Here is a 72,089-nt window from a genome sequence, read left to right on the forward strand (position 1 = left end):
GCTATTCAACTGTCTCACTTATCCAGACAGCCTATGTGTTTCCACTAATTTGGCTGTTTGTCCCTGTGCTTTTTCCAATCATGGTCCTGATATCTCTTGCTCATAGAATCCCTCTTCTCTCTTGCCGATTGGACTCCTGGAGCTCCACCTGGGGCTTGGCCATCAATCTGCTTCTGTCAGTTGTGGGGGTATTATGTTCCCCAAAATATTGTGTGTGCTAATAAACATATCTGTGGTCAGAGTACAGAACATCCACAATATTAAACATAGAGGATAGGCAGTGGTAGTACATGCCTTTAATACTAGCCTTCCAGAAGGCAGACATCTACCTCAATTCTGTGTGTTCAAGGATACAGCCAAACATGGTGACTCATGCCTTTAATCCCAGAAATTGAGCCTTTAATCCCAGGGAGTGATGGCAGAAAGCAGAAAGGTATATAAGGCATGAAGACCAGAAACTAGAAGCATTTGGCTGGTTCAGCTTTTAGACTATTGAGAAGCAGTTCAGCTGAGATCCATTTGGATGAGGACACAGAAGCTTCCAGTCTGAGGAAACAGGATCAGCTGAGGAACTGGCAAGGTGAGGAAGCTGTGGCCTGCTCTGTTTCTCTGATCTTCCATCATTCACCCCAACAACTGGCCTCAGGTTTGACTTTTGTTGATAAGACATTTTAACAATTCTTGCTAATATCAGTCACTGGATGAGAGTTCTATCATGACAGTTAGGGTGTTTGGCCATCTGATCACTGGAGTAGGTCAGCTCAGGCACTCTACCGGCCATTGCCAGTAGTCTATAGTGGAGTCAACTTTGTGGATTTCTGGGCCCTTCTCTAGCACTTTGCTTCTTCCTTTTCCCATGAGGTCTTCATTTATCGTGGAATCTCTTCCCTTGTTCTCCCACTCTGTTCCTGATCCAGCTGGGCTCTCCTGCTGCCCTAAGCTCTCTTGTCCACAATCCTTGCCCTCCATTACCCACCTCACCCCCAGTATTCTCATGTAGATCTCATGCATTTCTCTGTTTCTGGGCAATTCCTGTGTCTTTCATAGGGTCCTCTTGACTAGGTAGACTACCTCAAGTTCTCAGTTGCAGTCTGATTATCCTTTGCTTTACATCTAGTATCCACTTATGAGTGAGTACATACCATGTTTGTCTTTCTGAATCTGGGTTACCTCACTCAGGATGATATTTTCTAGTTCCATCCATTCGCCTGCAAATCTCATGATGTCACTCTTTTTCCTCTGCTGTGTAGTGCTCCATTGTGTATATGGACCACATTTTATTTATCCATTCCTCACTTGAAGAGTATCTAGGTTGTTTCCATGTTCTGGCTATTACAAATAATGCTGCTATGAACATAGTTGACCATGTGTCCTGGTGGTATGTTTGAATATTCCTTGGGTATATGCCCAAGAGTGGTATAGCTGAGTCTTGAGGGAGATTGATTCCCAATTTTTTAAGAAAGCACCATATTTACTTCCAAAGTGGCTGTACAAGTTTACATTCCCACCAACATTGTAGGAGTGTTCCCCTGGTTCCACAACCACTCCAACATCAGCTGTCTTCAGTGTTTTTGTTCTTAGCCATTCTAAAGGGTAGAAGATGGTATCTCAGAGTCATTTTGATTTGCATTTCCATGATGTTTAAGGATGTTGAGCAATTCCTTAAATGTGTTTCAGCCATTTTAGCTTCTTCTGTTGAGAATTCTCTATTTAGCTATATATCCCATTTTTTTTTAAATTGGACTGTTGCATATTTTGATGTCTAATTTCTTGGTTCTTTATATATTCTGTATATCAGCCCTCTGTTAGATGTGGGGTTAGTGAAGGTCTTTTCCTATTCTGTGGGCTTTCCTTTTGTCTTATTGACTGTATCCTTTGCCCTACAAAAGCTTCTCAGTTTCAAGATGTCCCATTTATTAATTGTTTCTCTCACTGTCTGTGCTACTGGGGTTATATTTAGGAAGTGCTCCCCAGTAGCAGTGCATTCAAGACGACTTCACACTTTGTTTCTATCAGGTTCAGAGTAACTGGATTTATGTTGTAGTCTTTGATCCACTTGGACCTAAGTTTTTTGCATGGTGACAAATACGGATGTATTTGCAGTCTTCTACATGTTGACGTCCAGTTATTACAGCACAATTTGTTGAAGATGCTTTCTTTGTTCCATTGTACAGTTTTGGCTTCTTTCTCAAAAATCATTTTTTAAAAGACCTTGTCCAAATGGAATCAGCACAGTATTCTACCAGATCTTCAAATAACAATACAGGCCAATATTTCTCAAATTATTCTACAAAATAAAAGTGAAATAATATTTCCTAATTATTTTTATGGATCCACTATTATTTTGATGCCAAAACCACATAAAGCTCAATAACAAAAGTAAATTATAAAACATTATGCCTTATGAACATATATATAAAAATTCCCAATAAAAATGTAACAAACTGAATCCAAGAACAAGTCAAATAGTTTTCCACCATGATCAAATAAGTGTCATTCCAGAGATGCAGAAATGCTTCAAAATATGTAAATCAATAAACTTAATGTACCATATAAATAGACTGAAAGAAAACAACAAAAAACACATGAAGAAAGGTATTTGTCAATCAAATATCGATTTATGATAAATATCCTGGAAAGACTAGGGATACAATGGACATACTTCAAGATAATAAAGATGATTTACAGCAAATAAACAGCCAATATAAAACTAAATGAAGAAATCACAAAGCATCTCCACTAAAATCAGGAACAAGACTACCTTGTTTTAAGGACATCTGCTTTCTTCCTACATATTCAGTATAGTACTTGAAGTCTTAGCTTGATCAAAAAAAGGTCTATAAATTCCATGAAATGAACATCAAAATTCCAACACAAATCTTCACAAAAATAGAAAAAAAAGGAACAATGGTAAGCTTCATATAGAAAGACACATTCATACACACACACACACACACGACAAAACAAAAAAATAGCTAAAATAATCTTGAATAATAAAATACCTGGAGATATCACTATCTCATATTTCAAATTATGTTACAGAGCTAATAATTAAAACAGCAAGAGCATTGGCTTAAAAACATATGTGTTGATTGAATATATTTGAAGTTGCAGCCATTATTTCATAAACCAAGAGGTACATTATTTTTTTAAATTGAGGCCAAAATATACACTGTGGATAAGACATCTTTAAAAATGATGCTGATCAAACTGAATATCTATATGTAGAACTATACCTATATCTATTATCTAGCATAAAACTACAACAAATAGATCAAGAATTTCAATGCCAAACCAGGTATCCTGAACCTAATAAAGTATGGGATAGGAATGAAATCATGGGTACAGGACAATCAGCATATCATACCTTTTCCCATTCATAATGACCATGTAGTACAGGAGGTTGACAATGACACCATAGTAGACCAAGATAATGGACAGTAGGATAAAGATTCCCTACCAGCAATTGGGCAGTGCATTAATTACAGTAAATGTTTATCTTTGCTGTAGCCAAGTGTCTGATGAGCATGAGAACCACAGTAGAGATGCAGATCTGGGTACATTTTCAGGTTTGTATAATCTGAGGACAAGATCATCCATGGGGGGAATGCAAAGCTCTCTCAACTGGTAGTTCTCACATAATGGTGGCAGTTATAATTTATGTGCCTGAAATGTATACCTACATACTGCCTTACGAAGTCAGAACAAGGAGAAGGAAGTTTCCATGTTTTACATATGATTGCCCCTATACCTAATCTCCTCATCTATAGTCTGAAAAACAGTAAAAACAATAATTGCAATGTACGGGTATGAGACACAGCCATTTCTTTATCCTGTTATTGAGATAGAAATTAACTTTTAATTAGCTCAACATGTTTCAGAGCTTTGTAGATGGATTGGACTCTAACCACCAGCTAGCTTGTCCTATACTTCATTGACAGAATACATGGTTACAAGGTGGGAGGCCCTGAGCTCAGTTATCCAACCCCACAAATACAAAAAACAAATAAGTATAATCACACATTTGAACATACCATTTATGTCTCCAAAAAATTACAAGAAATATATTGTTTTTCTCAGAATACACTACTGTTTTCTCGCTCAGGTTTTTTTTTTGAATTTTTTTTATACATTTCTTTTGTCTCAATGTTTTGTTCCATCATCTCTTCTCATTGATATTTTGCCTGTATATTATGGTTTCCAAGCTCTGTGTGGTTTTTTTTTTTTGTTGTTGTTTTGTTTGTTTGTGTGTGTGTGTGTGTGTGTGTGTGTGTGTGTGTGTATGTGTACATGTGTGTGTATATATGTTGTTGTTGTTGTTTCTTGTGCTTCTTAATTATTTCTTATTGTCATTTGCCTGTTCTTTTTCTTTTTAAAGAGCAAAAAAGGGCATGCAGTTGGGTTAGTGGGGAAGTGGAAAGGATCAGGGAGGGTGTGGGTGTATGAATAGAATATATTTTATGAAAATTTTTCACTCAGATATATTTATACTTACTGCCTGGTGAATTCAAACCTCTCCAAAATGTGGTCAAACTAAAGAAGACAATAATGAACGGTCATCTTAATTGTGATGGTTCAACCATAATCCCAGGAAAAATTAGAGCACACTAGTCCAGCACAAGCCCCCGTTTCCTACTTGCTATGAAGAGGCTTGACATCAAAGCTTGGGCCAAGTATAGTGTGGAATGGGCTTCAAAGGACCCATGTGGCTTCATTACAACAGTTATCTTTGCCCTCATGGCACTGTTCCTAGCTTGAGCTGTATTGTCTTGGAATTTGCCCAACATAATTGAAGCCATAGAGAAAGAGCAAATGAGAAACCAACATCAAGAGAACATTGCAAAAGCTAAATGCCTAAAAATGGGATTGAAGGAGTGGACAGATTCTGTAACTAGAGAAAAATCTTCTGGAAAATTATGTATCTTTGCAAGGATTCACTAAGGTTTCATTCAAGTTCATGATCATATTATTTAGTAAATTAAATCTGACCTCAACAATGTAGTAACTGTTAGGTTTAGAAATAGAAGTCTGACAAATGTTTAAGTTAGCATTAATCATACAGGTAGAACACACCTAATATAAAAATTGAAAACACAAAGCACTGTAAAAACTAACACTGTGTTCAGACATGATGCCAAGAATAGAAAATTCCACACCTCATCTTGTGGTAGTTTGCAGTCAAAATACAAGTGTGCTAAAAGTACATAAAATTATCTTTAAGCCATAAATTTGGATCACATTCTCAATGTATTATGAAATACTCAAAATAAGGAAAAAAATAAAACATTACTGGTCCCAAATATTTTCTCTCCTCAACATTTATTAAAAATCCTTTAAACAGGCAGTCATTTGCCATTTTGGAATTTAAGGTATCTAAGTGAAAAACAGCATTTGGAGAAAAAAAAGGTTTCAGATTATGAATCCTGTTTACATGGAGTTTAAAAAGTGGTTCACTTTTGGACAGAGGATATTATGAATCCAAAAGAATTACTTTCTGAGGTGAAAAGTTTACTCTGACTTAACAGAGATACAGTATATTAATCACAATTTAAAGTCATTATTCCTTATTTTTTTCAATGGAACCATTACTCGTTCTCAAAAGAAAATCTTATTAATGAGTATGTCTATTTACATTCTTCTGACTTTAGGCTTTACTTAGCTGCTAACGATCAAGATATTTCTGGATTTTAAAACTTAATTTATATAGGATTCTCATTATCTTGATCCTATAGAATACCACCTACTGGATCAAATAATTTTTGTACTCAGAACACTACCATTTTCTTAAATGAGTTACTAAATATCATGATTTAAAATCAGTAGTGAAAATGCCTGGTAGTAAATGGTCACATGGGTTCAATATGTTTTCTCTAGACTCACTAGAATTGTGAAATAGGCGTGTCACCAGATAACTTGCTGGTTGCATGGATACTACCACTTTTGTAAGTAATGCAGTAGTGATATTCTGTTACTTTATACTCAGATTCAAAGTGAAAATTAAAATTTCATATTTATTAAGTATATTTTATAATTTAATTTATAACAATAAAGTTTTAAATTTGGAAGAAAATCCATGAATATAATAGCTACAACAGGGATTAAAAAAAAAAGACAAGAATACAAAGCTAGGTATCTTTCCTTGGAAAAAGTCTCTAGACTATTAAATGTGGCTTTTGTATTTATTCACTGAAGTGGGGCAAACTTCAGCCTCTATCAATTCAGCATTAACAATGTAGACTTCCTAGACCAAGAGCCTTCATTCAGTGTTGCAGTTCAGATAGTGATGAGATCATTGTCCATATAATTGGTTGTGACATGGCTAAAAAGGAGAGACCACAATGCTTAAATTAGAAATGTTGAAAATTGTCTTATCTAAATATGGTGAAGGAGAGATACAAATATCAATGAAATAGGAATATTAGTGCCATTTATCATGTTAATCCTACTACTCAACCTAGCTGTGCTCAGAAGACAATTCTGATAAATCCCTGAGAAAGGTAGTTATGGCTGAGAGAATAGACACTGAATGTTTCTTTACAGTTAATTGGTGATTACAGTAGATAAATATCACAGAACTAGGAAATACCAATGAAAATTAAGAATGTGGTTTAGGTTGCAGGAGTTAACAGCAAATATTCAACAACAAAAGACATAGTCTGTGTGCCTAGATGACGAATAAGATAGTTGAAACAGAAATCAGGATATTCTGACCCGAATAACTTGGGGCTCACCTCATTATAACAAGCATTTCTGGAGTGAGACACAACAAATAGTACTGAATAAGCATCAGAGAGGGGAAATGTGTGTTATACCAGTAGTGCAATAATAACCTAGACAGGATTAGGTTTCTTCAATATATGGTTCTTATTTCTGATTCCTTCAAAGCCACACCACAAACAACAGTTATTTTAATCCTCATGCTGTAAATAATCTATATGGAGTCAACACAAAGATGTACATTGACACAGGCAGTAGTGCCACACACCTTTAATCACAACACTCAGGAGGCAGAGGCAGGTTGATCTCTGTGAGTAAGAGGCCAACCTGGGCTACAGAATGAATTCCAGCAAAGGCACAAAGATACACAGAAAAACCCTGTCCTGAAAAAAACAAAAAAACAAAAAACAACAACAACAACAAAACAAACAAACAAACAAAAAAAACCATTGCTGTGGATATCACTCTGTATAAATAAAGTGCTGATTGCCCAGTAGCCAGACAGGAAGGATAGGGTAGGCAGGACAAGGAAGAGGAGAAGGCTGGGAACAAAAAGGCTGGGAGGAGACACTGCCACCACTGCCAGGAGAAGCAGCATATAAAGACAATGGTAAGCCACAAGCCATGTGGCAAAGTATAGACTAACAGAAATGGGTTAATTTAAGAGTAAGAGCTAGACAATGGTAGGCCTGAGCTAATGGCCAAGCAGTTTAAATAATGTAAGTGTCTGTATGATTATTTTATACATAGGTTGTGGGACCTCAGGAGCTTGGTGGAACCTGGAGAGAAGCTCTCCACGTACAAATGGCGCCCAACGTATTGGCAAGAGTTTCCACCTAAAACCTGAGAACAAAGATTCTAAAATTGAGCTAAAAACAGCTCCCTAGTTGTCTTTCTTAAGTTAGCAGCAGCCTGCCAGTTTGAGCTACTATGGTGGGTTCCTGGCGTGTGCGTCTGACATGTAGTGCAACAGGAATGAGGAATCTACAAGCAGCACTTTACTCTGCTGCTTGGTGGTTTAGCCTTTGCTAGTTTAAAAAAAATAAAAATAAAAAAGTTTCTACAAGCAGCACTTTACTCTTCTGCTGGGTGGTATAGTCTTTGCTAGTTAAAAAAGAAAAAAAAAAAAAAGTCTGGGCTATGTGCTGCTTTGATAGAACTGCTTCTGATTGTTGATCCTACACATGGCTCCAGACCCAGAGCTGGCAGTAAACTATACCACAGCCATGTTAGGAAGCTGAGGTGGGCAGAGCCAAGAGCCACAGTGGTGTTTCAGTCTTATAAAGATGGATATTACACAGAGAATCTGGTTTATGTTGTCTTTGGGATTTTTAAATACAAAAAGGATTTGATTGTAAAGGCTGTTGATTTAAACAAATATGTGAATTTTAAAGGTGCCTTAACTTCAAAATTTGGATATAAGGATATGTTGCTTTGGAAAAGAGTCTCTGCTTTTGTTTCCACAGAAAGCCAGAGGCTGTGGATGTGTTCCACATTAAGATACATCAGGTTTGAACAGCCAAGACCACCTGAAAGGTCTCTGATGACACCATGGCCCAGATGATCCAACATCCAGAATGGTTTCAAGGCAACTGACTCAGAGGTTTACCTTCACAGACTACGCCATAATCCTAAAATTTTCTTTGTGTCTCTATAAGATACAGCACCCTCCGCTGGCAGGAAATAGTAAGAAAAACTACGTCCAATTTCCCAAAATTATCTACCTGGCTTTGGAGATGGAATTGGCTCACTCCTTCTCTAAACCCAGACATACAAGTAAAAAATATGGTTAAGAGCTTCTTGTATCCCAAATCGGAAGAGCCTTCTGATATGGGACAGAGAAAAACCAATATTTTTATTTAAATCAGGTTGATAATAAATGTGATCTCTTTCTAAAAAAAGGGGCGGGAGGCATATGATATAGATATAATAGGATAAAAGGGTAGATTAATAAACTTACTTTTAAAGAACAACAAATTCTTTAAAATGTCTTACATTGGTCTAAATTTTAGTCTATTGATATAAACTTAAAGTTATTTTTGTTATACTGTATATATATTTCTACTCTCGTTGGAGATATTATGTTTATGCAACTCATTTAGATTGTAATGGATAATTAAGAAATACACATCAATTAGTCTCTTATGATAGTCAAACATAGTCATGTTAAGTTTTCTAGGTATACATAGATATATTTCAGATAGATAGGTAATCTTCAAACACATCAAAGGTCTACAGAATATGACATTTTAAATATTTTTAAAATTTAGACTTTCTGGACATTGAGACAGCACTGGCAGCACTGATTTACTTCAGAGAGAAGGATGGGCATTAAAGACACTTCATATGGAGTTTATCTTCACCTTGGCAAAAATAGCCATTTGGACAAAAACCTTTCTTGCCTCGACTGCTTGATAGACTGGATATGCAGGACTCATAGAAAGGTGACCACTAAACTTTGCTTAACAAAATGGTCCTTCAGGTTCCTGCTTTGCAGAGGAAACTACCAGACATTGTACAGGACACTGGAAAAACTGACCAAGACACTCTAGGCCTGTGGGCTGAAGACAAATGCCCCAACTTTATAAAGGAACATTGGGTCACTGTCCAGGCTGCCAGCTGTCTCTGTCTACCCTGCAAGACCCATGAAAGTTAATTGCATTATTCTCCCGGTTCTCAGGTAATATTATATCCTTCTGAGTTCTTTGATGTGGTTGAAGACTAGATAGCTATAATTTCCTAAGTTATGATAGAAGATAAGTTAAATATAAAACCTTAAACTCACAAATAAAAGATAGATAGGATATCTATTTTAATATTGTGACTATAATTCTTGCTTGATAATTGTTTTGTTATTTGTAATTTTACTATGTAAAAGTTAACCCTCCTTTTTAACAAAAAAGAAAAGGGGAAGTGCTGTGGATATCACTCTGTATAAATAAAGTGCTGATTGCCCAGTAGCCAGGCAGGAAGGATAGGGTAGGCAGGACAAGGAAGAGGAGAAGGCTGGGAACAAAAAGGCTGGGAGGAGACACTGCCAGCACTGCCAGGAGAAGCAGCATGTAAAGACAATGGTAAGCCACAAGCCATGTGGCAAAGTATAGACTAACAGAAATGGGTTAATTTAAGAGTAAGAGCTAGACAATGGTAGGTCTGAGCTAATGGCCAAGCAGTTTAAATAATGTAAGTGTCTGTATGATTATTTTATACATGGGTTGTGGGACCTCAGGAGCTTGGTGGAACCTGGAGAGAAGCTCTCCAACTACAAAATATTGTACATTGAGTCTTTTCCTGATTTTCACAGAGGTATGTTTATTTGTCTTCTGAATGAATTTTTGTATTGAACAGTTCCCTAATAGCAACTTTCATTTGAGCATTTCTCAAGGTATAGATTAAAGGGTTTAACATAGGAGTTATCATTGTATAGAATACAGCAATGTAGTTAGAGTTTTCCTGCCTGGCCCACAGTCTGGACAAATCTCTGTCACCCGCCAGGCCCATAGATGCTCAGAACCAACCAAGTAAACACACAGAAACTTTCATTGCTTACAAACTGTATGGCCGTGGCAGGCTTCTTGTTATCTACTTCTTTTATCATAAATTAACTCATTTGTATTAGTCTATACTTTGCCACATGGCTTGTGGCTTACCAGTGTCTTTACATGTTGCTTCTCATGGCGGCAGCTGGCAGTATCTGTCCTCCCCAGCCTTCTACCTCCCACAATTCTCTTTTCTGCTTGTCCCGCCTGTATTTCCTGCCTTGCAACTGGCCAATCAGGATTTTATTTATACAGAGTGATATCCACAGCACTTCCCCTTTTCTATTTTGGTAAAAAAAGGAGGTTAACTTTTACATAGTAAAATTACAGATACCAAAACAATTATTAAGCAAGAATTACAGTTATAATATTAAAGAAGATATCCTAACTATCTTATATTTGTGAGTTTAAGGTTTTATATCTAACTTATCTTTTATCATAACTGAGGAAATTATAGCTATCTAGTCTTCAACTACATCAAAGACATATTATTATCTGAGAACCAAGAGAAGGATGCAAGTAACTTTTGGGAGTCTTGCAGGGTAGACAGAGACAGCTGGCAGCCTGGAGAGTCACCTAATGTTCCTTTGTAAAGTTGGGGCATTTGTCTTCAGCCCACAGGGCTAGAGTCTCTTGGTCACTTTTTTCAGTGTCCTGTAGAATGTCTGGCAGTTTCCTCTGGGAAGCAGGAACCTGAAGGACCAATTTTTCACGCAAAGTTCAGTGGTAACCTTTGTATGGGTCCTGCATGTCCAGTCGATCAAGTAGTCCGGGCAAGAACAGTTTCTTGCCCAAATGGGTATGTTTGCCAAGGTGAAGATAAACTCCATATGAAGTATCTTCAATGCCCATCCTCCTCTCTGAAGTAAATTGGTGTTGCCAGGAGCAGACATGTCTAACTGTCCAAAAAATCTAAATTTTAAAAATATTTTAAATGCCATATTCTGCAGGTCTTTGAAGTATTTGACAATTACCTATCTATATGAAATATCTCTATGTATACCTATATGATTTAACTAACATGGCTATGAGTATGATTATCCTAGATGACTAATTATTAATCTATTTTTAATTATCCATTACAATTTAAAATGAGATGTACAAACATAATACCTTAAACAAGAGTAGAAATATACACAGTATAACAAAATTAACTTTAAGTTTGTATCAATAGACTAAAATCTATACCAATGTAATACATTTTTAAAAAGTTGTTGTTGTTTAGAAGTAAGTTCCTTTTAATCTATCCTTTCATCCTATCATATCTATATTATATCCCCTTTTTCACTTTAGAAAGAGATTGAATTTATAATCAACCTGTTTTAAATAAAATATTGGATTTTCTCTGTCCCACACTAGAGGGCTCTTCTGATATGGGACACAAGAGTCTCTTAACCTTTTCTTTTAACAATGTGCTTGGGTTTAGAGAAGGAGTGAGCCAATTCCATCTCCAAAGCCAGCTTGGAATTTGGTCGTAGTTTTTCTTACTACTTGCTGCTGGAGGGGGTGCTGTATCTTATGGGGACATAAAGAAAATTTAAGGATTATGGAGTAGTCCGTGAGGGTAAATCTCTGAGCCAGTTGCCTTGAAACCATTCTGGATGTTGGATCATCTGGGCCTTTCTGGTGGTCTTGGCTGATCAAACCTGATGTATCTTAATCTGGAACAAATCCACAGCCTCTGGCTTTCTGTGGAAACAAAAGCAGACACTCCTTTCCAAAGCAACATATCCTTATATCCAAATTTTGAAGTCAAGATACCTTTAAAATTCACATATTTGTTTAACACAACAGCTTTTATGATCAAATCTTTTTCTGCAGTTAAAAATCCCAAAGACAACACAAACCAGATTCTCTGTGTAATAACCATCTTTGTAAGAATGAAAGCCATGCCATTGTGGCTCCTGGCTCCACCCACCTCCTCTTTCCCACATTGCTGTGGTACAGTTTAATGCCAGCTCTGGGTCTGGAGCCATGTGTACCATCAACTATCAGAAGCAGTTCTATCAAAGTAGTGCATAGCCCAGAAACATTTTTGTTGTTTTTTTAACTAGCAAAGGCTAAATCTACCATGCAGCATAGTAAAGTGTGGCTTGTAGACTACTCATTCCTGCCACATTGCAGGCCAGACGCACATACCAGGAACCCGCCATAGTAGCTCAAACTGACAGGCTGCCACTAACTTGAGAGAGACAACTGGGAAGCTGTTTTCAGCTCCATTTTAGAATCTTTTTTCTTAGGTTTCAGGTGGAAAATCTTGCCAACACGTTGGGTGCCATTTGTAGTTAGTTTTTCTGCCTGGCCCACAGTCAGCACAAATCTCTGTCACCTGCCAGGCCCATAGATGCTCAGAACCAACCAAGAAAACACACAGAAACTTTCATTGCTTACAAACTGTATGGCCGTGGCAGGCTTCTTGTTATCTACTTCTTTTATCTTAAATTAACCCATTTCTATTAGTCTATACTTTGCCACATGGCTTGTGGCTTACCAGTGTCTTTACATGCTGCTTATCATGGTGGCGGCTGGCAGGATCTGTTCTCCCCAGCCTTCTACCTCCCACAATTCTCTTCTTTACTTGTCCCGCCTATATTTACTGCCTGGCTACTGGCAAATCAGCATTTTATTTATACAGAGTGATATCCACAGCACAGCAAGTGCCTTGTCAATGGGTAAAGTAGTTGCAGGCCTCATGTACACAAAAATGGAAGGCACAAAGAATAAGACAACCACTGTGATGTGGGAGACACAAGTAGAGAGGGCTTTGCGCCTCCCTTCTGCACTGTGGTTTCTTAGTGAGCACAGGACAACTGTGTAGGAGCCTAGAAGAAGTATAAATGTTAATAGACAGATAAACCCACTGTTGGCAGCAACAAATAGTCCCAGAATGTGGGTATCAGTGCACACCAGTTCACGCAAAGGGGTAAGATCACACATAAAGTGATCTATGACATTAGGGCCACAGAAAGGTAATCAATAATAAACAGGATCTTTATGATTCCATGAAGAAAGCCTCCCATCCATGACACTCCCACCAGTAGGTTACATACTACTCGGTTCATGATGGTTGCATAGTGCAGTGGCTTGCAGATGGCTACATAGCGATCATAAGCCATCACAGCATCAGGATGACTTCAGCAGCTGCAAAGAAATGCTCCCCAAAGACTTTAGTCATGCAACCATTGAACTGGATAGTCTTTTTTTCATGAAGTGAATCAAAAATCAGTTTAGGGTTATTGACAGAAGAATAGCAAGCATCAATAAATGAGAGATAGGCAAGGAAGAAGTACATAGGGGATCCTACCAATCGACTGTGTGTAATGGTGACCAGAATGAGCAAATTTCCAACAACAGAGACTATGTAGTTGACCAAAAGCACAGCAAATACAATTGTCTGCATGTTTGGGTTCTGTGTGAGCCCCAGGAGAACAAATTCTGTCACATTCCTCTTTTCCATCTGCTTCATTGAAAAGTTATTTAAAACACAAATATAAATAATATATGAACATAAGTAGTAGCAGCATGTGGAACTTTAGAGGCATGATTATTAAAGGAACAAAACATCTAAAAATCATTCTCAATTGTGCAGGTGATAATAATAAACTGAGGAAACTGATGTTACCCATGTCTGGATCACTAGGTAATACTTCTGACTCAGGACATTTTTCTAGTGCAATATGCTCATTAGTCAGCAGTAATCATGGAAGAACACTGTAAATGTTGGCTATTAGTACTTTTCAACATTAAGCAAGAAAAGTTTTAAATTAATTTAAATTTAATATTTAGATATGTTTACTTTTTAATTCTAAAAATGTATAATTAATAAAATATTAATATATCTATTATTATAAATATTTGAAAATATTACTTATAAGAAATTACTACACATATTTCTAAATTTGAAACATTTTTGAACTTTTGCTCTTTTGAACATAGAAATGATTTATTCCTTAATTTTCTTGAGTAAAGTACATTTTCAAAATTCTTAATTTTCACAAAATTTCAGCAATTGTCTGAACAGAACAGAGATAAATATCAAAATAAGTGATAAAAAACATTGATACAAGGACCTTGGTATATGTCCTAGGTAAGCAGTATTCTCTTTCTTTGGTATTTTCAGACAAGGAGATAACTATGTGGCAATTGTTACATCTTAATATTAGAGCCAATAATTAAATAGGTGATACTAATATCTTTATTATTTTTTGTTTGGTTTGCTTTGGAAGTATCAGGTGACCCAGTTCCAATGTAGCTCTGCCACTGGGAAAACCATGATCACTGCAGTGGTAAATGTGAATTTACTGGCAATATGATTGGATCATCAATCATTAGAGGTGTGGCCACTAAGGGATGTAAAAGTGATAAAAGGCCACATGCCTTAGAAATTTGTACCATTTGCATTATTCACTGTGACCTCTTTGTCCCCAAGTACATTACCCAAGAGACAATATATTGCTGGTCTTTATAGTTAGGAAGACGCTTCAATCATAAGCTCAAAATACAGCTGAATGATGGACATGGTTTGATGAGGGATATTATAAAAATCTGCTGGCTAAGTTTTGGAAAACTTTTCCTGTGTAAAGGTAATTTAAATCCCTTTTCCTAACTCAGAGACCTATTTTCTCTTTAAGTACATGAACACTCAGAGCATCTCCTTTTAATCCTTCTGTGAGATTGTTAGAAACTCTATTCCTGACAATGTAACTTCCTTGTGGAACTGGATTGTCTGCTCCTATTCAGATTCCTAGCTGTTCTGTAGAGGAGTCAACATGAGATTATCTCTGCTGGAGTTGTGCTTTTGATCAAGTTGACCTAGATTTAAAGAATTACCTGTACAACTTTTTCTTTTATTTACTGAAATCAGCCAGCTAACTGGCCTTTGTGTGTCACAGAGGCCACAACAAAATGAAATTGAAGGCATTTTTAATTACTTGATTATTAAACATGCTCTTATTAATCTGAGATACAGCTCAAGTTGTTGTAATAATTGAATCACCAAATATACTTTTTGATGTGTCAGTAATTCTTCTGTATATTTTATTAGGTGCACAAATGTGGTTTGATGATGAAGAGTCCTGAGCTATTGATAAAAAAAAAGTTATACTTTGAATTTTTGTTTCTTTTTATCAAGAAGATCATATGTGAAAAGGATATGAAGGCTGCATTGAGACACCAAGCTGTGGTTGAGCTCCTGAACTTGGTTATCACATGTCTAAGAGCTGGATTAGTAATTATGAAATATGGTGAATGCACTGTTTGAAGCAGGATGCCATGGGACTGACAGCTATGTTTTACTGGTGATACTTCCATTTCTGGAGGTAAGAATGCCATCTGACTTGCTGGGGAGCCATGGATTTGAAGTTTGATGAAATAGAATAAATTGATCGTGTTTGAACATACCCCTAAAGGCTAAAACTGAATAAAAATAATGAAAGATAAATTATTGCTTATATGGGAACTATACAGGTAAGATCTAACAGGTGCTTAGGATGATGGTAATGAAGACAATGGTGGGAAATAAATGGGTGATGAAGAAGAAAAGGTCATGGATTTGTTGCTAGCGAATCTAAGCAGAGATAGTGGGAAGGTGAGACTATTACATTATGAAAAGTAACTAGGTGGTCAAAGATCATGCTTTTTATTTCCTTTATAGACGTGTAAATAGTTACATAGTAGTGCACAGAGTTCTTAGAATAGCTGCACTAATAAGAATACAATCCTGTGGAAAAAACATGTGTTCAGATATTATGTTGCAATTTGTAACTTAAAAATTAAGAAAGATCTCATGTATATTGTATTTGCATTGGGTCAATTTATTGTGCTTTATATTTAGAAAGATTGAAGACAAAATGAATGCTCTTAACTTTTTTCTTTTTTAGTGTACAGTTATCATTCATAGTAGTGGGTTTCATAAACACAATTTCATACAAGATAAAGTATACTTTGACCATATTCTACACACATACTCATTTTCCTCTTCCTCCCCACTGCTCATAGTTCTAACCATTTCTCAGACACGTTTACTTCTTTATTTACCTCATTTACTCATACATGTTCTTATGAATCTACATAAAATCTAGACTCCACAGGGGCTTTCTGCAGAATTGAGTATTCAGTAGTCAGTAAGTAGTCTTGTAGAGAGCAGACAATGCTCACTTGGCCTCAGGGATTTGTCCATTGCAACATGCATGCCAAGGTTTGGACTCCAGAACCTGGGAGGTTGACACATGAAAAGAAAAGAATAGAGATTGATTTGATTATTATTGAGACAGTTTAACTGCCTGACTAATTTGATTTAGATGTATATTATAAATGAAATGATAATTGTGACTGATTTCCAGATTGAAGAAAAAAAAAGGAAGGCATGGGCATGTCACCTATTATTTTAAACTATTTTAGATTTGTGATTGCTTATAGGAAATCTCACTTGGAAGCATTAAGACTGCATTCCGGTACGATCTGAGATGTTTTATGTATTAATGTAGAAGTAATGTATATGGCTTCCTGGAGCATCTAGCCTTCCACTGATTTATAACAATGACTTTGAGATGTAGAAAGCTATCAATTTAACACACTAGAAGCTAGAGAATGAAATGATAAACTTCATTTATTCTGTTTTCTAAATGTGTGTCCCTTCTACTTAGTAGTATTCAAAAATTTTGAGGTCCTTCAGTTAGTGATAGGAATCAATGTTAGTCTCTATTTTAGGTTTACAAAGAACTTTCTGGCAGCAGTCTATTTAAGTAGTAATAGGGAGAGCAAAAAGACTATATGTGAACCAAATAGCGCATGACTTATGTTTGTGGCCAGCAAAGAAAATTTTACTACTAAGACATTAAAAAAAAATCATGCATTTGGCTGTTATAACTCTTATAGATATCTGTGGTCACTTTATTTCTTCAGAGTGTTTGTGTAGTTCAGAATGTGTAGTTCAAAATGACAGCACCTAATACAAAATTCTAGTTCATCTGATATGAGATTCTCCCTTCCTACTTGTCTCCTATGCATCTGTATACATGTGTGCATGTAACTCAATAGTCAATCCCTTGTATATTCCTCACATGTCATCCATCTTTATTTTTGAAATGTGATATTTAACCTCCTTGGACCTTACCAAATGGTTTAGGTGGCTAGTTTTCACGTCTCAGATTTCTAGCTGTCTCTGCCTCTCAAGAACTGGGGTTACAATCATAACCATTTGCACTCAGCTCTTTTAAGTATTTTCTATAGACCTGATGGCAAGCACTGGAAACACTGAGCTGTATTCCCATATAACTTAATGTTTCTAAAACTCAACTTTCTTATTCTCAACATAAAATTTTAATTGTGTCCATCTCATGTGATATAATAAATAACTGGCATAGAAGATAATAAGCACAAAATAAAGTAGATTTAGAAATTGACATTTCCATTCTCACTTAGAATCCTTTGTTTCCTCTGGTGATTTCACAAGTAAAACAGGAAGAAAGGAAGTGGATTGTGATGGAGAATTTATAATTCCTTTATTACCCTGTAGACTAGAATATTTATATAATCCCACTGACTTAGAGCATACAAAATGATAATATCATACACATAGATATGGGCATTTGTTAGTGAGAAATGCATTTAAGGTTTAATTTATTTTAAAGGGGATTTTAGGAAGTTGTTTGATACTTACAAATTAGATGATAGTTTCATATTCTAAATTTGTCATATGTATATATGTAAATATATACATATATAGTGTGTATATGTGTTGTTAGAGTTTTTCTGCCTGGCCCAGTCAGGACAAATCTCTCTACCCGCCAGTCCCACAGTCGCTCAGACCCAACCAAGAAAGCACACAGAAACTTACATTGTTTACAAACTGTATGGCCATGGCAGGCTTCTTGCTATCTGCTTCTTTTATCTTAAATTAACCCATTTCTGTTAGTCTATACTTTGCCACATGTCTTGTGGCTTACCAGTGTCTTTACATGTTGCTTTTCATGGCGGCGGGTGGCGGTGTCTCCCCAGCCTTCTACTTCCGAGAATTCTCTTCTCTCTTGTCCCGCCTATACTTCCTGCCTGGCCACTGGCCAATCAGAACTTTATTTACACAGAGCAATATCCACAGCATATATGTATATATTCACACATGTAGGTGTGTATGTGTGCATAATTCAAAATTAGAATATTAACTTTTTATGGGAGAGTCAGTGGTTTTTACTGGGGAATTTTTGAATGAAGTAGACATAGCAAGCATGAATTTATTTCAGAGGATCATTATCCTAATGATAATTATATTATAATGTCATTCATACTGAGCACTAGATATTAACTTGAGAGAAATAATATAGATTGTAATTGCTCTTAGCCTAGAAGCAGAAATGATGAATTTGGAATTGACTTCTGTATTTGCTATTCATGAGAATTTTGTGTCATCTCCTGCAACCTCTTTAAGACTTCTTTTCTATTCTCTAAACTGAAAAAAACACCAACATTATAAAACATGCACATTCATGAGGTACAACACTCAGCAAATATTAGCAATATGTAATAATGTAATAAGGATATTACTAGTCCAGTTTTATAAAGTAGATGTTCATGTGTAAAATATGTTGTCCTTGATATGAACTCCTTCGTGTTTGGTTTTTCTCAAGGTTCTACAACTAAAATATGTTAAATGTTCAATAAAATACATGGCATGAGTCCATGCAGCCTCATACATTGTCCATGTGTACATGAAATGCTAAGGTAAGCTTAACATTCTACTTTCAAGTCTGCAAAAGACAGAGCCTTTGAGATGTTCAGGAAGTCTTGCATGTGTAATGTTTCTTTTATTGTGTGTGAAAAAAAATGATGTAGGAACAAAAAAGTGTTAGACAGAGAATGACAAAGAGTAAGCCAAGAGTGTGCAAAACAAGTTATTAAATACCTGTTAACAGCTATAATCCAATGTCAAGGTTTTCTCAGGATTTAATTATACAATATTCTTAGGAATATGCACACACTTAGCTTTGAAGAAGAATTTCCAAGCAGCAAGCACTTGGACAGAAAACAAGAGTTGAATTAATGAGAAACAAAGCTTTCTTGAGTTCAGTGAGACTGAAACTACTATCAGACTTTTTCTAAACGCTATTGGCTTCTGCACAAATGGATGTAGAATACATGTGTCAGGAAGGTATGAGACAAGAAGAAACAAATGTCCACAACACCACATGATGACTCAATAAAAGTAATATTCCTTTTACAGATTCTCCAGTGCAGAATTTTGTATGTCCTTCAGATCACAAAAATGGTGAATCAAAACAATGTGACTGAGTTCATTCTTTTGGGAATTACAGTGAATCCAGAACTGAGGAAAATATTGGCTGTTTTGTTTCTAATTATGTACATGGCCACAGTGTTGGGAAATCTACTTATTGTGGTAACTATAACTAGAAGTCCGAGTCTGAGGTCACCCATGTACTTCTTCCTTTTATCTCTATCACTCATGGATGTCACTTATTCTTCTGTAATTGCTCCAAAGTTGATTATGGGCTCCCTTTCTGAGAGGACTATTATCTCATTTGAAGGTTGCCTGACCCAGCTATTTGCAGAACATTTCTTTGGTGGTGTGGGCATCATCCTTCTCATTGTGATGGCCTATGACCGCTATGTGGCCATCTGTAAGCCCCTAAACTACATAACCATCATGAGTCCTCAGGTGTGCAGCTTGATGGTAGGAGGGGCTTGGGTGGGAGGATGCTTGCATGCAACCATTCAGCTTCTTTTTATGTATCAAATACCATTCTGTGGTCCCAACATCATTGACCATTTTATTTGTGACTTGTTTCCATTGTTGAAACTGGCCTGCATGGACACACATATCTTGGGTCTCTTAGTCATTCTCAATAGTGGGATGATGTGTGTGTCCATTTTCCTCATTCTCATTGCTTCCTATGTAGTAATCCTCTGCTCCCTCAAGTCTTATAGCTCTGAAGGGAGACACAAAGCCCTCTCCACATGTAGCTCTCACTTCACAGTGGTTGTGTTATTCTTTGTGCCATGCATTTTCTTATATATGAGGCCTGTGGTGACATTTCCAGTAGACAAAGCTATGGCTGTGTCCTTTACTGTTGTTGAGCCAATGTTAAACCCCTTGATCTACACCTTGAGAAATGCAGAGGTGAAAAATGCTCTGAAGAACATGTGCACAAAGCGGGGCACAAGGGATGCCACTAACTGTTAAGGCATTGAAAAATATTTCCTACAATGCCAGTGAAGGTCTAATCTCCCCACTATTTCCAGTCCTCTGGGGACAAGGGATCGAGCAGCATCTTTTGAATTTAAAAAATTCAGATAAAGGTATATTTTGGTTACTGTCTAGTTTCTGGGACATTTCACCAAGGTATTTTTGATATACATCCTTCTTGAAAAGGATGTACGCACACACACACACACACACACACACACATACACACACACAAACACGCATGCACATGAACACATACTTTTGTTCACACCTGCATTTTGAACAATATATAGCTCCTCAGTTTAATGTTCTAGTGTTCTAACTTCTTTCCCTCTTCTCTGCTGAAATGATCTCTTCTGGAAGGTAGTAAACTTGACTACCTTCCCCTGAATTCTTAAGTTGCCTAGTGAAGTCTTACTTGAAAAGAAAAGTGAAGTAATCCTTGGCTTTCTCATCCATTGCCATTGTTTATTCTCTACTTCTATAGCCTGGTGTTATTCTCAAGATTCATGATCAAAAACTCTTCTTCACAATATCTCTTGGATTCTACAGTCTTCACTCTCACAAGTGGTAATCTTTGGTACCATATGGGTTTTGTTCAAATTCCATCAATGAAAACATTCCTAATTCATGCTCAGGAGCATTCTCATGAATACTAGTGAAGGGATTTAAGCCTATAAAAGACTTAGAGACCTAGATGTTCACCAATAAACAAGAAGAAAATAATGAAAGGCTCAATACATCTAAATACATTAGGAAATGAAATCCCCAATTTGCATGTTGCCAAGGATTATTTCAGGTAATATTTCTCAGATATTTTACATGCTATTTTGACTGATGTACATATCAAATTATATGAGCCTTTTTTGCTCAGTCTCATAGATGAAAGAGAACTATCTGACAAGGACATTTCTTCCATATTAGTTTCTGTATAAGACTGTACTAGATTGATAACTGCAATATTATGAACATGACTATTCTAGCTGATAATTGGCCATGGTCAAGTTTCTAGGCTATGATAATTTTTGGCATTCTCTCTATTTATGAGATCTTATAAGCCTTTATCTATTTCTGCTTTAACTATGGTATCATTCCCTAGAACACACATCTAGTTTCTTGGTGAGGATTTTTAGTGCTATAATAAAACACCATGACCCAAAGCAACTTTGAGAAGAAAAAGTTTATTTCACCTTATAAAATCTAGTCTACTATCAGGAGAGTCAGGATAGTGTTGCTATTTGGTTTTTCTCCTTGGGGGTGGCTACCACTCATCACCCAAATAAATCATTCATGGAGTCTTATTCTTAATAATAAATGCCCAGATGTGGCTTGACTTGTTTCTTGCCAGCTTTCCTTAACTTAACTTATCCCATCTATCTTTTACCTCTGGGTTTTCCTGTTCTCTTACTTCTATAAATCTTACCCATACTCTATGGCTGGCTGTGTAGATGGGTGGCTGGCCCATGGGTACCTCCTCCTCTCACATTTAGATGTCCCCTCTCCCAGATTTCTCCTTCTACATATTTTCTTTGACTACCAGCCCCACTTATATTTACTTCTGCCTTGCTATTGGCCATTCAATTCTTTATTAGTCTGTCAGCTGTTTTAGATGGGGGAAGCAAAAGAGCTTCACAAAGGTAAACAAATACAACATAAACAAAAGAAACACACCTTAAAATAATATTCTATAACAGGGCAGGAACTCAAGGCAGGAACCTGTAAGCAGGAACTGAAGCAAAGTCCCTAGATGGACACTTCTTATTGGCTTCCTTATTGGTGAAATTATTTAGTCCACTCCACATAGTTAAAAGGGAGGTTTATTTTGTGGGATAACTTACAATGAAGGGGTAGGTTGCAGGGTCTGGCAAAGGTATAATGCAGTCCAATGGTGTTCTCTGGAGAACTCTGCTGGGTCTCCCTCCAGCGTCCAGGGTCCCAGAACCAAGTGTGTGACCCCCTCTCCATCCTCTGTCTTCTGTTTCCTTCTCCGCCCCTGCCTTGTGGGCGTGACCATTACTTAAACCTCAATGGGGGTTGGAACTTCCCAGCCAATGCTGGGATGGCTATCCACTACACTTCCTCCTTCTGGATTCCTCAATATGTTTTGTTATACATCCCAGGAATACCTGCCCAAGGAAGGTACCACTTGATGTTGGCTGGACACTTTTATAATAATCATCAATCAAAACAATACTCTATAGGCCAATCTCATGGGGATGTTTCCTCAGCTTAAGTTCTGTCTTCTCAGATGACTCTATTTATGTTAAGTTGGTGAAAAATAGCCTGTATACCTCAGCACACTGATAGGTTTCCTTTATCCTGCATGACCATCCTGCTGTCACCAAGTAAGGCAACTTCAATCTTTCCACATTCTCTATCTTGATTATCAGGCAGTTCTCTAGGGGTGACAGGGATTGTGACCATCAAAGTCTGCCAAGACCACTCTTATCTAAGACCCAATGACCTCTTGGTGCCTTCTCCTATTTCTATTAAGAATGGTATATTGAGCATAGTAGCACTGTTATTTAGATACTCTGATGAGGTTAACAGTTTGCACAACTTAGGCTTTTGTTGTTGTTTTAATCTAATGAAAGGAATTCATCTTCTCTGCTGGTAGTAGTGTGTGGAAGGCAAGGTAATAGATGATGTCAAAAGATTATATAGTCTATGAATACTGAAAATATGGTCTGACATGTTACAAAAAATGGTTTATGGAAAAGATGAGTAGTTATAAATTAATAAAATTCCAAGTAATCATTTTGAGAAAAGAAAAATAAATAAATACATAAAATATTTTCCCATTTTCTTGCACACACTGGTCATCTGATTTGTGTCTATGACTATTACCAAGACTGTGTCTTGAGAGTCAGTAGAAGTCAGCAAATACAGGCAACAGAATAAATACATGAAACAACATCAATAATAATAAAGTATAGTGAACCAGATAGAACCAAGAGTTGGAAGAGACTTAATGTCAATAGGGACAGAATCTGCATAGAAAACTACAGGATAAAACCCAGGCCTTAGAGAGAGGAGGGATGGATGTCTGGACAGTAGGAAGATACTACATGACCTGATGGGACAATACCGAAATATTGAAGTCTTTCTACTTGTTTTACAATTGTAACCTTCACCAATAAAGTGTTACATTTGAAAAAGGCTTAAGAAACTTTGATAGAAATATTTATTCAAATTGTTCATTTTTCTTTATTAAGAAGTATTTTATTCATACTACACACCAAGCATAGATGCCCCTCTTTCCCTCCTCCCACTACCCTACTAGCCTTCCCCCCTCAACCCATCCTCCATCCCCTTCTCCAAAAAGGAAAAAGCCTCCCATGGAAAGTCAGAAAAGCCTGGTAAATTCCAATGAGGCAGGTCCAAGCCCCTCCCCCACAAGCTGTGCAAGGTGTGCTACCATGGGCTTCAAAAACCCAGCTCGTGCACTAGGAATGGATCCTGATCCCACTGCCAGGAGTGCCTTAAGCAGACCAAGCTACAAAACTGTCTTGTTTATGAAGATGGGCATGCAGAGCAACAATCAATAAATGGGATGTCCTGAAACTGAGAAGCTTCTGTAAGACAAAGTACACAGTAAATAAGTCAAAATGGCAGCCTACAGAATGGGAAAAGGTCTTCACCAACCCCACATCTGACAGACGGCTGACCTCCAGAACATATAAAGAACTCTAGAAACTGGACATCAAAATACCAAATAATCCAATTTTTGAAAAATGAGCTACAGAGCTAAACATAAAATTGTTCATTTTTAGTGTTAACCTGAATATATATAGGCAGGGCTGTTATGGAGAAACATTATTTGCCTGGTTGGTTCTGCACATATTAGGAATGACTGAATTACATACAAAGTTTTTTGATAAATTAATAATTCACCTGTTCCAAGAGTAAGGTTAAAAAAAGTATTTTCTCCCAGACTGAGCAAAGTGTCCCTGTGTAAGCCCAAGGTTTCAAACAGCCAGCTCATGCACTAAGGACAGATCCTGGTCCCACAGTCCTGGTGCCTCCCAAGCAGATCCAGCTATTCAATTGTCTCACTTATCCTGAGGGTCTGATCCAGATGGGGGCTCCACAGCCTTTGTTTCATAATTCATGTGCTTCCATTTGTTTGGCTATTTGTCCCTGTGCTTTTTGCAATCTTGGATTCAACAATTCACATTCTTCCAGACCTTCCTCTTTCTTGACAGTTAGACACCTGGAGCTCTACCTGGGCTCCAGTTTGGAAGGAGGTGACAGGACCTGGCTGTACTGAATCCACCAGGTTTAAATGAATCCCCAGGGGTGCCTTGATCCTGGAGGACATGGGAATGGAGGGGAGGGGCTGGGGGGAGGGTGGGCCTGGGGATGGGAGGAAGCAGGACAGGGGGACCCATGGTTGATGTATAAAATTTAAAACACATAATAATAAAAAAATAAAAAATAAATAAAAAAAGTATTTTCTCACTGAAATTGACAAGTCATTTCTTAAATGTATAAACATCCAGTGGACATAACATCCATGGTAATAACGCCATATTAAAGTAAACAGCATAAACAGAAAAAGGGAACCCCAAAGCCCACTTCAGAAAATACTACAATGAAGCTTGAAGCAGTGGGGGATATAACATCATCACCAAAGGAAGAAAGAATGCATTGACATTTAGAGAATCTGGGAAAAATCAAATGTTTTAAAGAAAACACATGAGTCCCCTTTGATATAGCACAGCAGGAATCAGAAATAGAATGTCACCAATCTTGCTCTCTGGGCTGTACACACCCCTCAAAATCATCTCCTGAAACTGTATCTAACCTCACTTGTGTGTCTATGAAATGAATTCTCTCAAAGAAGCCTCTGAGAAGAATTTTTTTAAACAAATTAATTTCTGGAAGTATATACAGAGGTTTTGAAATTTTTCAGGATGTCAAGAAACTTGTTCCATGCCACAGAACAACTAAAACAGCCTTATTTGGAGCAGGTGTGTAAGTCAGGAACTGAAGTCCTCACTCAATGTCACTTCATCTTTGCAATGTGCTTTAACCCCAGGGTAGGCTGGGTAGACCAAGGGACCTGTTCATATAGTTTTCTAGAGTTTGTTTCAAGGACCCCTCTCCTGTGTGTGTGTGTGTGTGTGTGTGTGTGTGTGTGTGTGTGTGTGTGTATGTGTGTGTGTGTGTGTATTTCATATTGTAGACACTGAGGAGAAATACCCCTGAGAAACAGTGGAAATGGCTAATTCAAAGTGAGAAAGACAAAAATTAATGTTCAACCTGCAATCTTATTAACATTTAAATTAAGTGGAATTCCTAGGGTAAAATGTATTGAACTGTCTCGACAGAGACTATTATTCTTTTACTAACTGACTTGGCAGATATGTCTGTATGAGTGTTTCAAATATTCACTGTTTAACTAACAAATGTCAGGGAACTTCTCGTGATCAACCACTGTAGCAGTATGAAACAGGAGAAAATTAGCAGAAAATTATCAATGAGTACAGTAACCGTTTTTTACTTAAGCATGTAATGACTATATTTGGTGATGACATAATTGTTTTAAAAGTATTTTTGAGATTTAAAATTGACACATGCTAGTTCTAGAAGATAAACAGAAATGTTAGCTATGAACAATATTAAAAAAGGAAGAAATTACAAAATTCATGTAATCTAAAAACCATTTTAGCAGTAGTTTTACTCTCCACAAACTGACAGCAAGCTCCATTGCTGAAGACAACACTTACACAACATAACAAACATAGAAAAGATGATCTGGTGCCTATGAAGAGCCTTCACCCATATGTTATAGTGTTTGGTACAGAAAGGTCCTTAGCACAATATCCAAAAGGAAAATGTTAAAACCAAACCAGTCACAGGCCCTTTGATCTACAATGGTGTCCTGCCTACAAGATATGTTAGCACAATGGTGGAATATAATTTATAACAGTAACCAGCCAGTATCTGATTTGACTTAGGGCCCACTCTACAAGATGTAACACATACCTTACACTGCTTGAGTGGCCAAGTACCTGACAGTACATAGACCAGGGACCCAGGGTACAAACAAATACAACTGGTCTTCATTGAAATGACTCCTAAGGGTATTCTGCTATAGTCATAGATTATTGCCTTGTTCAGCCATCATAAAAGACGCTTCCTCTTATAGCATATGGGAAAAATAAAGACCCTGTCTTAGTTAGGGTTTTTTAATTCTGTGAAGAGACACCATGACCACAGCAACTCTTTTAAAAAATAAAAAACATGTAATTGAGGGTGGCTTGCTTTCAGTTTCAGAGGTTCAGTCCATCATGATCATGAAGGGGAGCACAGTAGCAGGCAGACAGACATATTGCTTGAACTAAGAGTGCTACATCTTTCAGGCAACAAGAAGTTTAATGACTGCCACACTGAGGGAAGCTTAAGAAAAAGAGTCCTCAAAGTCTGTCTCCACAGTGACATACTTCCTTCAATAAGGCCACATCTCCTAATAATGCACTCCCTTTGGGGGCCATTTTCTTTCAAACCACCACAGATCCACAGACAGACAGTATGCAGTGAGACAGAGGAGGCAGAGGGAGAGAGAGAGAGGGAGAGAGAGAGAGAGAGAGAGAGAGAGAGAGAGAGAGAGAGAGAGAGAGAGAGAGAGAGAGAAGGAACTCAGCCCTAAATGAGATTCATCAATCAAATCCAAGAAACCATGTGAAAGATGGCCAGAAAGAGTGTAAGAGTCAGAAAGGGTGGAAGACAACAGGAAACATGCCCTCTAAATCAACATGAGCAAAGTTCAGTTGAATTCACATAGACTAAAACAGCAAGCACAGGTCCTGCCCAGGTCTGCACCAGGTCCCCTTCCCTTAAATTATGGCTTACAATTTAGTGCTTTTGTGGGATTACAGAGTGCATGAATGAGTAGGTCTTTAAGTGTTATGTCTTTTGTTGTACTGTTTTCCTTCTGTTGGTTTGTCTTGTCCAATTTCATGGTGATAGTTTTTGTTTTATCTTATATTTTATTATTATCATGTAGAAAAAAAAAAACCTGTTCTATTCTATTAAGAGACAGAAATGGAGTGGATCAAAATAGGAGGAAGGTGGGATGAACTGGGAGGAGTAAAGGAAAGGGGACCATTTTCTGCATATATTATGTGAGAAAAGAATTTACAAGTAAAAATATAAAAGTAAAACATTATATCAAAAATCAATAAAAATAAAAACAATTTTAGAATGGAAAGAAAATGATAGCAAGACATAACTTATTCTATGGATCACAATGCAAGTAGTTTTAAAAGGTAAGTTCCTGGACTAAGTACCTACAAAAACACTGAGAAGTCTTAATTTAATAACTTAATGACACACATGAAATCCCTAGAAAAACAAGACGATATAATAACAAAAATGAGTATACAAGAAGAAATAAAGCCAGGGGTCAATTTAATGAAACAGAAACAAAAATTTTATAAAGAATCAATGGAGCAAAGAGCTGTTTCTTTCAGAAAATCAACATGATTAACAAATCTTTAACCATATTCAGCAAAACAGAGAAAGAGGATCCAATTTAATAGACTTGAGATTGAAAGAAAGACATTGACAGAGACATGAAGAAAATTCAAAGAATCATAAAGGAATACTTTAAAAAATCTTTATTCAAGATAAATATTTTGGATAAGCCCATAATCTCTAATGAAAACAAAGCTGTAATTAAAAGACTCCTATTATTTTTTTTTTATCTCATATAAGAGATTTCCTAGTCATTTTACATATCAGCCATGGTTTCCCCTGTCCTCCCTACTCCCACTTTCCAACCTCCCCCCCCAATTCACTCCCATTCCCACCTCCTCCAAGACAAGGTCTCCCCTGGGGAGTCAGCCCAGCCTGGAACATTCAGTTGAAGCAGGTTGTGTCCCCTCCTCCCTGCACCAAGGAGGAGCAAATTTTCTCAGCATAGGCACTAGGTTCCAAAAAGCCAACTCATGCACCAAAGACAGGTCCTGGTCCCATCGCCTGGGGACCTCCTAAACAGTTCACCCTAATCAACTGTCTCACTTATCCAGACAGCCTATGTGTTTCCACTAATTTGGCTGTTTGTCCCTGTGCTTTTTCCAATCATGGTCCTGATATCTCTTGCTCATAGAATACCTCTTCTCTCTTGCCGATTGGACTCCTGGAGCTCCACCTGGGGCTTGGCCATCAATCTGCTTCTGTCAGTTGTGGGGGTATTATGTTCCCCAAAATATTGTGTGTGCTAATAAATTTATCTGTGGTCAGAGTACAGAACATCCACAATATTAAACATAGAGGATAGGCAGTGGTAGTACATGCCTTTAATACTAGCCTTCCAGAGGCAGACATCTACCTCAACTCTGTGTTTTCAAGGATACAGCCAAACATGGTGACTCATGCCTTTAATCCCAGAAATTGAGCCTTTAATCCCAGGGAGTGATGGCAGAAAGCAGAAAGGTATATAAGGCATGAAGACCAGAAACTAGAAGCATTTGGCTGGTTCAGCTTTTAGACTTTTGAGAAGCAGTTCAGCTGAGATCCATTTGGATGAGGACACAGAAGCTTCCAGTCTGAGGAAATAGGATCAGCTGAGGAATTGGCAAGGTGAGGAAGCTGTGGCCTGCTCTGTCTCTCTGATCTTCCATCATTCACCCCAATAACTGGCCTCAGGTTTGACTTTTATTGATAAGACATTTTAATAATTCTTGCTAATATCAGTCACTGGATGAGAGTTCTATCATGACAGTTAGGGTGTTTGGCCATCTGATCACTGGAGTAGGTTAGCTCAGGCACTCTACCGACCATTACCAGTAGTCTATAGTGGAGTCATCTTTGTGGATTTCTGGGCACTTCTCTAGCACTTTGCTTCTTTCCTATTCCCATGGGGTCTTCATTAATCGTGGAATGTCTTCCCTTGTTCTCCCACTCTGTTCCTGATCCAGCTGGGCTCTCCTGCTGCCCTAAGCTCTCTTGTCCACAACCCTTGCCCTCAATTACTCCCTTCACCCCCAGTATTCTCATGTAGATCTCATGCATTTCTCTGTTTCTGGGCAATTCCTGTGTCTTTCATAGGGTCCTCTTGACTAGGTAGACTACCTCAAGTTCTCAGTTGCAGTCTGGTTATCCTTTGCTTTACATCTAGTATCCACTTATGAGTGAGTGCATACCATGTTTGTCTTTCTGAGTCTGGGTTACCTCACTCAGGATGATGTTTTCTAGTTCCATCCATTCACCTGCAAAACTCATGATGTCACTCTTTTTCCTCTGCTGTGTAGTGCTCCATTGTGTATATGAACCACATTTTATTTATCCATTCCTCACTTGAAGAGTATCTAGGTTGTTTCCATGTTCTGGCTATTACAAATAATGCTGCTATGAACATAGTTGACCATGTGTCCTTGTGGTATGATTGAACATTTCTAGGGTATATGCCAAAGAGTGGTATAGCTGTGTTTTGAGGGAGATTGATTCCCAATTTTTTAAGGAAGCACCATATTGATTTCCAAAGTGGCTGTACAAGTTTACATTCCCACCAACATTGTAGGAGTGTTCCCCTGGTTCCACAGCCACTCCAACATCAGCTGCCTTCAGTGTTTTTGATCTTAGCCATTCTGAAGGTTGGAAGATGGTATCTCAGAGTCATTTTGATTTGCATTTCCAAGATGTTTAAGGATGTTGATCAATTCCTTAAATGTGTTTCAGCCATTTTAGCTTCTTCTGTTGAGAATTCTCTATTTAGCTATATATCCCATTTTTTTTAAATTGGACTGTTGCATATTTTGATGTCTAATTTCTTGGTTCTTTATATATTCTGTATATCAGCCCTCTGTTAGATGTGGGGTTAGTGAAGGTCTTTTCCTATTCTGTGGGCTTTCCTTTTGTCTTATTGACTGTATCCTTAGCACTACAAAAGCTTCTCTGTTTCAGGATGTCCCATTTATTAATTGTTTCTCTCACTGTCTGTGCTACTGGGGTTATATTTAGGAAGTGCTCCCCAGTAGCAGTGCATTCAAGACTACTTCATACTTCTCTTTTATCAGGTTCAGAGTAACTGGATTTATGTTGAGGTCTTTGATCCACTTGGACTTCTGTGTTTTGCACGGTGCCAGATATCGATGTATTTTCAGTCTTCTACATGTTGACGTCCAGTTATTACACCATAATTTGTTGAAGATGCTTTCTTTGTTCCATTGTACAGTTTTGGCTTCTTTCTCAAAAATCATTTTTGAAAAGGCCAGGTCCACATGGAATCAGCGCAGAATTCTACCAGACCTTCCAAGAACAATACAGGCCAATATTTCTCAAATTATTCTACAAAATAAAACTGAAATAATATTTCCTAATTATTTTTATGGAGCCACTATTATTTTGATCCAAAACCACATATATACTCAATAACAAAAGTAAGTTATGGAACATTATGCCTTATGAACATATATGTAAAAATTCCCAATAAAATCGTAACAAACTGAATCCAAGTACAAGTCAAATAGTTTTCCACCATGATCAAATAAGTGTCATTCCAGAGATGCAGAAATGCGTCAAAATATGTAAATCAATAAACTTAATTTACCATATAAACAGACTGAAAGAAAACAACAAAAAACACATGAAGAAAAGGTATTTGTCAAATCCAATATCCATTCATGATAAATATCCTGGAAAGGCTAGGGATACAATGGACATACTTCAAGATAATACAGATGATGTACAGCAAATGCACAGCCAATATAAAACTTAATGAAGAAATCACAAAGCATCTCCAAAAAATCAGGAACAAGATAACCTTGTTTTAAGGACATCTGCTTTCTTCCTACATATTCAGTATAGTACTTGAAGTCTTAGCTTGAGCAAAAAACAGTTCTACAAATTCCATGAAATGAACATCAAAATTCCAACACAAATCTTCACAAAAATAGAAAAAAAAGAACAATGGTAAGCTTCATATAGAAAGACACATTCATACACACACACACACACACATACACACACACACACACACACACACATATACACACAGACACAAACACACATGACAAAACAAAAAATAGCTAAAATAATCTTGAATAATAAAATACCTGGAGATATCACAATCTCATATTTCAAATTGTGTTGCAGAGCTATAATAGTTAAAACAGCAACAGTATTGGCTTAAAAACATATGTGTTGATTGATTGAATATAATTGAAGTTGCAGCCATTGTTTCATAAACCAAGAGGTACATTATTTTTTTAAGTTGAGGCCAAAATATACACTGTGGATAAGACATCTTTAAAAATGATGCTGATCAAACTGAATATCTATATGTAGAAATATATCTATATCTATAATCTAGCATAAAACTACAACAAATAGATCAAGAATTTCAATGCCATACTAAATATCCTGAACCTAATAAAGTATGGGATAGGAATGAAATCATGGGTACAGGACAATCAGCATATCATACCTTTTCCCATTCATAATGACCATGTAGTACAGGAGGTTGACAATGACACCATAGTAGACCAAGATAATGGACAGTAGGATAAAGATTCCCTACCAGCAATTAGGCAGTACATTAATTACAGTAAATGTTTATCTTTGCTGTAGCCAAGTGTCTGATGAGCATGAGAACCACAGTAGAGGTGCAGATCTGGGTACATTTTCAGGTTTGTATAATCTGAGGACAAGATCATCCATGGGGGGATGCAAAGCTCTCTCAACTGGTAGTTCTCACATAATGGTGGCAGTTATAATTTATGTGCCTGAAATGTATACCTACATACTGCCTTACGAAGTCAGAACAAGGAGAAGGAAGTTTCCATGTTTTACATATGATTGCCCCTATACCTAATCTCCTCATCTATAGTCTGAAAAACAGTAAAAACAATAATTGCAATGTACGGGTATGAGACACAGCCATTTCTTTATCCTGTTATTGAGATAGAAATTAACTTTTAATTAGCTCAACATGTTTCAGAGCTTTGTAGATGGATTGGACTCTAACCACCAGCTAGCTTGTCCTATACTTCATTGACAGAATACATGGTTACAAAGGGGGAAGGCCCTGAGCTCAGTTCTCCAACCCCACAAATACAAAAAACAAATAAGTATAATCACACATTTGAACATACCATTTATATCTCCAAAAACTTACAAGAAATATATTGTTTTTCTCAGAATACACTACTGTTTTCTCGCTCAGGTTTTTTTTTTTTTTTTTTTTTTGGATTTTTTTTATACATTTCTTTTGTCTCAATATTTTGTTCCAGCATCTCTTCTCATTGATATTTTGCCTGTATATTATGGTTTCCAAGCTCTGGGTGGTTTTTTTGTTTTGTTTCGTTTTTTTTGTGTATGTGTGTATGTGTATGTGTATGTGTATGTGTATGTGTATGTGTGTTGTTGTTGTTGTTTCTTGTGCTTCTTAATTATTTCTTATTGTCATTTGCCTGATCTTTTTCTTTTTAAAGAGCAAAAAAGAGCATGCAGTTGGGTTAGTGCGAAAGTGGAAAGGATCAGGGAGGGTATGGGGGCATGATTAGAATATATTTTATGAAATTTTTTCACTCAGATAAATTTATACTTACTGCCTGGTGAATTCAAACCTCTCCAAAATGTGGTCAAACTAAAGAAGACAATAATGAATGGTCATCTTAATTGTGATGGTTCAACCCAGGAAAAATTAGAGCACAATAGTCCAGTTTCCTACTTGCTATGAAGAGGATTGACATCAAAGCTTGGGCCAAGTATAGTGGGCTTCAAAGGACCCATGTGGCTTCATTACAACAGTTATCTTTGCCCTCATGGCACTGTTCCTAGCTTGAGCTGTATTGTCTTGGAATTTGCCCAACATAATTGAAGCCATAGAGAAGGAGCAAAATGAGAAACCAACATCAAGAGAACATTGCAAAAGCTAAATGCCTAAAAATGGTATTGAAGGAGTGGACAGATTCTACAACTAGAGAAAAATTATCTGGAAAATTCTGTATCTTTGCAAGGATTCACTAAGGTTTCATTCAAGTTTATGATCATATTATTTAGCAAATTATATCTGACCTCAACACTGTAGTAACTGTTAGGTTTAGAAATAGAAGTCTGACAAATGTTTAAGTTAGCATTAATCATACAGGTAGAACACACCTAATATAGAAATTGAAAACACAAAGCACTGTAAAATCTAACACTTGTGTTCAGACATGATACCAAGAATAGAAAATTCCACACCTCATCTTGTGGTAGTTTGCAGTCAAAATACAAGTGTGCTAAAAGTACATAAAATTATCTTTAAGCCATAAATTTGGTCACATTCTCAATGTATTATGAAATACTCAAAATATGGAAAAAATAAATCATTACTGGTCCCAAACATTTTCTCTCCTCAACGTTCATTAAAAATCCTTTACACTGGCAGTCATTTGCCATTTTGGAATTTAAGGTATCTCAGTGAAAAACAGCATGTGGAGAAAAAAAAAAAGGTTCAGATTCAGATTATGAATCCTGTTTACATGGAGTTTAAAAAGTGGTTCACTTTTGGACAGAGGATTTTAGGAATCCAAAAGAATTACTTTCTGAGGTAAAAAGTTTACTCTGACTTAGCAGAGATACAGTATATTAATCACAATTTAAAGTCATTATTCCTTATTTTTTTCAATGGAACCATTACTCTTTCTCAAAAGAAAATCTTATTAATGAGTATGTCTATTTACATTCTTCTGACTTTAGGCTTTACTTCGCTGCTAACGATCAAGAAATTTCTGGATTTTAAAACTTAATTTATATAGGATTCTCATTATCTTGATCCTATAGAATACCACCTACTGGATCAAATAATTTTTGTACTCAGAACACTACCATTTTCTTAAATGAGTTACTAAATATCATGATTTAAAATCAGTAGTGAAAATGCCTGGTAGTAAATGGTCACATGGGTTCAATATGTTTTCTCTAGACTCACTAGAATTGTGAAATAGGCCTGTCACCAGATAACTTGCTGGTTGCATGGATACTACTACTTTTGTAAGTAATACAGTAGTGATATTCTGTTACTTTATACTCAGATTCAAAGTGAAAATTAAAATTTCATATTTATTAAGTATATTTTATAATTTAATTTATAACAATAAAGTTTTAAATTTGGAAGAAAATCCATGAATATAACAGCTACAACAGGGCTTAAAAAAAAAAGACAAGAGTACAAAGCTATGTATCTTTCCATGGAAAAAGTCTCTAGACTATTAAATGTGGCTTTTGTATTTATTCACTGAAGTGGGGCAAACTTCAGCCTCTATCAATTCAGCATGAACAATGTAGACTTCCTAGACCAAGAGCCTTCATTCAGTGTTGCAGTTTAGTTAGTGATGAGGTCATTGTCCATATAATTGGTTGTGACATGGCTAAAAAGGAGAGTCCACAATGATTAAATTAGAGATGTTGAAAATTGTCTTATCTAAATATGGTGAAGGAGAGATTAAAATATCATTGAAATAGGAATATTAGTGCCATTTATCATGTTAATCCTACTACTCAACCTAGCTGAGCTCAGAAGACAATTCTGATAAAAACCCTGAGAAAGGTAGTTATGGCTGAGAGAATAGACCCTGAATGTTTCTTTACTGTTAATTGGTGATTACAGTAGATAAATATCACAGAACTAGGAAATGCCAATGAAAATTAAGAATGGGGTTTATGTGGCAGGAGTCAACAGCAAATATTCAACATCAAAAGACATAGCTGTGTGCCTAGATTATAGTGATATTTTATTTGTATTGAAATGTGGTTTTATTTGTATGTCAATAAAGTTGCCTTGAGGTCAGAGCAAGCCAGAGCAGAAACTGAGCAGTAGTGGGGCACGCCTTTAATCCCAGTACTTGGGAGGCAGAGCTAGGTGGATCTCTGTGTGGTCAAGGACACAGCCAGCATGGCAGACATGCGCCTTTAATCTCAATACCAACCATAGAAGACCTGGAGGTCTGTACAAACAGGCAGTGACGAGGAGGTCATGTGGCTAGGTTTAAAACCAATGAGAGAAGAGAACAGAAAGTTTTTAAATAGACAGGATACAGAGAAGTAGGTCTCTTGTGGAGAGGAAGATCTGCAGAAGCAGTGAAGGGTAAGGTTTTTCGCTCTTGCTCTGACCTTGTGGTTTTTAACTCTGCAATCGGTTCTGTGTTTCTTATTTTAAAAGCCTGATACATCTACACTAGATGATGAATAAGATAGTTGAAACAGAGATCAGGATATTCTGACCTGAATAACTTGTGGCTCACCTCATTATAAAAAGCATTTCTGGAGTGAGACACAACAATTAGTACTGAATAAGCATCAGAGAGGGGAAATGTGTGTTATACCAGTAGTGCAATTATAACCTAAACAGGATTAGGTTTCTTCAATATATGGTTCTTATTTCTGCTTCCTTCAAAGCCACACCACAAACAACAGTTGTTTTAATCCTCATGCTGTAAATATTCTATATGGAGTCAACACAAAGATGTACATTGAGCCTGGCGGTAGTGGGTCATGCCTTTAATCCTAGCACTCGGGAGGCAGAGGCAGGTGGATCTCTGTGAGTTTGAGGCCAACCTGGGCTACAGAATGAATTCCAGCAAAGACACAAAGCTACACAGAAAAACCCTGTCCTGAAAAAAAAAAATATTGTACATTGGATCTTTTCCTGATCCTCACAGAAGTATGTTTATTTGTCTTCTTAATGAATTTTTGTATTGAACAGTCCCCTGATAGCAACTTTAATTTGAGCATTTCTCAAATTATAGATTAAAGGGTTTAAGATAGGAGTTATCGTTGTATAGAATACAGCAACTGCCTTATCAATTGGTAAAGTAGTTGCAGGCCTCATGTACACAAAAATGGAAGGCACAAAGAATAAGACAACCACTGTGATGTGGGAGACACAAGTAGAGAAGGCTTTGTACCTCCCTTCTGCACTGTGGTTTCTTAGTGAGCACAGGACAACTGTGTAGGAGCCTAGAAGAAGACTAAATGTTAATAGACAGATAAATCCACTGTTGGCAGCAACAAATAGCCCCAGAATGTGGGTATCAGTGCAGACCAGTTCAAGCAAAGGGTTAAGATCACACATAAAGTGATCTATGACATTAGGGCCACAGAAGGGTAAATCAATAATAAACAGGATCTGTATGATTCCATGAAGAAAGCCTCCCATCCATGACACTCCCACCAGTAGGTTACATACTACTCGGTTCATGATGGTTGCATAGTGCAGTGGCTTGCAGATGGCTACATAGCGATCATAAGCCATCACAGTAATCAAGTTGACTTCTGCAGCTGCAAAGAAATGCTCTCCAAAGACTTTAGTCATGCAACCATTGAACTGGATGGTCTTTGTTCATGAAGTGAATCAAAATTCAGTTCAGGGTTATTAACAGAAGAATAGCAGGCATCAATAAATGAGAGATAGGCAAGGAAGAAGTACATAGGGGACCCTACCAATCAACTGTGTCTAATGGTGACCAGAATGAGCAAATTTCCAACCACAGAGACTATGTAGATGACCAAAAACACAGCAAATACAATTGTCTGCATGTTTGGGTTCTGTGTGAGCCCCAGGAGAACAAATTCTGTCACATTCCTCTTCTCCATCTGCTTCATTGAAAATTTAGTCACTTTGCCAGGAAAAATAATGCATCCTCAACTTCATTCCATTTCTGCATTTTCATAACTAATATTTAGATGCTGCTCAGTTGTGAAATTTTGTGGATATTATAATTGTTGTTTTTCATATAAAAAAACACTTCTTCATACTTTGTGTTAGTCAAGTTGACTCATGGATGACAGGATGAAGATACTTGCAAAGAGTACAAACATCAACTTCGTTGTAGACAAAGCTGGAGGTGGAGGGTTTCAAGTAGATAGAGAATCAAAGTAATGTCCACCAAGATGAAGCTAAAGATTTTTGTTCTTTAATTTATGAAATGAGGAACCATGAAGGATCATTAAAAATATAACTTGAAAACAAACAAGTCATTTGAGTAAGAGGAAAGTCTGGGAACCAATATAGTAAACTTACTTTTGTGCCTTGGAAAAAACAGAATTGAGTTCATTTCTCCATCAAATCCAGAGAAGGAAACTGGGGTATTAGACTATTTATCAAGTTTTCTTTTCATCCCTTAGTAAAGGTATTTTCACTTTGCAAGGAACAAATAGAAATAAGTTATGAGTCTATCTTTTTCAAACAAATTAAGAGGATCTGGAAAAATAGTCATCTTGATATATTTATCCATAATAAATAATAATAAGCAATTAAAATAGCCTAACAGTGGATGTAAAGAAGGTCAGGGCAATAATAAACATGATTTAATAAAGGAATAAATGTATTATTTTAAACTAATCCATAATAATTGACATTATATCAGAAAGCCTTGTCATAGCTCTAAAAAAGTATTTCTTCTGTGTACTGGACATTATTCCTCATTGAGTTTAATACTTTTAATAACATGTGTAGAATTTGATATTTATCTATGTGAGAGGTAAGGTAATGATGGATAGGACTATGTAGAAGATCAAAGTAGTATTAAATAAAATGACAATGCTTACTCTCTTTTAGTAGTAGTTTCTTATAGGTATTTGTTTATTCAATCCCACTTGGAAACAATTTGCTAGATAATATCATTATTTTTCTACATTTTTATAGTTATTTTATATAATATAAAACCAAAAAATTAATGATCCTATGCTGGAAATCAGAAGAAAAATTATAATTTTGATTATTATTATTCTTACTTAATTTTGTCTGACAATTTTTTAACAAGTGATATTCCTCAAATTCTTACCATTAAACCTATACCCCATAATTGCTGTATTATACAAATATTGGTTCATAATTCTCTCCGAATGTGCTTATCATACTTCATTGCATTTTATATGATTTGAGTGATAACTTCATATGACCAATTTTGTCAGTGAACATGTGGATGCATCATGACATATTTACATACCAAGTCCTAAGAAAATCATGCTTTGGATTCCTGGAACTGTTCTCTTCTCTTGTCCTACCTTAATATCACTTTATCTCTAACATTATTATAAAGTTTGGGTCCCAGAATTCTTTTGTAATCCATGAAGAACCACTGTAGCATTGGCCTAACACATCCATTCAAGACCTGTAAGGAGCAAGTGAGAAGCCTGGTTTCCCTAGGTCACCCCTCTCATATACATTTCCTGGTGTCACATGAAGCTGCTTCGTCATCTGTCTATAAAGTGAAAGCTGCCTTACAATTTATGGTGAGAATTGGTTAAAATAGAAAAATATGCACAACATACAAGTGCAAGGTTTCAAGTTACTTTTTGAAAAGATCTATACACTTACCAGATTAGCATGAGTGAGTGGGCAAAACATGGAGAAACATTTGACTCTGTGATGATCTCAAGAAGAATCATACCCAACCTTACTTTCTAAAAAGTCAAAAAGATAGGTCTCATAGTGAGTTATCAGTGTTTGTGCTTAGAATCAAGGACTTAAAAAGAATGCAATTAATACTAACTAATCTTTGGGACTTATGAGTGAGAGGTACAACTAATTATTTTTATCATTGTAATTTATTCTCATTATTAATAGAAGTATCTAAGGGTAAATAATATTTCATATAATGGATAGATGGGTCTTATTCATTGCTTGATTTCTATGAGCTTCACATTATCTAATGATAAGGATAAATATTTATCTGTTACATTTTAAAAATTAGTATGAAGAGGAAAACTTCTCTGACTGTATTTGGCAAACATTAAGAAGTTATGATTCCCATATGTGAAAAATCACAATATCTAATAAGCACATTTGAGAAACATACCTTAGCAGTTGGAAATGATCTTGACAATGGTTGTGAGTGTTCAGTGTTCACATCAAAACCACCTTCAGTAAGACACTCCCCCCAGAGAAAAGAATAAGACAAAATGGAAGAAAACCAAACATACCAGAAGAGGACAAACAAACAAACAAACAAACAGCCAAAGGAAAATCTTTAGAGGCCCATATATATGCAGAGACACATGTCTGTACACATAGCAATCCAATAAAAACACAAAAATAGATGCCATAAAATATGTTAAAAAGGCATTTAAGAAAGTAGAAGAAAGAAAGAAAGAAAGAAAGAAAGAAAGAAAGAAAGAAAGAAAGAAAGAAAGAAAGAAAGAGGGAAGGAGGGAGAGAGGGACGGAGGGAGGAAGACTGTGACATAACATTATGAGACAAAGAACTTTCAAAGATGGCATTGAGTTCACTTTGTGTTGGCCATCTATTTCTGGACATGGTCCTACCATTAAGCGTGGTTTGTTTTCCCACTGAGACTCCCTTGGAGAAAACTACTTTTTCATTTCAAAACGTTTATCAACTGAAGATAGCTTCAGGGTTAGGTACGGATGTTTCTGTCCACTTCTTTCAGCTTTAGGACACCATCTGGTGCAGAACCATATACGCTCCCTCAGTCTCTGAGTTTATATGTGTGACCATCAGAGGAGTTTAGAATGCCTTGTTTCCTTGGTGTCTTCTCTCCTCTCTGAGTCTTATACTCTTTCTATCTTCTCTTCCGTATAGTTTCCTGAGCCATGAGAGAGGGGAAAGATTTAATAAAACATCCCTTTGAGGGTTGAGTGTGCCAAGGTTTATCACTCTCTACATATTTTCTGGCTGTGGATCTCTATATTTGTTTTCATCTATATCTGTTTCCTATGGGAGGAGGCTTCTCTGATGAGTACAGCAGAATGTGGTTAGGAGCCATTTTATTGTTGTGATCCTTTGGAAAACAGTAGTATTGGGTTTCCCCTATTCAGTCTCAGGTTTGTAGCCATCTAAGTAGTATCAGATATAGGTCGACTCTCACGAAATGGGCTTTGAATCAAATCAGATATTGATTGGTTACCCCCACAAGACTAGTAACATTATCACACAAGCATATCTTCCAGGCAGGTCTTCATTGCAGCAGGGTTAATGTTTATCTTTCTTCTTTGGTAGCATGTGGAGTACCTTCCAGTATCCATAGGGTGGAAGGCTTCAGATATCCACAAGCTCAAATTCTCAATGTTCAACAAGTTGTGCAGATGTTGTCTTCAGCAACTGGACCTTACCTTCAGTTTGTAGAGAGCAACCAATAGCCTTGGCAATAGCCTGGGTTTTGGGGATTTTCCAATGGAACTCCTTTGGACAACAAATTGATTATCCCACTCATGGTCCTGGAAGATTCATCTTATGATGATAAGAGATGTCCAGCTGGGACACTGTATCCTCATTATTTGGTGATTTCAATTATATTACTTTCATATATGTACATATTTTAGGAAGATTATTCTGTATACATTTCCATACAACCTCTTAAATGGCCCTTTGGTTTTTTTTTTTCTTTCTTCCTTTCCCTATCTACTATTCCCCTTCCCATTTGATCCTCCCCCATCTCTATTTCTCCTTCCTAGGAGATGTATTTGTACCCATTCCCCAGTACCCTACTCTCTACATATTCTCTGTGGCTATACTGATTGTAGCTTGCTTATCAATGACTTAATAGCTAACATCCACATACAAGCAAATGCATACTATGTTTGTCTTTCAGGGTCTAGGTTACCTCACTCAGGATGCCTTTTATAATTCTATCCATTTACCTAAGAATTCCATTATTTCATTTTAAAGAGCTAAGTAATATTCCACTGTGTAAATGTACTGTATTTTTCATAACCATTCAACTCTTGATAGATGTCCATATTCTGGCTATTACAGATATATCAGCAATGAACATGTTGAACAAGTGCCTCTGTAGTAGAATATGATGTCCCTTGGGTTATATATCTAAGAGCAAGTTATCTGGATGATGAGGTATTTTGGTGCCCAGCTTACTGAGAAATCACCACACTGATTTCCATAGTTTCTATGTTAGTTTTCAGTCACACCCACAAATGGATGAGTGTTCTCATCTCTCGACATCCTTCCTAGCATGAGCTGTCATTTGTTTTACTGATCTTGGCCATCTTGACTGGTATACAATAAAATCTCGAGGTAGTTTGATTTGCATTTTCCTGGTAACCAAGGATATTAAACATTTTTAAGTACTTCTTTTATTTTCTTTCTTTTTTAAAAAATAAATTTTTTATTAAGAGATTTTCTATTCATTTTACTTACCAACCACAGATTCCCCTGTCCTCCCTCCTCCTGACCCCATCTCCCTCCCAAATACTACCCCATTCCTACCTCCTCCAACACAAGGTCTCCCATGGTGAGTCAGCAGAGCCTGGTACATTCATTTGAGGAAGGTCCAAATACCTTCTCCCTGCACCAAGCCTAGGCAAAGTGTCTCACCATAGGCACTAGGTTCCAAAAAGTCAGCTCATGCACTAGGGACAGGTTCTGATCCCACTGTCTGGGAGACCCCTATACAGTTCAAGCTAAACAACTGTCTTGCTTATCTAGAGGGCCTAGTCCAGTACCATGAGGCCTCCTCAGCTATTGATCCACAGTTCATGTATTTCCACTAGTTTGTCTAGTTGTCTCTGTACTTTTTTTGAGTCATGGGCTCGATATCCCTTGCTCATAGAATCCCTCTTCTTTCTCATAGGCTGGATTCCTGGAGTTCTGCCTGGGACTGAGCTGTAGATCTCTGCATCTACTTCTGTCAGTCACTGGATGAAGGCTCTATGATTACAAGTAGAGTATTCAGCCATCTGATTACCAGAGTAGGCCAGCTCAGGCAACCTCTCAACTATTGCCAGTGGTCTATGCTGGAGTCATCCTTGTAGATTCCTGGGAACCTCCCTATTTGCAGATGATATGATAGTATACATAAGCGACCCCAAAAATTCTACAAGCGAACTCCTAAAGCTGAAAAACTACTTCAGTAATGTGGCAGGATACAAGATTAACTCATAAAAATCAGTAGCCCTCCTACATACAAATGATAAAAGGGTTGAGAAAGAAATAAGGGAAACAACCCCCTTCACAATAGCCACAAACAATATAAAATACCTGGGGGTAACTCTAACCAAGCAAGTAAAGGACCTGTATGATAAGAACTTTGAGTTTCTGAGGAAAGAAATTAAAGAAGATATAAGAAAATGGAAAGATCTCCCATGCTCATGGAGAGGTAGGATTAACACAGTGAAAATGGCAATCTTACCAAAAGGAATCTACAGATTCAATGCAATCCCCATCAAAATCCCAACACAATTCTTCACAGACCAGGAAAGAAAAATACTCAATTTTTAAGTGCTTCTTAACGTTTGAGTTTCTTCTTTTGAGAATTCTTTATTTAGATCTGAATGCCAGTTTCTATTTATTTTTATTAAGAAAATGTTTTCATTCATTTTACCCACCAATCAAAGATTCCTCTCTTTCCTCCTGCCACCTCCCCAGCCTCCCCCTCCCAACCCATTCCCCACTCCCTCCCATAATAAGGCAAGGCCTCCCATGGGGAGGCACATTTTGTAGAGGCAAATCCAAGCTCTTCCCCCTGCCTCAAGGCTGCATGGGGTGGCTCCTCATAGGTAATGGGCTCCACAAAACCCACTCATGCACCAGAGATGAATTCTGATCCTACAGCCAGGGGGGCTCCAAATCGGTCAAGCTACACAACTGTCTCACCATGCAAAGGGCCTAGTCCAGTCCCATGTAGGATCCACAGCCATTGATCCAATGTCCATGAGTTCCCTCTTATTTGGTTTGGTCATCCCTGCATTGTTTCCTCATCATGATCCTGATGTACTTGCTCATAGATTCCCTCTTCTCTCTCTTTGACTAGACTCCTGGAGCTCTGTCTAGTAATTGGCTGTGGATCACTGCATCTGCTTCCATCAGTCATTGAAGAAAAGTTCTGTGATAACAGTTGTGTTAATCACCAGTCTGATATCTGGGGCAAGCCAGTTCAGTTCAGGTAACCTCTCCACTATTGCTAGTAGCCCAGACTGGAGTCATCCTTGGGGATTCCTGGAAACTTCCCTAGCAATGGGTTTTTCTCTATCCCCATGATGTCTCTATCATGGCACCTCTTGCATTACATTACCCCTCCCTCCCTGTTCCAGTTCAACCATTCTATTCTTTTATGCTCTCTTCCCCTATTCCTACACTCCACTGACCAACCCTCATCCGTAGTTTATTCATGGAGGTCTCATCTATTTCCCTTTCCCAGGGCGGTTCATGTGTGCTTCTTTGGATCTTCCCTGTTAGTTACCTTCTCTGGTGTTGTGGGTTGTTGCCTGATCACCCTTTGCTTTATATCTAGTATATAGTTATGTGTGGGTACATACCATGAACCTGGAAACAACCTAGATGCCCCTGAACTGAAGAATGGATCAAGAAAATGTGGTGCATATACACAGTGGAATACTACTCAGAAGAGAAAAGCAATTACATCATGCAATCTGCAGGCAAATGAATGAAACTGGAAAATATTATCCTGAGTGAGGTAACCCAGACTCAGAAGGACAAAATGGTATGTATGCCAGTTTTTAATTGGGTTGTTTTCTTGATGCCCAGTTTTTAGTTTTTTATATATTTTGAATACTAGCCATGGGAGATATATGAAGTTGAAAAAATACAAAACAAAACAAAAACAAAACATTTCTGAATCTGTAGCCTGCCACTTTGTCCAAATGACATTGTCCTTTTCCATGCAGAAGCTTTTCTGTTTCATGAGGTCCCACTTTTAATGGTTGATCTGTGATAGCAATGTTGTATTCAGAAGTATTTTTCTGTTCCAAAGAGTTGAAGGCTATTCCTCACTTCCTGTTCTATCAGGTTCAGTATATCTTCTTTCATGTTAGGTCATTGATCCATTTGGAACTGAGCTTTGCACAGGGTGATCATTATGGATTTATCTTCATTCTTCTAAATGTAAACATCCATTATTTAAGAATTTTTTAAATTTCATGTATAATTTTAGAATAAAATTTTAAAAGCTTCTATTTGTCTTTCCATTTATTTTTTATTAGTATAAACTATATATTTATTCTCTAGATTTTAATTAAATACTACAATTTTTTTTTATTGTTCTCTCTGGCCATTGGGAGCACGTCTAGGTCAGGCCTTTAGCCCCCTTGTTGTGTATCTAGTTTGGTGCACACATTTCTAGTGCTTGGGGTGTATTAAATCTTTCTTTATCCACCTCTCTCTCACACACACTTGGACTGGAATAATACATTTTTCCTATACATCTTAATGCCATGATATGAGAGAATGATATTTATGTCTAAGATATAAGTAATGGATATTACATGCAAGTATGTTTCAAGTAAAATAACATTAGAGTAGATTGTGGATGATACACTACATTTGTAAACAAAACATCTATGACTGTTTGTAGAGTTAGGCATCTTGTGTGTATCTGTTTTAGATAATTATAGTAAAATCCATCTAAAAATGAGTCATAGCTGGGCAGTGGTGGTGCACACCTTTAATCCCAACCCTCAGAAGGCAGAGGCAGGCAGATCTCTTTGAGTTTGAGGCCAGCCTGGGCTACCAAGTGAGTTCCAGGAAAGACACAAAGCTACACAGAGAAACCTTGTCTCAAAAAACTAACTAAATAAATAAATAGATAGATAAATAAATAAATAAATAAATAATAAAATAAAATAAAAATGAGTCACACAGGGTCTAATCAGCCTATTATTTCCAACATTCACTATCTATTCTTTTTCATACTTGACAAGAATTGTATTGGCACACAGAAGGTTCCAAGGCATCCTTATGTATCAGAGTACATACCTGTCACAAGCAATGCCCTGGACTCCACTTCTAGAATTGTAAAAATAAATACATCAAACATACTTGAACGCATAGCGCCTTCCCAGAGAACGTAATAAAAAGGCTCGGTGTGAATTGCTTGATGCCAGTTTTCAGCATGAGGGTAACTATAGTTTCCTTCCCATATCACAAAGAAGGAAAAAGAAACTCAAACTGCAAAATCAGCAAATTGCTTATCAGTCATTAAAATTTTGTCATGAGTGAGAAACACTCTTTTTACAAAACATTTCTAATTCTGTTGCAGAATTTGCTCTGACATTTTGGATCTCAAAGGATGCTGTTAACTCTTGAGTTGGTGATTTGAGCATATGTGAATGATAAATTTTAAGTAAATATGTTTTCAGAGTAAATTAAAATTTACCATTAAGAAATAATGTTTGCCTCAAAATTTTGCTCAACAGTAGAGTTTGAAGAGCTTAGAAGTAAGTTGGTTCTTTAGATGTTATAATAGATCTTGTTTCAAAAACAATATATTGGTGGCTCAAATTTAGAGTGAACAGATCCTATAATTTGAATTTGGTGGGTTGGTAGTTGACTCATAGTTATTAAATTTGTTTTTTCTCATATATAATCTTGGTAAAATATCAGTATTGCTATTTGTGCTTCAGTCTTTAAGTCAGAAATTGCCAGGAATAATAAACAGTTACATGTCTAATTTCCTGACAAGGGGATAGACATGATTATAAACCAAAATAACATATTTAAAATAAGAATAAGACATAAGTGAGTAAACCACTTCATTACCTTCTATTATTCTTGAACTTGTAGTATTGTGCTAATAACGTGTAGGAAGAATACTTAAAAACCGTTCATTATAGAGCCTTACTTTTATGGACTAAGAATGTTAAGTAGTGAATCTTAAAAGTGACATTATTAGGATTTGATCTCAAATTTCTTCTCTCATTCCTTATTTTTCTCACATCACCAGTATCTGAGAATATAATATCACTAATCATTCTTGGAAGGTAAAAGACACCGCTACCTAAAACTTTGTAAGAACTATGCACTTGCAACCTTCCAGGGCTCTTAATGGATTACAAACTGATTCAGTTAATGATTTGTGAACAGACTTCAAATTAGCTTATAATCTCATTTTCTTTTCTTTTCTTTTTTTTTTTTTTTTTTTGAAGCTAGCCACTCTGTAAAGAGAAATTTATGTAGTTCACAGATTGAGGAGCTAGGAGTACAAAGAGGATGTCACTGGGGCTGGCAATGTTCCTCCTTAATGGGAAGCCTTGTGTATTTGCACATAAACTCTTCTCCCTCCCCAACAATGTCATGGGTCTCTGTCCTTAGGGCTCCACTCTGATGATTTTAATCCCTTCCCAAAGTCCATTTCTAGACACTACAGTCTGATTAAGTTTCTACTGTCTTACTGCCATTAGTGCAAGATTTAGAGGAAGAATGGCCTTCGAGAGTTCAGGGAACAAACCACAGCATTCCACTCCTGGCTCTGACTTCTCATACACAAAAAATCCATCCAATTGTCCCAAATTGTCTTAACTCCTGGCAGCATTGGTTCACAAGGCTCATCCGAGATAACTGTCAACCTCTTGAGGCTGTGAGCCTGGAGCACAAAACAAGTTACAGTCTAAGAGGTCCAGGTGTGGAGCCAACACAGCACAAACAAACCTTCCTACCCTTAAAGGACGGGACAGGTGAGGCCAAAGCAAAGCCAGTGGGTCAAATGTCTAATCCCAAACCTCCAAGTCACCTTCTCTGCTTCCGGACTTTGATGGCCTCAGCCTTTGCCTCAGTCCTCACGGTCTGGAGTCTCCTTTCCCGAAGCTCTCCCAAGCTGGCCTTTTCATGTTGGGAGCTCTGTAGCTCCAGGTGTTTCAACAGCAGCTCTACCCCTGTAACTCTCGGTAGGCATTGCCCTGGAGGGAGGGGGCTATGGGCCTTAGCTCTGTCTGGGTGTTTCTGCTAGGCCTTGCCTCTGTGTGGCCTCTCTGTAGTGACTCTACCTCTGGGCTAGATCCAGGTGTTTCCTGGCGTTTAGAAGGGAGTCTCCATGCTCTGGTGGACTCCACCCTCAACGCTGCTACTGAAGGTTGCAAGCTGATGTCCGCGGCTTTCAGAGGCCTGTGTGTCACACTGCTTGCAGCTTTCTGTGGCTGGTGTTGGAGGACACTGGTAACACTGCTTTTCTCCCAGCATCTCCAGTATGGCTTCACGGCCACAGCTCCATGAGGTATCATCTCATCGGATCGTTTCCTCAATGGCTCCCACCTGAAGGCAGCCTTCCTGGCCTCCCATGGTTTCCTCTTCAGCTGTGGTGAGGGCCGCTGAGACTTCATAACTAAGTTCTTCCAGCCTGCAAAATCTCTCATATAGGAACGCTGCCATAGTCTGAGGTTTACAGGTGCTGCATCCGGGGCCCTGGGAATCATGACTGAGGCCGAGGATCTCTTTGCCAGCAAGCCAGATCCCCCAGTCTGCATTGGGGCTTCTTTCTGGAATCCCCTCCAGCCATCCCTTTTATTGCCAGGATTCAGCACCAGCAACATCCATCTGTTCACTGTACTCTTCTTGACCAGGGCCTGTTTCGGCCAGCCTTTCCTCTTTAGACCCTGGTGGTTCTTCCTCTGCCTAGGGCTGCTCTGTTTCCCTTTTAAGAAGCTCTGTCTTCAAAGTATCCCTGTGCTCTCTCATTTGACTATAAGCCATTAGGAGGAGCCATGCTACAGCCTGGATGCTTATCTGTTTTGAGAGCTCCGTTGCCAGACACACCAGTTGGTCACTGGGAAGTTCAGCCTTCCAGGATGCCTCTGGACAGGGACACAAGGAAGCCAGACTCTTGGCCACAAGGTAACATGGGTGGCCTTTACTCCAGTTCCCAAGAGAATCTTCATCACCATCAGAAACCGCTTTTGCCTGGCCTTCGCGGTCCACATTCCCAGCAGCGTTCTGGTTCTCTGAGCCCTCACCCAGACTGTCTGCAGTGCTGACAGTAGCCTGCTGCTCCAAACACTCCTGTCCTCTCCCTTTTAACCAGTCCCAAAAGGTCCTCCACAAGGTCAGGTACAGTAACAGAAAGGGCCACATCCTCTATAAAGAAAAAAAGTTGTACTTAGCTCTCGGTTGTTTTGTGGAAGTCCAAAAGATATGTTGAAGGTACTGGCTGCCTCACAGCATGGAGCCCATGGGTAACTCTGTCTGTCATAGTCTCATTTTCTAATTGAAGGTTTTCTATTTAAAATAATTGGCTTTGAAGCAAATATCAAAATGTATCTGTTTCTTGACTTATTCAAACAAATGTACAAAATTCAAAGTTTGGCAATGCAAAATGAATACATCTCTACTTTTTCTTGACTTTGGACAGGACATATAAAGACGTGGTGATGAATTCAGGATCTGGGGTCAGAAAACTCTTTTCAAGATGTGCTTGGCTATATGCTGGTTATATTACCATGCATAAGTATCGTCCTGGATAAAGTTATAGCTATTTTTATTTGCCTTCAAAGTGGCACATCAATACTATTGCAATGCAAATGCATTCTAAAAACGTTTTAATGAGTCTATTTTGACCTATTATGAAAGTTGAAACTCAGAACAAATCTCTAGAAATGAAGTAAGATGTATACCTTTATTTCAACTTTAAAGTGACTTTTTCAAAGCAAATAATTTATTCTTAAGTTTAAATTCACAAGGATCATATATGAAGTCAGCTCTTGATTTACCATGTGTAACTAAGGAGTTATCTAAACTGTAAAGGATAATTAAATACTTACCACTAACACTTGGAAACACTAATACAGTGGGAATTAAACTCGATATTTCTATGTTCATGAAGAGATTGATAAAAGAGGCCAGGATTTTGAAGGATAACAAAGAGGGGCATATAAAAGGGTTTGGAGAGAGGAAAGAAAGGAGAAAGTATTGTAATTATATTGTAATCTCAAACTAATAATAAATAAAAATTTTAGATAAGAAACCAAATTCCAGGGAGAAAGTTAAACATCAACTATATTTTTCTGAGTCAAGAAAACTAAAGATTCTAGCAATATATTCTCATAAGTTCCTAACAAATGAATGTAAAGCAGCTGTTTGACTGTTCCTGAGACTTTTAAAAGCTTTAATAATATATGTAACATATATATACAAATACATATATATGTGTGTGTATGTGTGTGAAATCTTTATGTGATTTACAGATGTACAAAAGTATAGTTTGGATATATATATATATATATATAATATTTTGCTTGTGAAAATTTATATTAGTAACCTAATTTAAGAATAATTAAAACACAAATATTTTGTATTATGGCAAAATATTACTATTATCTGCTTTGGAAAAAGATTAGAACTTACTTCTAGAAAAACTTATACCTTTAGTATAATTCTGCTTCTTGAAATTTCACTGTGGAAATGATAGTCTTCATTTCAGAATTCAGTTTCATAAAAAGCAAGTACACAATTTTATTTTTGTAGACTTTTGCCTTATATTAATTTCTTGGCATTCTTGTTTTACTGATCTAATGCTTATAAATCACATCTCAATTTTGTGTTTTTGTGTTATGTATGTATTGGTGAAATTATTATTTTTTTATATTTCACACACACACACAAACACACACACACACACACACACACACATTAGAATTTCTGACCCATGGACTTCAAGTTGCAGTCTGTTGCAGCCATAATGATGTCTTTATTTTCCTTTATTGCTGTTCATAGCTTTGTATCATATCGGCACATTCTTTAACAGGTGCTTAAAACACAAACCTCAAGAAATATGATGCTCTTATACTTTTTTGCATATCAGAAAACATTTTTATTTTACATGTATAGTTGATCGGCAGTTTTGTTTGCTCCAGCAGTCTCAATTAAAAGTGCTTATCATTTAGAATGTTCAAAAATTGGTTTCTTGTATTCTAGGTTCTAGCTCTGCTGATGAGAAATGCGTTGTTTCCCATGTCATAAATTATGTATGTATAATATATATGATTATATCTGAATTTATTCAATATTTTCTCCTATCTATTTTTCTATGATCATTTTCATCAGTGTTTTGAATTACCCAGTGATAAATTTGGGGTGTGTATGCATATATATGTGTATTTGAGTGTGTGTGTGTGTGTGTGTGTGTGTGTGTGTGTGCATGTATGTGCGTGTGCGTGTATTTATACCATTGTGTACATTAGTTTGCATTGAAATATGAAACAGGTTAGTCAGTACTAGGACCCTTGCTTAAATTATTAATTATTTGAAAGGATCCTTCCTTTCTATTTTCCCTCTTATCTTTTTTCTACTGTTGATCAGATGATGAATATCCTGAAAGGCTCATTTATATATTTTATCTTTTTAAATTTTTTTTATTATTATTATATTTGTGTTTTAATTTTACACATCAGCCATGGGTTACCTTGTCCTCCTGCCTCCCGCCCCCCCCCCCAACTTCTCCCCAGCCTCTCCCCTCCATTCAAAACTCCTCCAGGGCCAAGACTCCTGTGGGGATTCATTTAAACCTGATGGATTCAGTACAGGCAGGTCCTGTCCCCTCCTTCCATGCTGAGCAAAGTGTCCCTATGTAAGCCCAAGGTTCCAAACAGCCAGCTCATGCACTAAGGACAGGTCCTGGTCCCACAGCCTGGATGCCTCCCAAACAGTTCAAGCTATTCAATTGTCTCACTTATCCAGAGGGCCTGATCCAGGTGGGGCTCCACAGCCTTTGGTTCATAATTCATGTGCTTCCATTCGTTTTGGCCATTTGTCCCTGTGCTTTTTCCAATCTTGATCTCAACAATTCACACTCTTACAGTCCCTCCTCTTTCTCGACAATTGGACTCCTGGAGCTCCACCTGGGGCCTGGCTGAGGATCTCTGCATCCACTTCCATCACTAATTGGATGAGAGTTCCAGCATGACTGTTAGGGTGTTTGGCCATCTGATCACCAGACTAGGTCAGATCAGGCTTTCTCTCAACCATTGCCAGTAGTCTACAGAGGGTGTATCATTGTGGATTTCTGGGGACCTCTCCAGCACTCTGCGTATTTCTGTTCTCATGTGGTCTTCATTTATCATGGTCTGTTATTTCTTGTTCTCCCTTTCTGTTCTTGATCCAGCTGGGATCTCCTGCTCCCATAAGCTTTCTTTCCCTCAAACTTTGCCCTTCATTACTCCCACTATCATCCAGGTTGTTCATGTAGATCTCATCCATTTCTCTGTCAACAGGTGATCCCTGTGTCTTTCCTAGAGTCCCGTTTTCTTGGTAGACTCCCTGGAGTTGTGTAGCAGTCTAGCCATCTTTGTTTTACATCTAGTATCCTCATGTGAGTGAGTACATACCATGTTTGTCTTTCTGAGTCTGGGTTACCTCACTCAGGATGATTTTTGTCTAGATCCATCCATTTGCCTGCAAACCTCATGATGTCATTGTTTTTCTCTGCTGAGTAGTACTCCATTGTGTATATGTACCATATTTTCTTCATCCATTCTTCAGTTGAAGGGCATCTAGGTTGTTTCCAGGTTCTGGCTATTACAAGCATTGCTGATATGAACATAGCTGAGCAAATGCCCTTGTGGTATGATTGAGCATTCCTTGGGTATATGCCCAAGAATGCTACAGGTGCGTCTTGGGGGAGATGGATCTCCAACTTTCTAAGGAAGCACCATATTGATTTCCAAAGTGGCTGTACCAGCTTGCATTCCCACTAGCAGTGGAGGAGAGTTCCTCTTGCTCTACATCCTCTCCAGCATAAGCTGTCTTCTGTGTTTTTGATCTTAGCCTCTCTGACAGGTGTAAGGCAGTATCTCAGAGTTGTTTTGATTTGTATTTCCCTGATAATTAGGGATGTTGAGCAATTCCTTAAATGTCTTTCAGCCATTTGAGCTTCCTCTGTTGAGAATTCTGTTTAGTTCTATAGCCTATTTCTTAATTGGACTATTGGGCATTTTGATGTCTAATTTCTTGAGTTCTTTATATATTCTGGATATCAGCCCTCTGTCAGATGTTGGTGAAGACCTTTTCCCATTCTGTAGGCTGTCTCTTTGTCTTGTTGACCGTGTCCTTTGCTCTACAAAAGCTTCTCAGTTTCAACAGGTCCCATTGATTGATTGTTTCTCTCAGTGTCTGTGCTCCTGGTGTTATATTTAGAAAGTGATCTCCAGTGCCAATGCATTCAAGAGTACTTCCTAGTTTCTCTTCTATCAGGTTCAGAGTAACTGGATTTATGTTGAGGTCTTTGATCTACTTGGACTTAAGTTTTGTGCATGGTGACAGATATGGATCTATTTGAAGCCTTCTACACATTGACATCCAGTTGAAAACACAGGCAGTAGATAGCACTACAGCGTAAACCCCAAAGAAGAGAAGTACACACACACTACCACCAAAAAATAAAAACAATAACAGGAATGAACAATCACTGGTCATTAATATCCCTTAATATCAATGGACTTAATTCACCTATAAAAAGACACAGACTAACAAAATGGATATGAAAACAGGACCCATCTTTCTGCTGCATACAAGAAACACACCGCAAATTCAAAGACAGACACCTCCTAAGAATAAAAGGCTGGGAAAAGACTTTCCATTCAAATGGTCTTAAGAAAATAACTGGTGTAGCCATCTTAATATCCACTAAAATAGACATCAAACCAAAATCAATCAAAAGAGATGATGAAGGACATTACATATTCATCGCAGGAAAGATCCACCAAGATGAAGTCTCAATTCTGAACATTTATGCCCCAAAACAAGGGCACCCACATATGTATTGGTGAAATTATTAAGGCCACTCCATGTAGTTAAAAGGGAGGTTTATTTTGTAGGGTAACTTACAATGAAGGGATTGGTTGCACGGTCTGGGAAAGGTATGGCACAGTCAGGTGGTGTTCTCTGGAGAACTCTGCTTGGTCTACTTCCAGCTCCAGGGTCCTGGAACCAAGAGAAGCCTCTCCTCTTGATCCAGGATCTTCAGAGTCCTCCCTCAGCCCCGCCTTATAGGCATGACCATTACAGAAGCCTCAATGGCGGTTGGAACTTCCAAGCCAATGCTGGAATGGCTACCCACTACATGTATGTGTGTGGAGGTTGCATTTCTTCTTTTTTTCTTCATTTTTAAAATCTGGTTTCTTTTAGGTTTTTTGTTTGTTTGTTTTTGTTTGTTTGTTTGTTTTGCCTGTTTCCTGTTTGTTCTCTAAAAAGAGAAAAAAGGAATAGGGTTGTATGGGTGGAGAGGTGACAATAATTTGGGAGAAGCTTGGGAGGACAAACCATGTAATACTTTATTTTCAGTAAAGAAGCAACTGTTTTTAAATGTGAATGTCAGTATTAATTGATAGTATGTCAAACAGTAGGAGGAATTTAAATAACATTTCATTGAAAATCTGAATGTGAAATTGTAGCTGAAAATGCAGATAAGAGGTAACATTTTGAGACTGTTTGGAAAGAATTAATTTTAAAATGTTTCATTTAGAGTATTAAAAATGAAATGTACAAACTGTGTATGAGTCAGTCTTGTCCGTGATTCAAACAGCCTAGTCCTAAGTCTGGGAACTATCTACTACAGTTTCCATAGTTCATGTAGCCAAATCTTTCAAGTTTTTATGATTTTTAATGACTGATAGTGTGAATCACAATAATGATAAATTCTATGGGTTAAAATTAAACTCACCCTTTGTGAAGGAAGACAGTTGTGAATCTGAATTCAAGACACTAGGCTCAAAACATGTTAACATCTCAAATGCTATTATATTTTTCAGAGTTAAGGGTACCAAGTTGTTCTTCCTAATACTTAAATAATAATATCTATGTAAAATCTGTGAAGTTTCCAAATAAATTCAATCTATTATTCTGTGAATTCTATAAGCCTATTAACAGAGCTGGTTATATTTTATATTCTATTGAGAATCACATGAAGTTGTTGTAATGCAAAGGTACATTATAGAAGAATAAAAAGAACACAGCTTATATTGAGACATCTTTCTCTGTTAACCACAGTTATTTGTGATTTTCACTGTCTAGAGAGTATATGGATTTGGACAAAGGATTACACTGGATAATCATAGAACACAGATCTCAATTTGATTTAAGATTTATTTGAAACCATTTTCACAGAACCCTGAAAACTATTGCAATGGAATACAAGATCTTTATCATCTGATTTGTTTAGCTGAAGTAGATTGAGCCAAGTTAGCATAGCAGAAAAGGGGCCCCGGGCAGTAAGATCTGGATCTATTCCAAGTGCATGAGCTGGCTTTTTGGAGCTCATTACTTATGGTGGAACACTTTTTCACAGCCTTGATGCAAGATAAGGGGTTTGGACCTGCCTCAGCTGAATGTACCGGGCTTTGCTGACTCCCCATGGGAGGCTTTATGTTTTCAGGGGAGAGGGTGGGTGGTGGGTTGGAGAGAAGGCTGGGAGGGAGCATGAAGAGGGAAGAGAGAGAGATCTGTGGTTGGTATCTAAAATGAATAAAAAATTTTAATAAAGTAAACATGGAAAAAATAATATGGCCAAGAAATTGTTAGATGGACACTTCTGAACATAAACTCCTCAATTATGTCATTTCAGGTGACTTACCTTTTCTGTCTACACCGAACCATGGATAGAAGCAGTAACATCACAGTTTTTATTCTATTGGGGCTTTCCCAAAATAAGAACACTTAAAGTTCTCTGCTTTGTATTCTTTTTATTTTGCTACCTTGCTATTTGGATATGCAATGCACTCATAATGGTTAATATCACATGCTCTCAGCTCATTGACCAACCCATGTACTTCTTTCTCAACTACCTCTCACTTTCTGACCTCTGCTACACATCCACAGTGACCCCAAAATTAATGACTGACTTACTGGCAGAAAGGAAAATAATTTCCTATAATAATTGCATGATACAGCTCTTTACAACTCATTTATTTGGAGGAATTGAAATCTTTATTCTCACAGGGATGGCCTATGACCGGTATGTGGCCATTTGCAAGCCACTGCATTACACCATAATCATGAGCAGGCATAGGTGTAACATGATCATCATGGCTTGTTGCTCTGGGGGATTTGTGCACTCAGCCAGTCAGCTTCTTCTCACTGTCTTCTTACCATTTTGTGGCCCAAATGAGATAGATCACTATTTCTGTGATGTGTACCCTTTGTTGAAACTGGCCTGTTCCAACACATACATAATAGGTTTCTTAGTCATTGCTAACTCTGGCTTAATTGCTTTAGTGACTTTTGTTGTTTTGATACTGTCTTATTTTTTCATATTATATACCATAAGGGCATACTCTGTGGAGAGCAGAAGGAAAGCTCTGTCTACTTGCAGTTCCCACTTAACTGTTGTAATCCTGTTTTTTGTACCTGCTCTATTCATTTACATCAGACCAGCTACCACCTTCCCAGAAGATAAAGTGTTTGCTCTTTTCTACACCATAATAGCTTCCATGTTCAACCCTCTGATCTATACCCTGGGAAACACAGAGATGAAGAATGCCCTACAGAAAGTCTGGGGTCAGCAAGTGTTTCCAAAAAGAAGGTAAATTTCTGAGCTGTCTGTTTTCCATGAATGGCTCTAGGAGTAAATGCATGTAAGATCTATTGTCATGTTCTTATGGGAAGATAAGTGGGCAGATATCTCATCTGCTCTCTTGAATTATATTTCTCCATGGTCCCTTCATCAATAAAATGGGTATTATCTCACATAAGCTTTCTTATACATTACTTGTATCATTAAGACTATATTCTGTCAATGAAATAAGCTTCGTTTAAAAATAATATTATATATATATATATATATATATGCAATATATATATATATATATATATATATATATATATATACTTATTAAAGAATTTCATACAATGTATCTTGACTGTATCCACATTTCCCTCGAGTTCATCCCAGATCCAGTCGCTTGCCTCCCTCCCCATTTTATGTTCTTGTTTGTTTGTTTTAAGAAGAAACTTTCTCACACTGTCCTAGACCTCTGGCTCTTTCTATCTTTGCACACCATGTTTGTGATGTTCCCTGAGATTTAACTGTTGGGATGTGCTGTAAATAGATTAGCTGGGGGCAGGGACTCTAAGAACTGCTGGTATCGAAAATTTCACCAGTTTTGCTTTCTGTAATGGTCTCTGTCTGTTCCAGAATAAACTTCCTTGATGGGGAGTGTGAGATACACTTTCTGTGGATATAATGACAAGTATTTTAGAATTCAGGGAGAAATTTTACTGAGTTAGTAGATGGGTAGTAGTAGGCACTCATCTATATTCCATAGCCTCATGGTCCATGGATGGTTGGCTAAGTTTACAGTGTACATGAATTCTTATTGTATAGGCTTTAAGTCCAACTAGGTGATGGTTCATTCCCCCTGGATACAAGTGCCACTACTGCAGATTTTGTATTATTCTGTCATGCTGATAATTTTTGTGGTTTGTAGATATTAAAGAAGATTAGGAGTATTTATTGCTATTCACAGTTAGTAGAATGCATGGCTTCTCCTGAAACTATAAGAGTTATACCTGAGTGAGGAGGTTACCAGCACAGATATAGATCAGTTCTTCAAATCCTGTGTCCAAAGAATGTGATGTCTTTAGAAATTGAGTTTTATCTTCTTTTTCTGAAAGACATCAAGAATATATTGTCAGATTTCTGGGGCCCTGACCCGAAGCTCAAATGGAGGTTTTCCATTCCTGATACTTGGGTTATTATAAGAAAGTCTATAGTTTTAGGAGAGCATTGTCATCCCATCTGACATATCTTTATATATATATATATATACATATATATATATATATATATATATATATATATAAATACATATATTAGCCATCATAAAAGTTTTACATAGAATTTTATTAAAAATGAGTTAAATGTAGTCCAAGTTGTCCTTGTTCCACCCAGTTCCCATGACCTTGCAGTCCTACAGCTGCTCAGACCCAAATGAATGTACAGAGGCTCATATTAATTATGAACTGTAAGGCCTAATGGCTCAGGCTTCTCACTAGCTAGCTCTTTCATCTTAAATTAACCCATTTCTATGAATCTATTCTTTGCCACATGAATTGTGGCTTACTGGTAATTTGCATCTTGCTTCTTCTGGCTACAGCTAGCAGTGTCTCCCTGTTCTCTCTAGTTGGAATATCCTGCCTAACCTTATTCTGCCTCACCATTGGACAAAGAGCTTTATTTACCAGTCAATCAGAGCAATACACATTCACAGCATAAAGAACGACATCACTCATCATATTCCCTTTTCTTTCTATTCAAAAAATGTTTTAAATTTAACAAAGTAATATTACATATAACAAAACAGTTGCCCAAGCAAGAATCATAGTTATAATAGCTAGTCTATTTGTATTTGGAAAAATTAAAGAAGATATTCTATCTATCCTTTATTTGTAAGTCTAAGTTTTCATATATATATATATATCTCACCTCTTATCATAACCAAGGAAAACCATAATTATAATTATCTAGTCTTTAACTACATCAAAGAGTCCAGAAGAATATAATTTCACCAAAGTAAACAGGAAGAACATTATAAGAAAATTCCAAAATCTAGAATGACCGAGACAGCTTGCTACCTGGACAGTCATCCAACATTCCTCTGCAATGTTGGGGCATCCATTCATCAGCCTACAGGCCTAGAGTCTCTTAGTCACACTTCTCTCTGTGTCCTGTAGGATGTCTGGCAGTTTCTTATGAAAAGCAGGAACCTGAAGGACCATCACATTGCAAAGTTCAGTGGTCGCCTTCCTATGTGTCCTGCATATCCACTTCATACAACATACTGTCAAGCAGTGGATATAAGGACACTTTTATGCCCAGGGGCTAACTTTTGCCACAAAGAAAGCAAACTCCACAATAAGTTTCTTCAATGCCCATTATCTTCTCTGAAGTAGTTTGGTGCTGCCAGAAGCAAACATGTCTCTTTTTCCAGAAAAGTCTAAGTTTTTAAAACATTTTAAATGTCATATTCTGTGCATCTTTGAAGTATTTGAAGATTATCTATCTAACTGAATTATATCTATGTATACCTAGAAAATTTAACATGATTATAAGTTTGACTATTATAGAAGACTAATTATTAATCTGCATTTCTTAATTATCCATTGCTATTTAAATAAGCCACACAAACATAATACTTTAAACTAAGTAGAAATATAAACACAGTATAACAAAATTAACTTTAAATTTGTAATAAAATCAAATCTATAGCAATGCAATTTTTTTGTTTTTTTATGAGTTTTTTTCTTTTTTTCTTTAGTATATTTGTGTTTTAATTTCACACATCAGCCATTGTGTCCTATATCCTTCCCATCCCTCTCCCACTTCCACCTTTCCTCCAGCCCCTCCCCTCCATTCCATCTTCTCCAGCACCAAGACTCCACTGGGGATTCAATTCAACCTGGTGGATTCATTACAAGCAAGTACAGTCCCCTTCTTCCAGGATGAGCAAAATGTCCCTGTGTAAGCCCAAGGTTCCAAACAGCCAGCTCATGCACTAAGGACAGGTCCCAGTTCCACTGCCTGGGTGCAACCAAAACAGTTCAAGCCATTCAATTGTCTCACTTATCCAGAGGGACTGATCCAGGTGGGGGCTCCACAGCCTTTGGCTCATAATTCATGTGTTTCCATTCATTCATTTGTTATTTGTCCCTGTGCTTTTTCCAACCTTGGGTTCAACAATTCACACTCTTACAGTGTTTCCCCTTTCTTGACAATTAGAATCCTGGAGCTCCACCTGGGGCCTGGCCGAAGATCTCTGCATCCACTTCCATCAGTTATTGGATGAGAGTTTCTCACTACACTTAGGGTGTTTGGCCATCTGATAACCAGACTACGTCAGATCAGCCTTTCTCCCTACCATTGCCAGTAGTCTACAGTGGATGTATCATTGTGGACTTCTGGGGACCTCTCCAGCACTTTGCTTCTTCCTGTTCTCATGGGGACTTCATTTATCATGGTCTGTTATTCCTTGTTCTCCCTTTCTGCTCTTGATCCAGCTGGGATCTCCTGCTCCCATAAGCTTTCTTTCCCTCAAACCTTGCCCTTCATTACTCCCACTATCATCCAGGTTGTTCATGTAGATCTCATCCATTTCTCTGTCAACAGGTGATCCCTGTGTCTTTCCTAGAGTCCAGTTTTCTTGGTAGACTCCCTGGAGTTGTGTAGCAGTCTAGCCATCTTTGTTTTACATCTAGTATCCTCATGTGAGTGAGTACATACCATGTTTGTCTTTCTGAGTCTGGGTTACCTCACTCAGGATGATTTTTGTCTAGATCCATCCATTTGCCTGCAAACCTCATGATGTCATTGTTTTTCCTCTGCTGAGTAGTACTCCCTAGTGTATATGTATCATATTTTCATTATCCATTCTTCAGTTGAAGGGCATCTAGGTTGTTTCCAGGTTCTGGCTATTACAAACATTGCTGATATGAACATAGCTGAGCAAATGCCCTTGTGGTATGATTGAGCATTCCCTGGGTATATGCCCAAGAGTGCTACAGCTGGGTCTTGGGGGAGATGGAATCCCAATTTTCTAAGGAATTGCCATATTGATTTCCAAAGTGGCTGTACAAGCTTGCATTCCCACCAGCAGTGGAGGAGAGTTCCCCTTGCTCTACATCCTCTCCATCATAAGCTGTCTTCTGTGTTTTTGATCTTAGCCGCTCTGACAGGTGTAAGGCGGTATCTCAGAGTTGTTTTGATTTGCATTTCCCTGATAATTAGGGATGTTGAGCAATTCCTTAAATGTCTTTCAGCCATTTGAGCTTCCTCTATTGAGAATTCTGTTTAGTTCTATAGCCTATTTCTTAATTGGACTGTTGGGTATTTTGATGTCTAATTTCTTGAGTTCTTTATATATTCTGGATATCAGCCCTCTGTCAGATGTTGGTGAAGACCTTTTCCCATTCTGTAGGCTGTCTCTTTGTCTTGTTGACCGTGTCCTTTGCTCTACAAAAGCTTCTCAGTTTCAACAGGTCCCATTGATTGATTGTTTCTCTCAGTGTCTGTGCTCCTGGTGTTATATTTAGAAAGTGATCTCCAGTGCCAATGCATTCAAGAGTACTTCCTAGTTTCTCTTCTATCAGGTTCAGAGTAACTGGATTTATGTTGAGGTCTTTGATCCACTTGGACTTAAGTTTTGTGCATGGTAACAGATATGGATCTATTTGAAGCCTTCTACACATTGACATCCAGTTATGCCAGCACCATTTGCTGAAGATGATTTCTTTTTTTCATTGTATAGTTTTGGCTTCTTTGTCCAAAATTATATGTTCATAGGTGTGTGGGTTAATGTCAGGGTCTTCAATTAGATTCCATTTGTCCACTACCAAGCTGTTTTTATTACTGTAGCTCAATAGTAGACCTTGAGGTTTGGGATTTTGATGCCTCTAGAAGTTGTTTTATTGTACAGGATTCTTTTGGCTATATATATTTTTCCCCATATGAAGCTGAGTATTATTCTTTCCAGGTCTGTGAAGAATTGTGTTGGTATTTTGTTGGGAATTGCTTTGAATCTGTAGATTGCTTTTGGTGCTATTGCCATTTTTACTATGTTAATCCTGCCTATCTGTGAACATGGGAGAACTTTCCTTTTTCTGACATCTTCAATTTCTTTTTTCAGGGACTTAAAGTTCTTGTCATATAGGTCCTTCACATGCTTAGTTAGATTATCCTCGAGGTATTTTATATCATTTGTGCCTATTGTAATTGGTGCTGTATATCTGATTTCCTTCTCAATCTGTTTGTCTGTTGTTTATAGGAGGGCTACTGATTTTTTGAGTTGATCTTGTATCCTGCTATGTTGCTGAAGGTGTTTATTAGCTGTATCAGTTCCTTGGTTGCATTTTAGGGGTCACTCATGTACACTATCATGTCATCTGCAAATAGGGAAAGCTTGACTTCTTCCTTTCCAATTTGTATCCCCTTAATCTCCTTATGTTGTTTTATTCCTCTGGCTAGAACTTCAAGTTCTATATTGAATAAGTATGGGGAGAGGAGAGAGCCTTGCCTTTTTCCTGATTTTAGTTGTAGTGCTTTGACTTTCTCTCCATTTAATGTGAGGTTGGCTGTTGGCTTGCTGTATACTGCCTTTATTATGTTTAGGTATGTTCCCTCTATTCCTGATTGCTCCAAGACCTTTATCTTGAAAGGGTGTTGGATTTTGTCACATGCTTTTTCTGCCTCTAGTGAGATGATCATGTGGTTTTTTTCTTTGAGTTTGTTTATATGGTGTATTACATTGATAGACTTTCATATGTTGAATCACCCTTGCTTGCCTGGGATGAAGCCTACTTGATCATAGTGGATAATTGTTTTGATGTGTTCTTGGAGTCTGTTTGCAAGTGTTTTATTGAGTATTTTTGCATCAATATTCAAGAGGGAGAATGGTCTGTAGCTCTCCTTCTTTGTTGCATCTTTGTTTGGTTTAGGAATCAGGGTAATTATAGCCTCATAGAAGGAGTTTGGTAATATTCCTTCTGCTTCTATTGTACAGAACAATTTAAAGAGTATTGGTATTAAGTCTTCTTTTAAGATCTGGTAATAATTCTGCAGTGAAACCATCAGGTCCAGGGCTTTTTTTGTTTGGGATACTTTTAATGACTGAGTCTATTTCCTTAGGGGTTATTGGACCATTTAAATGGTTTATCTCGTCTTGATTTAATTAAGTATGTGGTAACTATTGAGAAAATTATTCATTTCTTTTAGATTTCCAGTTTTGTGTGGTAAAGGTTTTTGAAGTATGACATGATGAATCTCTGGATTTCCGCATTGGTTTTATGTATCCCATTTCACTTCTGATTTTGTTAATTTGGATGTTCTCTCTGTCTTTTGGTTAGTTTGGATAAGGGCTTGCCTATCTTTTTGATTTTCTCAAAGAATCAACTCTTTGTTTCATTAATTTTTTGTATTGTTCTCTTTCTTTCTATTTTATTGATTTCAGCACTCTGTTTGATAATTTCCTGCCATCTGTTCCTCCTGGGAGACTTTGCTTCTTTTTGTTCTAGAGCTTTCAGGTGTGCTGTTAAGTCACTAGTGTGAGATTTCTCCAGCTTCTTTATGTGGTCATTTAGTGCTATCAATTTCCCTCTTAGCACTACTTTCATAGTGTGTCATAAGTTTGTGTATGTGGTGTATTCATTTTCATTGATCTCTAGGAATTCTTTAATTTATTTCTTTATTTCTTCCTTAACCCATTGGTGATTCAGTAGAACATTATTCAGCTTCCATGAGATTGTAGGTTTTCTGTGTAGTTAGAGTTTTTCTGCCGGGCTCAATGTCAGGACAAATCTTTCTCACTCGCCAGTCCCACAGTCGCTCAGACCCAACCAAGTAAACACACAGAAACTTACATTGTTTACAAACTGTATGGCCATGGCAGGCTTTTTGTTATCTATTTTCTATCTTTTCTTTTTTTCTATCTTAAAGTAACCCATTTCTGTTAGTCTATACTTTGCCACATGGCTTGTGACTTACCAGTGTCTTTACATTTTGCTTTTCCTTACAGCGGCTGGCAGTGTCCCTCTTTCTTTGCCTTCTACTTCCCAGAATTTTCCTCTCTCCTTGTCCCGCCAATACTTCCTGCCTGGCTACTGCTGGCTACTGACCAATCAGCATTTTATTTATACAGATTAATATCCACAACACTTCCCCTTTTTTTTAAAGGAAGGTTTTAACTTTTACATAGTAAAATTACATATAACAAAACAATTATTAAGCAAGAATTATAGTTATAATATTAAGGAAGATATCCTATCTATCTTATATTTATGAGTCTAAGGTTTTTATATCTAACTTATCTTTTATCATAACTGAGGAAATTATAATTATCTAGTCTTCAACCACATCAAAGACCTCAGAAGGATATAATATTACCTGAGAACCGGGAGGATGCAAGCATTTTTCGGGAGTCTTGCAAGAGTAGACAGAGACAGCTGGCAGCCTGGACAGTCACCTTTGTAAAGTTGGGGAACTTGTCTTTAGCCCACAGAGCTAGAGTCTCTTGGTGACTTCTCTCAGTGTCCTGTAGAATGTCTGGCAGTTTCCTCTGCGAAGCAGGTACCTGCAGGACCATTTTGTCAAGCAAAGTTTAGTGATCACCTTTCTATGGGTCCTGCATGTCCAGTCGATCAAGCAGTCCAGGCAAGAACAGTGTCTTGCCCAAATGACTATTTTTGCCAAGGTGAAGATAAGATATGAATTGTCTTCAATGCCCATCCTCCTCTCTGTAGTAAATCAGTGTTGCCAGGAGCACACATATCTCACTGTCCAGAAAGTCTAAGTTTTAAAAATATTTTAAATGCCATATTCTGTAGACCTTTGAAGTGTTTGAAGATTACCTGTCTATCTGAAATATATCTATGTATGCCTAGAAAACTTAACATGACTATAAGTTTGACTATCATAGAAGACTAATTGATCTGTATTTCTTAATTATTCATTACAATTTAAATGAGATGCATAAACATATTACTTCAAACAAGAGAAGAAATATATGTACAATATAACAGAATTAATTTTAAGTTTGTATCAATAGACTAAAATCTATACCAATGTAAGAAATTTTAAATAAGTTGTTGCTCTTTAGAAGTAAGTCCATTAATCTACCCTTTCATCCTATCATATCTATATCATATCCCCTTTTTATCTTTAAAAAGAGATTGCATTTATAATTAACCTGCTTAAATAAAATATTGGTTTTTCTTTGTCCCACACCAGAGGGCTCTTTTGATTTGGGAAACAATAATCTCTTAACCTCTTTTTTTTTAACAATGTGCTGGGGTTTAGAGAAGGAGTGAGCCAATTCTATCTCCAAAGCCAGCTGGGAATTCGGGCGTAGTTTTTCTTACTACTTCCATCTGGAGGGGGCCACTGTATCTTATGGGGACATAAAGAAAATTTTAGGATTATGGAATAGTCCATGAGGGTAAACTTCTGTGTAAGGTGCCTTGAAACCATTCTGGATGTCGGATCATCTGAGACATTGTGTCATCAGAGACCTTTCAGGTAGTCTTGGCTGATCAAACCTGATGTATCTTAATCTGGAACAAATCCATAGCCTCTGGCTTTCTGTGGAAATAAAAGCAGAGACTCTTTTCTAAGGCAACATATCCTTATATCCAAATTTTGAAGTCAAGGTACCTTTAAAATTTACATATTTGTTTAACTCAACAGCTTTTATGATTAAATCTTTTTCTGCAGTTAAAAATCCCAAAGAAAACATAAACCAGATTCTCTGTGTAATATCCATCTTTGTAAGACTGAAACGCCACTGTGGCTGCTGGCTTCACCCACCTCAGCTTCCCAACATGGCTGTGGTACGGTTTACCACCAGCTCTGAGTCTGGAGCCATGTGTACCATCAACTATCAGAAGCAGTTCTTTCAAAGCAGTGATTAGCCCAGAAACTTAAAAAAAAAAAAAAAAAAAAAAAAAAAAAAAAAAAAAAAAAAACTAGCAAAGGCTAAATCTAACATGCAGCAGAGTAAAGTGCAGTTGTAGATTCCTCATTCCTGCCACTCTGCCGGTCAGATGCACACACCAGGAACCCGCCATAGTAGCTCAAACCAGCAGGCTGCCACTAACTTGAGAGAGACAATTAGGAAGCTGTTTTCAGCTCTGTTTTAGAATCTTTTTCCTCATGTTTTAGATGGAAACTCTTGCAAACATGTTGGGCGCCATTTGTAGTTAGAGTTATCCTGCCTGGCTCCAAGTCAGAACAAGTCTCTCTCACCTGCCAGTCCCACAGTAGCTCAGACCCAACCAAGTAAACACACAGAAACTTACATTGTTTACAAACTGTATGGCCATGGCAGGCTTTTTGTTATCTACTTTTTCTATCTTAAATTAACCCATTTCTGTTAGTCTATACTTTGACACATGGCTTGTGGCTTACCAGTGTCTTTACATGTTGCTTTTCCTCACAGTGGCTGGCAGTATCTCTGTTTCTTTGCCTTCTACTTCCCAGAATTCTCTTCTCTCCTTGTCCCACCTACACTTCCTGCCTGGCTACTGGCCAATCAGCATTTTATTTATACAAATCAATATCCACAGTATTTCTGTAGTTTTTTGTTGTTGTTGTTGTTGTTGAAATCTAACTTTAAAACATGGTGGTCTGATAGAACACAGGAGGTTATTCTAATTGTTTTGTATCTGTTGAGATTTGCTTTGTGGCCAAGTATGTGGTCAATTTTAGAGAAGTTTCCACGGGGTGCTGAGAAGATGCTATGTTCTTTTTTGTTCAAATGGAATGTTCTGTAGATATCAACTATGTCCATTTGAGTCATAACATCAGTTAAGTCCATTATTTCTCTGTTAAGTTTCAATTTGGCAGGTCTGTCCAGAACTGAAAGAGAGGTGTTGAAGTCTCCCACTATTAATGTGTAGGATTTTATATGTGATTTAAACTTTAGTAATGTTTCTTTTACACATGTGGATGCTCTTGTATTTGGGGCATGTTCAAAATTGAAACTTCATCTTGGTGGATCTTTTCTGCAGTGAGTATGTAATGTCCTTCATCATGTGTTTTGATTGATTTTAGTTTGAAGTCTATTTTGCTGGATATTTGGATGGCTACACCAGATTGCTTCTTAAGACCATTTGATTGGAAAGTCTTTTCTCAGCCTTTTATTCTTAGGAGTTGTCTATCTTTGAATCTGAGGTGTGTTTCTTGTATGCAGCAGAAAGATAGATCCTGTATTTGTATCCATTCTGTTAGTCTGTGTCATTTTATAAGTGAATTAAGTCCATTGATATTAAGGGACATTAATGACCAGTGATTATTCATCCCTGTTATTATTTTTATTTTTTGGTGGTAGTGTGTGTCTACTTCTCTGCTTTGGGGTTTACTGCTATGATGTTATCTATTGCCTGTGTTTTCGAGTGTGTATCTGACTTCCTTAGGTTGGAATTTTCTGTAGGGCTGGGTTTGTGGATAAGTATTGTTTAATTCTGGTTTTGTCTTGGAATATCTTGTTCATTCCATCTATGATGATTGAAATTTTTGCTGGGTATATTAGTCTAGGCTGGCATCCATGGTCTCTTAGTGTCTGCATTATATCTGTCCAGGTCCTTCTGGCTTTCAAAGTCTCCATTGAGAAACTGGGTGTTATTCTGATGGGTTTGCCTTTATAAGTCACTTGGCCTTTTTTCTTTGCTGCCCTTAATATTCTTTCTTTATTCTGTATGTTTAGTTGTTTAATTATTATGTGGTGAGGGGACTTTTGGGGGTGGGGGGATCTAGTCTGTTTGGTGTTCTATAGGCTTCTTGTATCTTCATAGGCATTTCCTTCTTTAAGTTGGGAAAGTTTTCTTCTACGATCTTGTTAAATATATTTTCTGTGCCTTTGAGTTGCTATTCTTCTACTTCTTCTATCCCTATTATTTGTATGTTTGGTCTTTTCATGGTGTCCCAAGTTTCTTGGACATTTTGGATCATGACTTTGTTGGTTTTAATGTTTTCTTTGACTGATGAATCAGGGAATTGCCTGGGATCTCTGGTAGATGGGTGTGGGGGCAAGGTGTGGGTCTTGTAGCTTCTTGCAATGTAAAACATTTTAAATATGTTGTTGCTCTTTAAAAGTAGATTCATTAATCTATCTTTTAATCATATCATATCTGTATCCTATATTTCTATATTATACCCCCTTTCTTCTTTTTGAAAGATATTGACTATGACCAATAACAATTTGTAAACAACAACCTAAACATAGACAAACATCTATAATCTATTCTTTTGGAATGTGTGCATAGTTTTTTTGGGCTACTTCCTGCTAATAGTCGATGCTGGTAGTCTTATAGGGATACTGAGACAATTTGAGATTATGGTCAAGTCCTGGGAAGACCAACTATAAACTTTGTTGATAGGTACCCTCTGTTAAGTTTCAGGAGGTCTTGCTTGATCATCTGATCCTTCTAACTTGGATCAAATCCATAGCCTCTTGCTTCCTATGGATACAAAAGCAGAGCCTCCTTTCCAAAGCAACATATTTTAGATCCAAATTTTGAAGTCAATGTAACTTTCAATTATACACATTGGTTTAACTCAGCAGCCTTTACAGGTAAATGTCTTTCTGCAGTTAAAAATCCCAAAGACAATATATCAAGATTCTCTGTGTGATTTCCATCTTATGTAGTTTATTTTTATATTACTTTTAATAGTTTTTATTTTTTAAAACTATCTGTTTCTTTATATAACGGTCTATATATCTTTTCCTGTCTTCTTCAAGCCTCCATACATTTTTATACACATTGTGAACAGTTCAGGTTTTATCCCATCTGCATTTGTCTCATTGTGACTCTATTGCTTTAAACTGCAGTGTTACTAGAACTGAAATGGCAGCTTTGGCTGCTGGCTTCTCCCACTTCAGCTTCCCAACATGGCAGAACAACATTTACCACCAGCTCTAGAGGAACCATGCTCATTGATGACTCTGTGAAGCAGTAGGTCTATGCTTCCATCCAGCAGTGTGTAGCCAAAAATACTGTTCCTTCATTTTTTTTTTTTTTTTTTTTTTTTTAGCAAAAGCTAAATCCACCACACTGACTGTGCTGCATGACTTGCAGACCCACAGTATACAGAGGCATGCTGCAATCAGGCCCATATGCTATGAACCCATCATACTTTAGATCAAGCCTGTAGGCTGCGGGGGTGTCTCTGTATCACAACTTTCCTGAGAGACACAACTAGGAAGCTATTCTTGCCTCCATTTTAGAATTGTTTTTTAAAGCTGTTTAGATTTTGGGTGGAAATTTTTGTTCTAGTTAAAGACATATTATTCATGTTATACCATCTAGCAAAGATGAATGAAATGCTATTGTGCTGATTAATTTTGAAAACTTGTTCTAAACTGGTCACCTGGAAAGAGAGAGAGTCTCTGTTGAGAAATTACCTCTAACAAACTGTCCTGTAAGCATGTTGATGAAACATTTTCTTGATTAGTGATTGATCGGAGAACATCTTGCTCACTCAAAGTGGTCCCATCCCTAGGCAGGTGGCCATGGGTTCTATAAGATAGAGCTGCATAAGCCATGGAAGCCAAGCAAGTAAGCAGTACCTCTTCAGGATCTATGCTTTAGTTTATGTCTGTACTTTCTCATTGAGTTCATCACTGGTTCCCTCAATGATGGACTCTAAATTGTAAGATGTAATAAACCCTCTGTCCAAGTTTGGTTTTGGTCATGATGTCTTAGCACAGCAACACAAAGCAAATAAGGAAAACAACCTTCAAATTTTAAAAGCCTTTATAAACAGTAAAGCCATAGAATACTGTGAATAAAGACTCATGTACTGCTTATGAATTTATATACACAGCATTTTTATGTAACCAACAACTAAGTTAAGAAGCAGGTGTTAGCATTCCATAAGAAGCCCTCTTCATTTCTTTTACGCATTGATATATTCTAAATTTAATCACAAATTTCATCTACTCTACAAATAATATGGTTGGCATGTGCTTATACATTTGAGAACAAGAATAGCACACATTACACAAGTTGTGAAAGGGAAAAATCAGGAACCATCTTGAGAGATGCTTCTCCCTCCCCTCCTCCAAAGGTATTTGCTGACCAGCAGTTTTAGAAGTGACATGAAGTTCAACTTATAAGGCAGGGACAGTAAATCTATGTATCCTGGACTTGGCAAAACAAGATATGGGGAGGAATGGGCTCAACTGACCAGAAGTTGACCTTAGAGGAGAGTAGGACTGGAACAGTAAATCTGAATGTTTCTACCCTGGGTTCAACAAAAGCAAGACATACAGAGTAAAAATTTATGTCTCTGTAGATCTGAATCCTCTTAGTCATCAGTAAACTCATGCTTATAGTTCAGTGAGTAATTCAAAGAACTGCCTCTCCCCTACACCCTAATCCAATCCCAAGCTGCATGTAAACTTTTCCTACCTAAGCCCCTTAAAGTGAGTGCTCAGGGCCCTTCTCCTTTACCCACTGTGTCAGATGTTGGATGGTGGACCAAGTTTGCTTGTTTTGTTATTAAAAGCCTTGGTGTTCTTGCATGGGATATTGGTTCTGTGGTGGTCTTACTTGTGACCTGGGCACAACAGTTGGAGTCTATCTTATTATTATGAGATAGTTTGAGAGAATTGTTCAATATAAATCAGTCTGTTATATTATTCCATGATAGTCTATAAGAATCATACCACATAAGTTATAATCTATTGTGTTATTATATAATAGTCTGTGAGAATCATTCTTTGTGTTTGTGAATTGTCTGTTCTTTTCACTAATGGTACTAAGTTGTGATAAAAAGCCACAGTCTAATCTTCTCGGTCTCTTGTAGAAGGGTGCTTGTATAGCATTCCATTTAGGGTTGTTATATATTTCAATACTCTTTCTTTATATATCACTGATATAAAGTATAATGTATTCATTCAAAAAGCTTGGAGAATTCAGAGAAAATTGCTAGGATGACTAAAATAGGAGATTTATGTAGATGTAAACAAGTTAGCCTGTCTAGGATTGAAGCAATTGGTTGTGATGTACATTAATGAATACAAAAATTGCTAACAATTCTATAGGGGAAAATGTAGAGAACTCTGGAAGCAGCCACATATGCAATGGAGATAATAACAAATCAAACAAAACAACCTCCCTGGAATATGTTATATGGTTATGTTAACAATATTAACACCCAGATAATCACCACTGGGAAATCTTATCAAATAATGTCTTCTATGCATCAGAAGTGATTGCTTGTGACATTTAAAAAGTAAGTCAGTTCTGAAACAACTCAAAAGCACTTTTTGTGTAAATGCTTGCTATAAGAGAAGGGATGAGTCATTAAAAAGGCAAACTAAAGTTCATAATAGCGGTGGACTCACATAGTCAAATGCTCAGAGAGTAGAGATGAGACCTCAAGACTGGTGAGATGTCTCAATGAGTAAAGACACCAAACACCAAGTTTAATGACCTAAGCTCTTTTTCTGGATCCATATAGTGGAAAGAGACATGTGATTCTCAAAATTGTCCAATCATATCCATTTGCACACCCTGGCAATTGTGTGTTCACACAAAGAGACACATAAACAACAAATAAATGCAATAAAGAGACTTGTTTTTGATATAAAATGAAAAACATTAAATATATGAAGAGTTAAATATTACTTCCTTAGATCCTATAGAAAGTAAAGACATTATAAGAGAGGTATATAAATAGCTCGAGACCATACTGAAATACTAATGATGTCAAGTTTGAAGTCCATGTTAAAAATTGCACAAATATGTTTTCTCATATTAGGAAAACTGCTTAAAAAGTCAGCATGCAATTAAAATAAAACACAACAAGCTTTTTCTCAATTAAGATTTAATGACTGTTTCTCAGAAAACAGGGCCTCAATCTACTGTAAGGCTCAGCTATACTACTGTTAGGCATATACCCAAAAGATTCTCCATTCTACCACACAAATATATGCCCAACTCTGTTCATAGTAGCTTTATTAGTAATAGCCAGAACCTGGAAACAATGCAAATGTCCCTCAACTGAGGAATGATAAAGAAAATGTGATACATTTACACAATGGAGTGTTACTCAGCTGTTAAAAACAATAATATCAGGAAATTTGAAGACAAATAGATTGAAGTGGAAAAAAAATCATCCTGAGTGAGGTAACCCAGATTGAGAAAGACTAACATGGTATATACTCACTCATAAGTGGATATTAGCTGTAAAATACAGGATAATTATTGAATAATCAGGGTCCTGGGTTTGTGCTACATCCAGCATGAGGTATCTGAGGGAAAAAAAAAATCTATGTACACTATGCACTTGTATCTGTTAACTTTATTCCTCTAAGACAAATTCAATAAAAACAGCTATAGCTCCATCAGGCGTTCAGGACAAGAATGAATATAGACATACCAAGCTCTTTATCCATCTACTTTATTTCTGTGGGATGAAATTCTGTCCACATAGCTTCAGTTCTGTCCAGTTCCCTAGCTCATAGTCCTGCTAATGACTAAACTCCTATGATTCCAGCCTCATCTTCATCCTGTTTCCTCAATCTCCCTTCCACTATGCTTTACTCCTGGCACTCAGAACACTCTACCCAAGATTTCCTTACCCTCTACAGAAACTCTGTCTTCCTCTCTTCTCCCTTGCCATGCCATTCTGTCCTTTCTACTGGAAAAAAATCTGTCTTCTCTCTCTGCCAAGCAGTTCACTGCTACCTCAGGAATTTTCCTCCACCCTACCTTCTACCTTGATATGCTAAAAACTTCTATTGTTCTCAGTCATTTACTCTGGATAGTCACTAGGACTCAAGGCAAGGAGATAGACTGAGCTTCATTTGCATAAGAAGCAAAGCTATGAGTCTCCAGCAAGCTTGTCTCCTAGGTTCTTGAGTGGGATGCGGTTATGAGGGTGGGGAGTAAGTAACCTAGAACTTCAGCAGGTTTGGAAATATTTGAGCATGTAAGAATTTCATAGTAGAAGACAGCTGAAATATTAAAAGCTGGATAGTACCAAACATTCATAATAAATGAATTGTCTTTTGACAGACCCTTGGCCAGTCAAAGTATAACTTTAATACACAACTGAATCTCTAAAATATATTCTTGCAGCCCACAAGAGATAATCATGTTATAATCCACAGACCCTAAGAGACTATGTAACAAGGAGTGTCCATGGGCATGACTGGATGTCCCTGGGAAGTGGAAATAGAAGAAATTTCATGATTGTTCTGTGGCAGGTGGGGATGAGAACACAAACAATCAGGTTGTGGTGGGAGAAGAGAAGAGCACTTAAAGAGACTACTAAAAAGGGAGAGTATTTCAAAATCAAGAATAAACCTAATGCAAGAAAATCTCCCAGGAATCTACAAAGATGACTCCAGCTAAGATTCCTAGAAATAGTTAATACATATTCTGAACTAGACATCTCCTGTAACCATTCAGCACTTCAAGAGGGATATTAGGACACCAACCCAGCCATAGAACATTT

At 37.2% G+C, this 72,089-nt stretch overlaps 2 protein-coding genes and 2 pseudogenes across 2 annotated transcripts; 2 read left to right on the forward strand and 2 right to left on the reverse strand.

Annotated features, from left to right (window-relative positions):
• Positions 1-10,029: 10,029 nt before the first annotated feature.
• Positions 10,030-13,722, reverse strand: LOC118582832 (annotated as a pseudogene).
• A 5,793-nt stretch (positions 13,723-19,515) lies between these two features.
• LOC118581812 (olfactory receptor 4C6-like) lies at positions 19,516-20,451 on the forward strand. The gene has a single exon (XM_036184247.1). The coding sequence runs from the start codon at positions 19,516-19,518 to the stop codon at positions 20,449-20,451; it is 936 nt and encodes a 311-aa protein (XP_036040140.1).
• A 15,664-nt stretch (positions 20,452-36,115) lies between these two features.
• Positions 36,116-37,050, reverse strand: LOC118583037 (annotated as a pseudogene).
• A 17,684-nt stretch (positions 37,051-54,734) lies between these two features.
• Positions 54,735-55,665, forward strand: LOC118581813 (olfactory receptor 4P4-like). The gene is given in 2 exon segments (XM_036184248.1): positions 54,735-54,794; positions 54,796-55,665. Coding segments are annotated over 2 exon segments (930 nt in total).
• Positions 55,666-72,089: the final 16,424 nt, after the last annotated feature.

The sequence above is a fragment of the Onychomys torridus genome, chromosome 4 (assembly GCF_903995425.1).
Source record: "Onychomys torridus chromosome 4, mOncTor1.1, whole genome shotgun sequence".
Lineage (NCBI taxonomy): Eukaryota > Metazoa > Chordata > Mammalia > Rodentia > Cricetidae > Onychomys > Onychomys torridus.

Excerpts from the sequence above, each read along its gene's own strand:
- LOC118581812 (XM_036184247.1), top strand. The coding sequence starts at position 19,516 with ATGGTGAATCAAAACAATGTGACTGAGTTCATTCTTTTGGGAATTACA.